General features: G+C 41.3%; 1 protein-coding gene across 2 annotated transcripts; it reads left to right on the top strand.

Moving 5' to 3' along the window:
• Positions 1-27,800: 27,800 nt before the first annotated feature.
• LOC128692717 (uncharacterized) lies at positions 27,801-52,663 on the top strand. Of its 2 annotated transcripts, none has more exons than XM_053782030.2 (2): positions 27,801-28,022; positions 44,360-52,663. In XM_053782030.2, the coding sequence occupies exon 2, from the start codon at positions 44,367-44,369 to the stop codon at positions 47,034-47,036; it is 2,670 nt and encodes an 889-aa protein (XP_053638005.2). In that variant the 5' UTR covers positions 27,801-28,022; positions 44,360-44,366; the 3' UTR covers positions 47,037-52,663. The 2 variants fall into 2 exon arrangements, with proteins under 2 accessions (XP_053638005.2, XP_053638004.2); XM_053782029.2 differs by lacking the exon at positions 27,801-28,022 and adding an exon at positions 28,038-28,398.
• Positions 52,664-72,089: the final 19,426 nt, after the last annotated feature.

Here is a 72,089-nt window from a genome sequence, read left to right as displayed (position 1 = left end):
ATTTTAGCTTAACCCAACTAAATATATTTTAGATTTGTTTATAATAATTTAATACTAAACAAACACAGTGAAATATATTTTTTTCGTTAGGTTCAGAATGATTTTGGCGAAATTATTGCATACACAAATTTTCACTTGTCCTACATGGCAAGATGAGCGTTGCTATTTAAGCCAAGGTCGCAAGTTCTGCCTTTTCGGCACGACATATATATATATATATATATATATATATATATATATATATATATATATATATATATATATATATATATATATATATATATATATATATATATATATATATATATATATATATATATATATATATATATATATATATATATATATATATATATATATATATATATATATGTCGTGCCGAATAGGCAGAACTTGCGATCTTGGCTTAAATAGCAACGCTCATCTTGCCATATAAGACAAGCGAAAATTTGTGTATGCAATAATTTCGCCAAAATCATTCTGAACCTAACGAAAAAAATATATTTCACTGTGTTTGTTTAGTATTAAATTATTGTAATCAAATCTAAAATATATTTAGTTGGGTTAGGCTAAAATAAATTGTTCTTGGTATAATAAGGTTAGGTAAGTTTTCTAAGATTCTTCTGGAGCAAAATTAAAAATTTTTACATAAACATTAATGAAAAAAATATATCTTTAAACGTATAAGAGAAAATTTTAGAAAGGACTTAATTTTAAATGAGTTCTTGCTAATTGACCAGTTTTGCATGTTCGGCACGACATATATATATATATATATATATATATATATATATATATATATATATATATATATATATATATATATATATATATATATATATATATATATATATATATATATATTATTTAATGTAACGCCACTATACCAGTACACATTTTAGTATACAGAAAAAATATGTGATTTCTGGTTTAAATTATTTTAAATCTTCAATGCATATGGTTTATGATTATAGCTAAGCTAAACATTTATATACACTACATTCTAGCTTGGAAGCATTTAACTCATGTCATACTAGATCCCAAAGGAAGGTTTTCCTGTTATACTTCACGCAGGATAATTTTCCTATCATATTAGATCACACGAGAAGGTTTTGCTGTCACACTTCGTCACGCAGGATGGCTTTCCTGTCACACTTCATCACGCAGGATGGATTTCCTGTCAAACTTCATCATGCAGGATGGTTTTAATAGATAAGATTTTCTTCGGATTTTTAACCCCGGAGGGTTAGCCACCCAGGATAACCCAAGACGGTCAGTGTGTCATCGAGGACTATCTGACTTATTTCCATTGGGGTCCTCAATCTTGTCCCACAGGATGCAACCCACACCAGTCGACTAACACCCAGGTACCTATTTGCTGCTAGGTGAACATGACAACAGGCGTAAGAAAACACGTTGACATGTTTCCACCCCGCCGGGAATCGAACCCGAGCCCTCCGTGTGTGAAGCGAGAGCTTTAGCCACCAGACCACCGGGCCACCGGACCACCCGGCCACCGCGGCACCTGTCATCCTTTATCATGCACGATGGTTTTCCTGTCACACTTCATCACTCACGATGGTTTTCATGTCATATTTCACGCAGAATGATTTTCATATCTTATCAAAAAAGGATTTTTTCACCCCTGACATACTCCATCACTGGCTAGGAGGGAGTAAACCCAGCAAACAGTGAGTTTAGAGGCAGGAAATAGGGGCTGAGATTCGACCATTGCAGCCATAAGAAAATGATGAACACCGTAATCTTGAAGAATGTGAAGTAGAGGCAGGAAGACTGGCGCTTATATACTGAAGTCAGATTAGATGCAGCGGACGAAGGCATCGTCAATGGTAGGCGGGATTTCCTGGTGGTTACAACCTTTTTAGATGCGACAGAAAGAACAGGCAACAAGGGGGGGTTGGCGTGTATGTCAAAGAGTCCTTCATCTGCACGGAGTTGCTGAACACCACAAATGAGGTAGTTGAAGTTCTATCAATAAAGATCGAGAACCAAAACCTAGTCATTGTGGTTGTATATAAGCCACCAGATGCAACCTCACAACAGTTCAAGGAACAGATACTGAAAATTGATTACTGTTTGGAAAACCTTCCAGCTCCATCCCCAAACATCTTACTGCTTGGTGATTTCAACCTAAGGCGTACAAAATGGAAGAATGTAGCAAATAATGTTATAGCTGAAACAATCCCCGGAGGTAGCACAGATGAAAGGTCACACACACATGAGCTACTAAGTCTCTGCAAAAAACACACCTTAAGCCAGCAGATAGTGGAGCCAACAAGACTAGAAAACACACTTGACCTTATCTTCACAAATAATGAGGACCTGATAAGAGACATAAGAATATCAAAAACAACTAATTCCGATCACAACCTAATCAAAGTCCAGATGTACATGCATAGGGGTCCTGATCAGCAGAATGCATGTACCTGTGATGGTATCTTCACAAAATACAACTTCAACAACAAGAACATCAACTGGGACCAGGTAAACCATGTCCTAAACGAAACATGTTGGGAAGATGTCTTAAATGACATGGATCCAAATCAATGCCTTGAAAGGATCAATTTCCTGGCAGCCAAAGCATGTTCTAGGCATATTCCCCTAAGAAAGAAGAAGAGCAGGAGTAAACTGGAGAGAGAGAGACACTCCCTCTACAGAAGACGACGAAGAGTCACTGAGCTCCTCAGGAGTGATAGAATATCTGATACACGAAAGGAGGCACTGACCAGGGAAGTGGAAACTATCGAACTTAAGTTAAATGACTCTTACAGGAACCAGGAGAGGCAGGAGGAGCTTAAAGCTATTAGTGAAATTGAAAGAAATTCAAAATATTTCTTTTCATGTGCCAAAAACAAGGCAAATACCACATCTAGTATCGGGCCCTTACTCAGACAGGATGGGACTTACACAGATGATAACAAGGAAATGAGTGAAATATTGAAATCCCAGTACAACTCTGTGTTTAGTGAACCATTAATTGGTCTGAGGATCGACGACCCAAATGATTTCTTCATGAATGAGCCTCAAAATTCCATAAATGTATGCCAGATTTCCGACATTACCCTAACTCCGATAGATTTCGAAAAAGCCATTGACAACATGCCTATGCACTCAGCCCCGGGCCCAGACTCGTGGAACTCTGTTTTCATTAAGAACTGCAAGAAACCCCTCTCGCATGCCCTAAGTACACTATGGAGGAGGAGCTTGGACATGGGTGAAATTCCACAATCACTTTAAACAACGGATATAGCCCCACTCCATAAAAGTGGCAGCAAAGCATTAGCTAAGAACTATAGACCAATAGCTCTGACGTCCCATATCATAAAAATCGTTGAAAGAGTGCTAAGAAGCAGGATTGCAAATCACCTGGATTCCCAAAATCTGCACAATCCAGGGCAACATGGGTTCACGGCAGGTCGCTCCTGCCTCTCACAACTACTGGATCACTATGATATGGCCTTGGATGCACTGGAAGAAAATCAGAATGCAGATGTAATATACACAGACTTTGCAAAAGCATTTGACAAATGCGATCATAGCGTAATAGCCCATAAAATGCGTGCTAAAGGAATAACTGGGAAAGTGGGGAGATGGATCTTCAACTTCCTAACAAATCGAACACAAAGAGTAGTGGTCAACAGAGTTAAATCGGAGGCTGCCATAGTGAAGAGCTCTGTTCCACAAGGCACAGTACTCGCCCCCATCTTATTCCTTATCCTCATATCAGACATAGACAGAGATATACATCACAGCACCGTATCATCCTTTGCGGATGATATTAGGATCTGCATGAGGCTGTCATCTGCTGAGGACGCGGTTAACCTCCAAGAAGATATAAACAAAGTTTTCCAGTGGGCAACGGTAAACAATATGATGTTCAATGAGGACAAATCCCAACTACTCCGTTATGGAAAACTGGAGGAGATAATAACTAGAACAGAGTATACTACAGACTCTGGCCATACAATAGAGCGGAAAAATAATGTAAGGGACCTGGAAGTAGTAATGTCTGAGGATCTCACTTTCGAGGATCACAACAGTGCCACGATCGCACGTGCAAAGAAAATGATAGGATGGATAATGAGAACGTTCAAAACGAGAGATGCCAAGCCAATGATGATCCTTTTCAAATCACATGTTCTCTCTAGGCTGGAATACTGCTGTACATCAACATCTCCATTCAAAGCAGGTGAAATCGCAGATCTAGAGAGTGTACAGAGATCCTTTACTGTACGTATAAGTTCTGTCAAGCACCTTAACTACTGGGAACGCTTGGAAGCACTTGACTTGTACTCGTTGGAACGCAGGAGGGAGAGATATATCATAATCTACACTTGGAAAATCTTGGAAGGAATGGTCCCAAATCTGCACACAGAAATCACTCCCTACGAAAGTAAAAGACTGGGCAGGCGATGCAAAATGCCCCCAATAAAAAGTAGGGGTGCCATTGGTACACTAAGGGAAAACACCATAAGTGTCCGGAGCCCAAGACTATTCAACAGCCTCCCATCAAGCATTAGGGGAATTGCCAATAAACCCCTGGCTGCCTTCAAGAAAGAGCTGGACAGATACCTAAAGTCAGTGCCGGATCAGCAGGGCTGTGGCTCGTAAGTTGGACTGCGTGCGGCCAGCAGTAACAGCCTAGCTGATCATGCCCTGATCCATCGGGAGGCCTGGTCATGGACCGGGCCGCGGGGGCGTTGATCCCCTGAATAACCTCCAGGTAACCTCCAGGTAATCCAGGTGGAAGTACTGTAGGTCATGGTATGAACCTTGATAATTGATACCGACAAATTGGTTTAGAAGGACACATGACCGGCACTGACCAGCCGGGCTGTGGTTTGTTCGTCGGTTTGCGTGCGGCCAGCAGTAACAACCTGGTTGATCAGGCCCAGGTCCACCACGAGACCTGGTCACAGACCAGGCCGCAGGGGCGTTGACTCCCGAAACTCCCCAGGACATATTAGAAAATGTTTCGGTTCTGGGACCTTGATCAAGGTCTCGAGCCGAAGCGTTTTCTAATAAATGTTCTAGTGTTTCCTCACATATCTGTCTAAACCACTGTAGGTCATACCCATGAGGTGAGCCGTAAGTAGGCAAGTAGATTTTAGAGATGTCCTCTACAGCCTACTCCTGGTTCAACTCTTGGACATAACCTACTTCCACCGAGGAATCCCGCCTACCAGTTACAATAACTCCTATTGCATCTCATCTGACCCAGTATATAAGCGCCAATGTGCCTGCCTGTGCTTCAGAATCTTCAAGACTACGGTACTCATCACCTGCTACTAGGCTCAGGGACTGATTACCCTATATTCCACTGTCTTCTGTATATATTTCTAGTGTTCAGACTTTGTCCATGTATTGTATTGATCAAGCTACTCGATGGCAAAACGTCTACAAAGGGGATCCCGTAGCTCGGTTTGTAGCGCAGAACTCAGCTCACACATTGTACGTCCGTGGTTCGATTCCCAATACGGGTAGAAACATTGGGCGTGTTTCCTTAAGACTCACCTAGTACTAAGTAGGTACCTGGGTTTTAACCGACTGGTGTGGGTCACATCCTGAGGACAAAATTAAGTTCCCTGAAATGCTCTGCATAACCAGCTTTCTATAATAGAGTATGTCATTGATGTCAGCTAGGTCTGTATAAGTTGTATCATGTACATGTAAAATTAAAGATTATTATTATTATTAAAATTAAAGATTCCCAGATGTTGCATGTGTCTAATTCTTCATTTTGTCGGTATTATGTACCATTGATATAAAGGATAGCTAGAGCCACTGGTACATAGGTACTACAATTATGGATGATGTACCACAAATATTTAGCGAAAGGGAGGATTACAGAGTACTGATTTATTAGCTAGTTTTATTATATGACCAATTTAATCGATTCAAGAACTAGACCCCAGCAATGCAGTGCATGCAGAGAATACATTATATGAGCAACAGTGGTGCATGATGGTGTGTTAGGCTAACCTTGTTAAGTGTTACGCATATTGTAGGTCAGGGTAGCAACACCACACAGATGCATTCATCTCTTTGCTAAGACAAAAATTATACTTGAGCTATGCATGTTATGCTGTTTATATGAATAATAAAGCCAGTTACAAATAATTATACAACTACACAATGAGTTTTCTCTAGTTTTGAGTTATAATAGTTAATGGTAAAGCAGACCATCTTAAGCAGTTCAGACTAGATAAACAGAGTACAAATGACTCAGTGTTCATTTAACATGCATTCAGTGCAAAGAAGCCTCTCATTTTGTTGAACATTTATGTATGTTATTTCGTATATATTTTGGCTAGCATCATTAGATACACCGCACTGCATTATGTACATCAAGCTATTATTGGTACAAAGTTCCTGTCAGAGTTGAGATATACATCACAAGAACACAAGAATGGAGGACATCAATGGTATACAATACCGACAAGATGAAGAATTAGACACATGTGCACCATCTGGGTATCTTTATTGTCGATGTTTCGCCAACCAGTGACTTTATCAATACAATACAAGGATGTAATGTGAAGAATTATATACAAAACATTAGGTACTCAGCCTTGGAGTTGAGGGACTGATTACCTGGAGTTTACCTGGAGAGAGTTCCGGGGGTCAACGCCCCCGCGGCCCGGTCTGTGACCAGGCCTCCTGGTGGATCAGAGCCTGATCAACCAGGCTGTTACTGCTGGCTGCACGCAAACCAACGTACGAGCCACAGCCCGGCTGATCAGGAACCGACTTTAGGTGCTTGTCCAGTGCCAGCTTGAAGACTGCCAGGGGTCTGTTGGTAATCCCCCTTATGTATGCTGGGAGGCAGTTGAACAGTCTCGGGCCCCTGACACTTATTGTATGGTCTCTTAACGTGCTAGTGACACCCCTGCTTTTCATTGGGGGGATGTTGCATCGTCTGCCAAGTCTTTTGCTTTCGTAGTGAGTGATTTTCGTGTGCAAGTTCGGTACTAGTCCCTCTAGGATTTTCCAGGTGTATATAATCATGTATCTCTCCCGCCTGCGTTCCAGGGAATACAGGTTCAGGAACCTCAAGCACTCCCAGTAATTGAGGTGTTTTATCTCCGTTATGCGAGCCGTGAAGGTTCTCTGTACATTTTCTAGGTCAGCAATTTCACCTGCCTTGAAAGGTGCTGTTAGTGTGCAGCAATATTCCAGCCTAGATAGAACAAGTGACCTGAAGAGTGTCATCATGGGCTTGGCATCCCTCGTTTTGAAGGTTCTCATTATCCATCCTGTCATTTTTCTAGCAGATGCGATTGATACAATGTTATGGTCCTTGAAGGTGAGATCCTCCGACATGATCACTCCCAGGTCTTTGACGTTGGAGTTTCGCTCTATTTTGTGGCCAGAATTTGTTTTGCACTCTGATGAAGATTTAATTTCCTCATGTTTACCATATCTGAGTAATTGAAATTTCTCATCGTTGAACTTCATATTGTTTTCTGCAGCCCACTGAAAGATTTGGTTGATGTCCGCCTGGAGCCTTCCAGTGTCTGCAATGGAAGACACTGTCATGCAGATTCGGGTGTCATCTGCAAAGGAAGACACGGTGCTGTGGCTGACATCCTTGTCTATGTCAGATATGAGGATGAGGAACAAGATGGGAGCGAGTACTGTGCCTTGTGGAACAGAGCTTTTCACCGTGCCTGCCTCGGACTTTACTCTGTTGACTACTACTCTCTGTGTTCTGTTAGTGAGGAAATTATAGATCCATCGACCGACTTTTCCTGTTATTCCTTTAGCACGCATTTTGTGCACTATTACGCCATGGTCACACTTGTCGAAGGCTTTTGCAAAGTCTGTATATATTACATCTGCATTCTTTTTGTCTTCTAGTGCATCTAGGACCTTGTCGTAGTGATCCAATAGTTGAGACAGACAGGAGCGACCTGTTCTAAACCCATGTTGCCCTGGGTTGTGTAACTGATGGGTTTCTAGATGGGTGGTGATCTTGCTTCTTAGGACTCTTTCAAAGATTTTTATGATATGGGATGTTAGTGCGATCGGTCTGTAGTTATTTGCTGTTGCTTTACTGCCCCCTTTGTGGAGTGGGGCTATGTCTGTTGTTTTTAGTAACTGAGGGACGACCCCCGTGTCCATGCTCCCTCTCCATAGGATGGTAAAGGCTCGTGATAGGGGCTTCTTGTAGTTCTTGATGAACATGGAGTTCCATGAGTCTGGCCCTGGGGCAGAGTGCATGGGCATGTCATTTATCGCCTGTTCGAAGTCATTTGGCGTCAGGATAACATCAGATAGGCTTGTGTTAACCAAATTCTGTGGCTCTCTCATAAAAAATTCATTTTGATCTTCGACTCTCAGTCTGGTTAGCGGCTTGCTAAAAACTGAGTCATATTGGGACTTGAGTAGCTCACTCATTTCCTTGCTGTCATCTGTGTAGGACCCATCTTGTTTAAGTAAAGGCCCAATACTGGACGTTGTTCTCGACTTTGATTTGGCATAGGAGAAGAAATACTTTGGGTTTCTTTCGATTTCATTTATGGCTTTTAGTTCTTCCCGCGATTCCTGACTCCTATAAGATTTCATTAGCTTAAGTTCGATGTTTGCTATTTCTCTGACCAGTGTCTCCCTACGCATTTCAGATAGATTGACCTCTTTTAGCCGCTCTGTTATTCTTTTCCGTCGCCTGTAAAGGGAGCGCCTGTCTCTTTCTATTTTACATCTACTCCTCCTTTTTCTTAGAGGAATAAGTCTTGTGCATACATCGAGTGCCACCAAGTTAATCTGTTCTAGGCATAAGTTGGGGTCTGTGTTGCTTAGTATATCTTCCCAGCTTATATCGGTTAGGACTTGGTTTACTTGGTCCCACTTTATGTTTTTGTTATTGAAGTTGAATTTGGTGAATGCTCCCTCGTGACTAGTCTCATTTTGTCGGTCTGGGGCTCCACGCATACATGTCTGAACCTCAATTATGTTGTGATCTGAGTATATTGTTTTTGATATTGTGACATTTCTTATTAGATCATCATTGTTAGTGAAGATGAGGTCTAGTGTATTCTCCATTCTAGTAGGCTCTATTATTTGCTGGTTTAAATTGAATTTTGTGCAGAGATTTAAAAGCTCGTGTGAGTGTGAGTTTTCATCAGAGCTGCCTCCTGGTGTTATTACTGCAACAATATTATTTGCTATATTCCTCCATTTTAGGTGCCTTAAGTTGAAATCCCCCAGGAGCAAGATGTTGGGTGCAGGAGCTGGAAGATTTTCCAGACAGTGGTCAATTTTTAACAGCTGTTCCTGGAATTGCTGGGATGTTGCATCCGGAGGCTTGTAGACTACCACAATGACTAGGTTTTGGTTCTCGATCTTTACTGCTAAAACTTCCACTACATCATTTGAGGCATTAAGCAGTTTTGTGCAGACAAGTGACTCTGCAATATACAGGCCACCCCCCCCCCCTCCTTTTGCCTGTTCACTCTGTCACATGTGTATAGGTTGTAACCTGGGATCCATATTTCGTTGTCCAAGTGATCCTTTATGTGGGTCTCAGTGAAAGCCGCGAACATTGCCTTTGCCTCTGCAAGCAGTCCACGGATGAAAGGTATTTTGTTGTTTGTTGCTGGCTTTAGACCCTGTATATTTGCAAAGAAGAATGTCATCGGACTGGTGGTATTGTTGGTACTGGGGGGGATTTTTTTTCCGGCATTAGTATCTGTATCTGTTGGTTTGGAGTGGAGGCCATCGACTTTGGTTCCACTCCAGGAATGACTGGATTTGGTGTACAATTTCTGCCATTTCCTGCCAGTTTTTTTTTCCTTCTTGGCACTAAAAAACCTCTCCCTCTTGAGTGGCTGTGGCTACCCAGGTTTTCCCATGGCCTGGATGTTTTGTATCTCTTTGTCCCCTTTAGATGGTGTGCCTGGCAATTTAAGTTATAGCACAGTCTTTCCTGTACTGAAGAGGTACACATTTCAGGGTGAAAAAGCTTACAGGAAGGGAGTTTGCATTTTCCTGTTGTCATATGGGCACGGCATTTTCTAGGGTGGTCATAGTTGCACGTCCCATCTGTTTTTCCAGATTTCTCATGTCTGCAGATACCAAGTGCATAGTATGTGCACAGGCTTGGTTTCCGTTTGCCTTGGGTTTCTGTGACTGTATTCCCTGTTGGTGCATGTTTACCTGTCTTATTCCTATCTTCCCTAGCACCAACAATGGAGCTCCCACCAGTTGTTTTTGGTAATATATCCTCACTATTGCTAGTGGAGTCCTCTTGTTTACTATTTCCTGTTGTATTTCTAGTTTGCAATATTGGTTTTATCTTATCTTTGACTACACTTGTTTCCCCACTACGGCTCCTGTCCCCTATGAGGTCATTTATATGCATTCCTTCCTGCGTATAATTCCCGACTACCTGGACAAAATCTCCAGCTTCACCATTACTGTCTCCCAGGACAGCACCTCCAGCTTCACCATTACTGTCTCTCAGGACAGCACTATCAGCCCCACATTTACTGACTACCAGGACATCAGCCTTGGAGTTGAGGGACTGAATACCTCATCTTTTGTATATAATTATTCACATTATGACACCAAAATAAGCCGTTCAATTCATTCTAATGAGGACATTGAAGCACTCCAGGAAGATTTGAATAGACTGATGCAGTGGCCGGAGAAGTGGCAGATGCAGTTTAATATAGACACATGTAAAGTTCTAAATGTTGGACAGGAAAATAACTATGCCACATATAAACTAAATAATGTAGATCTTAATATTACTGATTGCGAAAAGGATTTAGGAGTTCTGGTTAGCAGTAATCTGAAGCCAAGACAACATTGCATAAGTGTTCGCAATAAAGCGAACAGAATCCTTGCTTCTTATCAAGAAGCCAAGGATTCTGTTCGCCAAGGTTGTTCTTCAACTCTGTATATCATTCGTTATGCCTCATTTAGATTATGCTGCATAGTTCTGGTCACCGTATTACAGAATGGATATAAATGCACTGGATAACGTACAATGGAGGATGACAAAGTTGATCTAGTGTATCGGAAATCTTCCCTATGAGGATAGACTGAGGGCCCTGAATCTGCTCTCTAGAAAGGCGTACAATTTGGGAGGATATGATTGAGGATAGAACTGATAAATTGGCTAAGCTGTATGCTTTCAAAGAGGGGGTAGATTACAATCTTTGGTTGTCAGTTTGAAAAGAACTTCAAATGAACTTTATTGACTTAAGACTTAGGGAGATGACACAGGTCAGTCCATCTGTCATCATTCCATCATGCAGGAGGAGCCACATGTCTACGGTGCATCCAACAAGATAAGCAGACTCTTGGATGTCACTACTGCCCGGCTCCGGCTGGGTTACAAGTATCTATGGCAGGTTAAATCACCGCCACCAGATGTAGACCAAACGAAATGTAAACTTTGCCAGATGGACTATTGTCACACCTTGCATCATTATGTACTGGAGTGTGATCAAATTAATGAATTTAGAAACAACTCACTCAGAAATGTTCAAGAAATGGCAAAGTATTTTATCCACAGTGGTATATTACAGACCATTCTGGAGAAATACCCTGACTTTGCTAGCTGTAAATAATGCATTACCATGTGTGTGTGTGTGTGTGTGTGTGTGTGTGTGTGTGTGTGTGTGTGTTAGTTACCATTTTGTTACCATTTTGTCCTAGGCACATGTCGATTTGACACTAGGCCTGTTGTGTGTGTAGGTGTGTGTGTAGGTGTGTGCGTGAATGTGTGTGTGTTTGTGTGTGTGTGTGTGTGTGTGTGTGTGCGTGTGTGTGTGTGTGTGTGTGTGTGTGTGTGTGTGTGTGTGTGTGTGTGTGTGTGTGTGGATGTGGGTGCGTGTGTGGGTGGGTGTGTGTGTGCAGGTGTGTGTGTGGGTGTGTGTGGGTGTGTGTATGGGTGTGTGTGGGTGTGGGTGTGTGTGTGGGTGTGTGTGTGCGTGTGTGTGTGGGTGTGCGTGCTTGTGTGTATGCATATATTTGTATGCTCGTGTGCATATGTCCGTGCGTGCGCCCTCGTGTGTGTATGTGTGTGCACACGCGCTAGTGTGGGTGTATGACCCACTTAATATTTGTATTTATAACTCATTACAATTGTGACCAGGTGTGGACGTATCAGTGGTTCATTACTTTGTAATTTGTTCATGACTGTAACCATGTATAGGAGTGAGGCTGATTCACTACCTTTGTAACTTGCCATGATTGTGACCAGATCTACCTGAAGTTCATTACCTTTGTAACTAGCTCAGCTATCATAACTTTGGGGTCCAGTCCCTGGACCCATTGTGTACCTTTGTAATCTTTTGACTACCGCCCACAGGATGGGTATGGGGTGCATAATAAAGATATTAAACTAGCTATGATTGAGGTGTATAAATGGAAAACAGGAATAAATAAGGGGAATGTAAATAATGTGCTAAAAATATCTTGCCAAGACAGAACTCGCAGCAGTGATTTCAAGTTGGAAAAATTCAGATTCAGGAAGGATGTAGGAAAGCACTGGTTTGGTAATAGAGTTGTGGATGAGTGGAACAAGGCTAGATAAATACATGAGTGGGTGTGGGTGGGTTTGAGTTGGACATGACTAGCCTGTGCTAGTAGGTCTGATGTATGTATAATGTTCGCCAAGACCGTAGTCCTAGCACGGGTCTCAATCTTGCGATGACCCGTCTTTGGATCTCGAGGGAGAAAGGTTTCTACAATGATGCGACATATGCTGTTCAAGCACTCTTCTGGTCAGTTCAACTGGTGCATCTCATAATCAACAACATCGTATGTACTCCTAACTGTGGACACTAGCGAGGAGGAGGATATGTCGTTATCACGGGCAAAGTAGGTCTGATGCTGTGGTTCTTCCTTAAGTGGATGTGACCTGGACCTGACTAGGTTGGGTCAGTGGCATAAGCCGGTAGGTGACTTGGACCTGCCTCACTTGAGCCACCAAGCCTGCTGCAGTGTTCTTTCTTTCTTATATTTTTATGTCCTTGTGTTGTATTGATAAAGCCTCTGGTTGGCGAAACGTCTACAAATAAAGATACCTAGATGTTGCACGTGTCTAATTCTTCATCAAGAATGGAGGAACATCGCTTTAGGCCTGCTGACCAATGCTAGCTACGTTCAAATTACCCCCACTTACATCAAGGTCTTGTATATTCAGACTCGGGCCTGTCTATGTATTGTCATCATATTTATCATCATACTTAATTCTACCAACATTATACAATCATACTTATCGTTTGAGTGGAACAAACTGCCATGTAGGGTCACTAATGAGAGAACTTTGGGTTGGACAGGCGTACGAACTGATGAGAAGTGTGAGTTTGGCTTGGTTACCATAAGGCAATAGTAGATCTGCAGCGAACCACTATTCTTATGTATGTGCATCCGGGTGAATTTTGTCCCGGTTGGTTTTGTCCAGGGTTAACAAAAGAACATAAGAATATATATGCAAATGAACGAATAGAAGTAATGGTAGGTGATGTATAGTAAGTTTGTTTAGGTAAATATAAATACAGTTACACAAATTATCATACATGGGAACATATGTAAATTACCTACGATAACCCAAAAAAGTCAAAGTGACTGATTTCTATTTGGATTTTTGTAATATCTTATTATTTAAACCTTAAAAGTTAAAACCTTGATTTACTTCTCCGAGGTCTGAGTTTCCATATTTACTTCATTAACCTCAAAATTTTTTTTTTTTTTATTATCACACTGGCCGATTCCCACCAAGGCAGGGTGGCCCGAAAAAGAAAAACTTTCACCATCATTCACTCCATCACTGTCTTGCCAGAAGGGTGCTTTACACTACAGTTTTTAAACTGCAACATTAACACCCCTCCTTCAGAGTGCAGGCACTGTACTTCCCATCTCCAGGACTCAAGTCCGGCCTGCCGGTTTCCCTGAATCCCTTCATAAATGTTACTTTGCTCACACTCCAACAGCACGTCAAGTATTAAAAACCATTTGTCTCCATTCACTCCTATCAAACACGCTCACACATGCCTGCTGGAAGTCCAAGCCCCTCGCACACAAAACCTCCTTTACCCCCTCCCTCCAACCCTTCCTAGGCCGACCCCTACCCCGCCTTCCTTCCACTACAGACTGATACACTCTTGAAGTCATTCTGTTTCGCTCCATTCTCTCTACATGTCCGAACCACCTCAACAACCCTTCCTCAGCCCTCTGGACAACAGTTTTGGTAATCCCACACCTCCTCCTAACTTCCAAACTACGAATTCTCTGCATTATATTCACACCACACATTGCCCTCAGACACGACATCTCCACTGCCTCCAGCCTTCTCCTCGCTGCAACATTCATCACCCACGCTTCACACCCATATAAGAGCGTTGGTAAAACTATACTCTCATACATTCCCCTCTTTGCCTCCAAGGACAAAGTTCTTTGTCTCCACAGACTCCTAAGTGCACCACTCACTCTTTTTCCCTCATCAATTCTATGATCCACCTCATCTTTCATAGACCCATCCGCTGACACGTCCACTCCCAAATATCTGAATCAAAATATACCTATTTATATTTAAATATACGATTTGAGTCCTGTAGGTGGGAAGTACAGTGCCTGCACTCTGAAGGAAGGGTGGAGATGTGTTGTAGATCTTGAGCTGTAGTATCGGCATGCCACTGGTAAAACAGTGAAAGTGAGTGATGATGAAAGTGTTTCTTCTTTTTCGGGTCACCCTGCCTTTGGTGGGAAATGGCAGATGTGTTTATATATATATATATATATATATATATATATATATATATATATTATATATATATATATATATATATTATATATATATATATATATTATATATATATATATATTACTTTCTTTCAACATACCAGCCGTATCCCACCGAGGCGGGGTGGCCCAAAAGAAAAAAACTAAAGTTTCTCTTTTTAAATTTAGTAATATATACAGGAGAAGGGGTTACTAGCCCCTTGCTCCCGGCATTTTAGTCGCCTCTTACAACACGCATGGCTTACGGAGGAAGAATTCTGTTCCACTTCCCCATGGAGATAAGAGGAAATAAACAAGAACTAGAAAGAAAATAGAAGAAAACCCAGAGGGGTGTGTGTGTGTATATATATGCTTGTACATGTATGTGTAGTGTGACCTAAATGCAAGTAGAAGTAGCAAGACTTACCTGAAATCTTGCATGTTTATGAGACAGACAAAAGACACCAGCAATCCTACCATCATGTAAAACAATTACAGGCTTTCGTTGTACACTCACTTGGCAGGACGGTAGTACCTCCCTGGGTGGTTGCTGTTTACCAACCTACTACCTATATATCTATGTATAGCTATATCTATATATATATATATATATATATATATATATATATATATATATATATATATATATATATATAGTGACTTTCCCTGTATCAGTCTGGCGGATTAGACTCACTGAGAAGGCAGTTAAGTCTTAAGAGGGGATCACTGAAGGAATTAATGAGGGTCTGTATCACTGGTCAACAACCAAAATGCTTCCGAGACCAGAGTAGCAATTTCCAACGAATTTTAGGTCACTGATAAAGAATATCATGGTTAAAATTGTTTGTTAGCTCTACTTTTCAATGTACACCTACGTGTCACAACAGGTTCCAACACGCTTGTGGCAGTGTGTTTCTTACCACACTCACAGTCTCACTGACCTTCATTATTGTTCCAGCAGTCATAGAAGGTGGTTGTGCTGTGCAAGTTTATATTCTGAGGTGAAAGGTAGGTGATTTTCTTAGCCAAACACTCTTGTAATGAAGAATTGAGACACTTATGCAACACATGGGAATCTTTATTGAAGAAACGTTTCGCCACACAGTGGCTTCATCAGTCCAATACAAAGTAGAAATGGGTAAGGAGAGTAGAAGTATGAGGTAATCAGTCCCTCAACCTGGAATCGATGTGTTCAGTCCATCAACTTGTCGGTTTTCAAAACCATTCACCACATCTGTCAGACACTGCAACATCATGGGATCTTGGTACAAAGACTTCTACGCTTGCCCAACCTTTGGACGACGACCTACTTACACTAGTAGCAGGTCCCACTGTGATCCCGCCTCCTCCTGCTTCAACTCATCTCACTGCAGTATATAAGCCACCTCTCTGGTCCTATGCTGCACTTACTACAAGAGTGATGGACTGAACACATCGATTCCAGGTTGAGGGACTGATTACCTCATACTTCTACTCTCCTTACCCATTTCTACTTTGTATTGGACTGATGAAGCCACTGTGTGGCGAAACGTTTCTTCAATAAAGATTCCCATGTGTTGCATAAGTGTCTCAATTCTTCAACTTGTCGGTTTTCAAAACCATTCATCACACTCTTGTAATGGGCTTGCAGGGCGGACAACCGTGCAAGAGGTTACCACTACATCAGGAGAGACTGGCCACCTCGTCAGTCATTGGAGCCTGCGATGAAAAATGTTCAACATCCACTTCTCATTGAACCAAACAAAATTTTGCTACCACCACTACACATAAAACTGGGGCTCATGAAAAACTTTGTAAAAGCTATGGACAAATCTGGTCAGGCATTCAAGTATTTATCATCAAAATTCCCCTTACTGAGCGACGCTAAAAGAGGGAGTCCTCAATGGTCCTCAGATTCGAGAGCTTGAAGATGGTGACTTTGAATCAGACCTTCATGAGGAGGAGAAAGATGAAGATTGAAACACTTATGCAACATATGGGAATCTTTATTCAGGAAACGTTTCGCCACACAGTGGCTTCATCAGGTCGTTTCGCCACACAGTGGCTTCATTAGGTCAGTGGAGAAGGGATTTCTCGGAAACAGAAGGGAAGGCAACTATGAAGAATTGGTGGAAAACCTCATCAAGGCTTACACGAACATGGGATGTAGCATGTCACTTAAAATCCACTTTTTGGACTCGTATAGAGACTTTTTTCCAGCGAAAATGACATGTATGCCAGGGATGGGGTTCACTTATCCAGGGCAGGTGTGGGTTTTCTTGCTTACTCAATTGAGGGGGTTGTTAGGACTTTAAACTAGGATTAGTTAGAGGTATGGGTTTAGAAATGATAAATAATGAGTATGGATATATTGACTTATGCTCTGATATTAAGAATCTTAATAGTAACTGTCATGGAGTAACTCTGGGTAATGATAATTTCAGAAATTGTGTAAAAACAAAGATGAATAGGAAAAATGTGCAGCAGAAAAAACATATGATGGTTTTTTATGCTAACAGTCGAAGTGCAAGAAATTAAATTAATGAACTACGTTTGGTAGCATGTGCTGGGAACTTTGATATCATTGCATTAACTGAAACGTGGTATGATTTAAAGAGTCGGGATATGACTGCTGAGTGTAATATTCAGGGATTTAAGTTGTTCAATGTGGATAGATGTAATGGGAAGGGGGAGGATTTGCATTGTACGTTCGAGAAAATATTAATTGTTGCATAAAAACAGGTATAAAAATAGATGGAGCAGCAACAGAGTCTGTTTGGGTAGAGTTCGTGGAGGGTCAAGAAAAACTAATTCTAGGTGTAATATACCGACCTCCAGGCTTGGATCACGATAGAGGGAGACTTCTTTGGGACGAAATTGTTAGGGCTTCTGGACACAGTAACATAGTCATAGTAGGGGACTTTAACTTTAGTCAAATTGACTGGAATTCTTTGACAGGTAATCTAGAGTCCAGTGACTTTATGGAAACAGTTCAGGACTGTTTTCTGAAACAGAGCGTAACTGAGCCTACCAGGGGTAATAATTTTCTAGACCTAGTCTTGTCAAATAAGGAAACACTCGTGAATAATCTGGAGATCACTGAAGAGCTTGGCGCAAGTGATCACAAATCCATCACTTTTAGCATTAATTGGGAATGCAAGAATAATGATAATACAGTAAAAATCCCTGATTTTCGTTCTGCCGATTATAATGGACTTAGGGAACATCTGTCTAATCTTGATTGGGGTTATCTAGCTAATGATTTTATTGACGATAATCATACTTATGAATATGAAGGGATCTGCTTTTATGATTGTTTTCTTAATAATGTACACAGTGCCCAGAGTATATACATTCCCCAGAGAGAAATTAGGTCTAATAATAACGATCCCAAATGGGTTAACAGGAGGCTAAAGCAACTGTTAGGGGAGAAAAGGGGAATTTATAGGCGCATCAGAAGAGGAGAGGTTAACCTTACTGACCAATATGTTCAGCTTAAAAGAGAAGTAAAAAAGGCGATTAGAAAGGCTAAACGTGACTATGAAATTAGAGTTGCTAATGAATCAAAGACTAATCCAAAGGGGTTCTTTCAAGTGTATAGGACGAAGGTGAAGGAAAAAGTAGGACCTCTGAAAATTGGGAATGGACAGCTGACGGATAACGAACTGGAAATGTGCTCCTTATTTAATGACTATTTTTTGTCAATTTTTACACAGGAAGATGTAAATGAGATTCCAGTAATTAACAATTATTTAGTTCCTGATGAATTTAAGTTAACTAATATTACTGTCACGAGGGACATGGTTATTAAACAGATAGACAAACTGAAGCAAAATAAGTCCCCGGGACCCGATGAGCTGTTTTCCAGGGTACTTAAGGAATGCATGATGGAGCTTAGTCAGTCATTAACGAGTGTATTCAATGCGTCCATCCTTACCGGTGTTGTGCCAGAGTTGTGGAAGATGGCTAATGTGGTTCCTATATTCAAATCAGGGGATAAGTCCACTCCTTCAAATTACCGTACAATAAGCCTGACATCTATAGTGGGCAAGTTACTAGAATCAATTATAGCTGACATTATCAGAAGTCACCTTGAAGAGCATAACTTGATAAACATCAAAATGGTATACAATACCGACAGGTTGTTAGGTAAGACATAAATAAGTTGTCTAACTGTTGCATATGTGTCTTACCTAACAACATAACTTGATAAATGAATCTCAGCATGGATTCACGAGAGGTCGTTCCTGCCTGACAAACTTACTGACGTTCTTCAATAGAACATTTGAGGCAGTTGACAGTGATAAGGAATATGATATTGTTTATTTGGATTTTAGTAAAGCCTTCGATAGAGTACCTCACAAGAGACTTAAGAAAAGTGGCAGCTCATGGTATAGGAGGTAAAGTTCTAGCATGGATTGAGGCATGGCTTACCAATAGAAAGCAGAGAGTTACCATTAATGGAGTGAAATCTGAATGGGGATTAGTCACTAGTGGCGTTCCACAAGGATCAGTTTTAGGCCCTCTCTTGTTCATAATTTACATTAATGACCTTGATGAAGGGATTACGAGTGACATGAGTAAGTTTGCTGATGATACAAAGATAGGCCGTATAATTCACTCTGAGGAGGACGTCAATGAACTCCAGGAGGATTTGGACAAATTAATGTCTTGGTCTGAAAAATGGCAGATGAAGTTCAATGTGGATAAGTGTAAGGTACTTGCCCTTGGTAATGAAAATAACGCTCGAAGCTATAATCTAGGTGAAGTAGAGCTTGATCATACAGAATGTGAAAAAGACTTGGGAGTCATGGTAAGCAGAAATCTAAAGCCAAGACAACTACTACTACAACTAACCCATCTCTTTGGGAAGGACCTACTTCCACTGGGGAATCCCACCTACCAGTGAATATGCCCTCGTCTGCTACACCTGACGTTACTATATAAGCGCCAGGATCCTTTCTTCTGCTTCAGAATCTCCACGACTATGGTGCTCTTCGCACCTACTCCTAGGTTGAGGGACTGATTACCTCATCTTCTGTACATAGTTCTACTGTCTTCAAGTTATGTCCTAGAATTTGTATTGATAAAGCCACTGGATGGCGAAACGTCTACAATAAAGATACCCAGATGTTGCACATGTGTCTTAATCTCATCTTGTCGGTATTATATACCATTCGTACACAACTTGTCAGACACTGCAACATCATGGAATCTTAATTCTGAGGACATGTACATAACCTTCACGACTACGACAACTACTACTACAACTAACCCATCTCTTTGGGAAGGACCTACTTCCACTGGGGAATCCCGCCTACCAGTGAATATGCCCTCGTCTGCTACACCTGACGTTACTATATAAGCGCCAGGATCCTTTCTTCTGCTTCAGAATCTCCACGACTATGGTGCTCTTCGCACCTACTCCTAGGTTGAGGGGCTGATTACCTCATCTTCTGTACATAGTTCTACTGTCTTCAAGTTATGTCCTAGAATTTGTATTGATAAAGCCACTGGATGGCGAAACGTCTACAATAAAGATACCCAGATGTTGCACATGTGTCTTAATCTCATCTTGTCGGTATTATATACCATTCGTACACAACGAGTACAGAAAAGTTGATAGAAGCAGAAGATACTTGAAGACGATGTAATCAGTCCATCACCCTTAAAGTTTTGAGGTGGTCAGTCCCTCAGTCTGGAGAAGAGCAAGATTGATGGACTGACCACATCGACTCAAGGTTGAGGGACTGATTACCTCATTCTCCTCCTGTTCTTCAAGATTCTCCTTTGTATGGACTGATGATGCCACTGTGTGGCGAAACGTTTCCTCAATAAAGATACCCAAAAGTTGTAATAAAGTTGGTAGAATTACTGACAATATGTTCTTAACTAATGAGACATTTATTGTGGCAACGTTTCGCTTGATAAAGCTCCTGGAGAGCGAAACGTTGCCACAATAAATGTCTCATTAGTTGCACTTGTGTCCTTTTACTTTACATACCCAAGAGTTGCACATGTGTCTAATTTAACAACATGTCGGTTCTTTGAACCATTCATCTATGATCCCATGTATCAGAAACCTACCCTATGAGGATAGACTAAGGGCCCTGAATCTGCACTCTCTAGAAAGACGTAGAATTAGGGGGGATATGATTGAGGTGTATAAATGGAAGACAGGAATAAATGAAGGGGATGTAAATAGTGTGCTGAAAATATCTAGCCTAGACAGGACTCGCAGCAATGGTTTTAAGTTGGAAAAATTCAGATTCAGGAAGGATATAGGAAAGTACTGGTTTGGTTATAGAGTTGTGGATGAGTGGAGCAAACTCCCTAGTACAGTTATAGAGAGTGTGTGTGTGTGTGTGTGTGTGTGTGTGTGTGTGTGTGTGTGTGTGTGTGTGTGTGTGTGTGTGTGTGTGTGTGTGTGTGTGTGTGATGAATGGTTTTGAAAACCGACAAGTTGAAGAATTGAGACACTTATGCAACACATGGGAATCTTTATTGAAGAAACGTTTCGCCACACAGTGGCTTCATCAGTCCAATATAAAGTAGAAGTGGGTAAGGAGAGTAGAAGTTTGAGGTAATCAGGTCCCACTGTGATCCCGCCTCCTCCTGTTTCAACTCATCTCACCGCAGTACATAAGCCACCTCTCTGGCCCTATGCTGCACTTCCTACAAGAGTGATGGACTGAACACATCGATTCCAGGTTGAGGGACTGATTACCTCAAACTTCTACTCTCCTTACCCACTTCTACTTTGTATTGGACTGATGAAGCCACTGTGTGGCGAAACGTTTCTTCAATAAAGATTCCCATGTGTTGCATAAGTGTCTCAATTCTTCAACTTGTCGGTTTTCAAAACCATTCATCACACTCTTGTAATGGGCTTGCAGGGCGGACAACCCACCCACATCCACTCATGTATTTATCCAACCTATTTTTAAAGCTACACAACGTTCTGGCCTCTATAACGGTACTTGGGAGTTTGTTCCACTCATCCACAACTCTATTACCAAACCAGTACTTTCCTATATCCTTCCTGAATCTGAATTTTTCCAACTTAAAACCATTGCTGCGAGTCCTGTCTAGGCTAGATATTTTCAGCACACTATTTACATCCCCTTTATTTATTCCTGTCTTCCATTTATACACCTCAATCATATCCCCCCTAATTCTACGTCTTTCTAGAGAGTGCAGTTTCAGGGCCCTTAGTCTATCCTCATAGGGAAGGTTTCTGATACATGGGATCAACTTTGTCATCCTCCTTTGTACATTTTCCAGAGAATTTATATCCATTCTGTAATACGGTGACCAAAACTGTGCAGCATAATCTAAATGAGGCCTAACCAAGGATGTATAGAGTTGAAGAACAACCTGAGGACTCCTATTATTTATGCTTCTTGATATGAAGCCAAGGATTCTATTAGCTTTATTGCTAACACTTATGCACTGTTGTCTTGGTTTCAGATTACTGCTAACCAGAACTCCTAAATCTTTTTCGCAATCCGTAATATTAAGATCTACATTATTTAGTTTATATGTGGCATGGTTATTGTCCTGTCCAACATTTAGAACTTTGCATTTGTCTATATTAAACTGCATCTGCCACTTCTCCGACCACTGCATCAGTCTATTCAAATCTTCCTGGAGTGCTCGAATGTCCTCGTCAGAATGAATTCGACGGCCTATTTTGGTGTCATCGGCAAACTTGCCGATGTCGCTCTTTATGCCCTCATCTATGTCGTTTATGTAGATTGTGAACAGCAGGGGGCCCAACACTGACCCCTGTGGAACACCGCTCGTGACACTTCCCCACTCTGATTTCTCCCCATTTATGCAAACTCTCTGCTGCCTATTTGTCAACCATGCCTCTATCCAGGAAAAAATTTCTCCTCCTATTCCATGTGCTTTAATTTTCCTCAACAGTCTCTGATGTGGGACCCTGTCAAAAGCCTTACTGAAGTCCATATACACAATATCATATTCATTACCATGATCTACCTCCTCAAATACCTTAGTGAAAAAAATTAATAAATTCGTAAGGCAGGAACGCCCCTTTGTAAAACCATGCTGAGATTCGTTGATTAATTTATGCTTTTCAAGGTGGCTACGAACTGCCTCGGCAATTATTGATTCCATAAATTTTCCCACTATGGAGGTCAGGCTTATTGGTCTATAGTTCGAAGCTAAGGACCTGTCACCTGTTTTGAAAATAGGTATCACATTTGCCATTTTCCACTTATCTGGCACCATGCCAGTTTGTAGTGATATGTTGAAAAGATTAGCCAAAGGTGTGCTAAGCTCCTCTTTACATTCCTTTAGAACCCTTGCATACAGTTCATCAGGGCCTGGGGATTTGTTAGGTTTTAATTTATCTATTTGCCTAAGGACCATGTCACTTGTGACCCTAATAGTGCACAGTTTATTATCGTCCTGTTCTACATAATTTTTCATTACTGGAATATCGCTGGTATCCTCCTGTGTAAAAACTGAGAGGAAGTATGTGTTAAAAATTCTACACATTTCCTTATCACTGTCAGTGAGCTGACCCGAGGAACTTTTGAGTGGGCCTATCTTGTCCCTGATCTTACTTCTGTATACCTGAAAGAATCCTTTTGGGTTAGTCTTCGATTCTCTTGCAACTTTAACCTCATAATCTCTTTTTGCTTTTCTAATTCCCTTTTTTATTTCTCTCTTTAACTGAATATATCGATTTCTCAATTGCCCCTCTCCTCTTTTGATTTGCCTATATATGCCTCTCTTTTGACCAATCAGATATTTTAATCTATTGTTCATCCATTTAGGATCATTTTTGTTTGATCTGATTTCCCTATTTGGAACATAATTTGACTGAGCAGCTAGAACTATGCCCTGGAAAGCATCATATCGGCAACCGTCACCACCTACCTGACCCTTAGTCAGGTCATTCCAGTTCAGCCCACCTAAGTAATTTTTCAGTCCTATGAAATCAGCCAAGCGAAAGTCAGGGACGGAGACTTGATTGCCATTATTAGGGGAATTCCATGATATATTAAAACTGAGTGATTTGTGATCACTTTCCCCAAGCTCATCATTAACCTCAAGATTTTTAATTAGTGTTTCCCTACTGGCAAGAACCAAGTCAAGGAGGTTATTTCGCCTAGTTGGCTCTGTCACAAACTGTTTTAAAAAACAATCCTGGATCGTATCAAGAAAGTCACCTGACTCTAAATTTCCTGTCAAATTGCTCCAGTCAATCTGTCTATAGTTGAAATCTCCCATTAGCACAACATTTTCGTATGTAGATGCCTTACGAATTTCGTCCCATAGAAGTTTACTGCACTCCCTATCAAGATTTGGGGCCCTGTAAATCACACCCAAAATTAGTTTTTCTCGGCCCTCGAGAAGCTGTAACCAAACAGATTCAGTGGCTGACGCTTCTAATTTAATATCTTGTCTAACACAACAATTTAAATTGTCTCTGACATACATCGCTACTCCACCACCTTTCCTGTTGACCCTGTCAGTGTGGAATAATTTATAGCCTTGTATGTGACATTCAGAGGGCATCTCTCTATCTTTCAGATTGAGCCAGGTCTCTGTTATAGCAATAATATCTATGTTTCCTGCACTTGCAATTAATCTTAGCTCATCTATCTTATTTCTTACACTCCTGCTATTAGTATAGTAAACCTTAAGGGAGCTAGTCCCTTGCTGCCCTCTGCTGTCCCCCTTTGTTTGCTGACCTGATCTATTGTCTTTATTTATAACTTCATGCTGAATGCCTTTTATACATTTACTGTTTCCAACCCAAGTGTTGCAACCTGCTTGTTTCCCACACACACCCATACCTCTATCTTCCATCAGTTTAAAATCATAGGCATTTCACCATTGGCCTTCTCAATCGAGTCTGCAAGTGCTACCACCCCAGCCCCAGAGAGATGTACCCCATCCCTTGCATACATATCATGTTTGCCATAAGGAGAGGAGGAGTATGAGGTAATCAGTCCCTCAACCTGGAGTCGATGTGTTCAGTCCATCAATCTTGTAGAATGTACAGCATAGGGCCGTAGACGTGGCTTATATACTGTAGTGAGGTGAGGTGAAGCAGGCGGAGGCGGGGTCATAGTGGTACCATCCAGTAGTCGAAGTAGGTCTTCGTCCAAAGGTTGAACAAGAGTTGAAGAATTCTTTGTAACAAGATCCCATGATGCTGCAGTGTCTGACAGTTGTGATGAATGGTTTGAAAAACCGACAAGTTGAAGATTGAAACACTTAATAATAAAGATTCCCATATGCTGCATAAGTGTCTCAATCTTCAACTTGTCGGTTTTCCAAACCATTCATCACATCATTTTCTGTACTCGACTGAAGAAGCCTACTGTGTAGGCGAAACGTTTCATAATAAAGATACCTAACTGTTGCATATGTGTCTTACCTAACAACTAAAGATATCTCTTGTCCATGTTCACCCATCAGTATAAAATGGGTACCTGGGTGTTAGTCGACTGGTGTGGGTCGCATCCTGGGACAAAACTGACATAATTTGCCCCAAATGCTCTACATAGCAAGCGACTTTCTATATAGTAGTATTTATTTATTTATTAATTTGAACATGATACAGAGAAGCACAAGGAATACAATTTTTAAAGTGAAATTAAGACACATGTGCAACATCTGGGTATCTTTATTGTAGACGTTTCGCCATCCAGTGGCTTTATCAATACAAATTCTAGGACATAACTTGAAGACAGTAGAACTATGTACAGAAGATGAGGTAATCAGTCCCTCAACCTAGGAGTGCGAAGAGCAACCTACTCCTAGGTTGAGGGACTGATTACCTCATCTTCTGTACATAGTTCTACTGTCTTCAAGTTATGTCCAAGAATTTGTATTGATAAAGCCACTGGATGGCGAAACGTCTACAATAAAGATACCCAGATGTTGCACATGTGTCTTAATTTCATCTTGTCGGTATTATATACCATTCTTACACAATTTTTAAAGTGCAGCATGCCAAAGCCCCTTGTATGCAGAGCATTATGGGCAGGCTTAAAATTAACTTAAGATTAACTAAGCAATGATATATTCAGTGGTACAAAAATTATTGTAAAACAGATAACAATTTAGTACAAATGAGTATTACAAAGACAGGTCATATGGTCATTTACTGTGTTGCTGTGTAATCAGTAGAATGGAGTATTCTGTTAGTTAATGAAGTTAAATAGTAACAAAGTTTGATTGGGTCACAGGTTGACATTTATGAGATACAATAATGAGATAAATATGAGATACAATTATTCAGTATTTTAGTTGTGGGTGAGTAAGTGATTTTTGAGAAGAGACTTGAATTTAAAAACAGTGTTTCTTTTATATTCACAGGTAATAAATTCCAGATTTTAGGGCCTTTTATGTGCATTGAGTTTTTGCATAGCGTGAGATGGACACGAGAAACATGGTCATGTGTTCTGTTGAGGTTGGTAAGGAGATGTTTGAGGGGAGGGTTTATGTCAGAGTTAAGTGTTCTATGTATGTAGTAGGTGCAGTAATAAGTATGGATGTTTTGTATTTAACGGGCTTGTTTTGGTAGCGGGGTGTGAATGATACGTCTCCGGAGGCTTCTTTGTTTATTGTTAAGTCGTTGTGGGTACACAGGCTTGTGTGTTGTGCCCATGGCCCGGGAGGGCCATGCCCACGAGAGAGAGCTGGGAGGCCTTGTGTCTTGCTGCTAGGCCGCTGTGTGAGTGAGGGAGAGGCATGGGCCGGCAGGCTGGCGTGCCTACCTAGAGGCCTGGCTACAGAGGGCAGCACCTGAGTGGCACGAAATATGAACTAAGCTGGCTGACAGCATGGGCTGTCTGTGCAGACAGTACAGGCTGTCTACATATTGTGAGTAGGTTTAGAGTTTTGAATATTGGTGGAGTGTGCTGTCTGTAGTGGGAATTTGTTATCATTCTGACTGCAGCCTTTTGTTGGGTGATAATAATTAATATGTCAGTGATGTCAGCTAAAACTGTATACCTTGTACATGTACTTGTAGAAATGAAGATCATCATCATCATCATCATCATCATCATCATCATCATCATCATCATCATCATCATCATCATCATCATCATCATCATCATCATCATCATCATCATCATCATCATCATCATCATCATCATCATCATCATCACCACCACCACCACCACCACCTACACACGGCTTGGTACAATGTCCCGTGGCTTGGTTAGCAACGCTCTCGAATCACACACTTAGTACCTGTGGTTCGATCCCCGATACGGGTGGAAATATTGGGCATGTTTCCTAACACGTGGTGGCCCGTTCACCAAGCAATAAGTAGGTATCTGGGTGTTAGGCGACTGGTGTGGGGTCGCATCCTGGGGGACAAGATTGAAGGACTACAATGGAAATAAGACACAATCCCTCGATGACGCACTGACTTTCTTGGGTTATCCTGAGTGGCTCACCCTCCGGGTTAAAAATCCCAACAAATCTTATCTTAGGGGTGAGACGGCAGGTTCCTGGATTGAATTTAATTAATGATGTGATTGCTGTTAGCTAATCAGGTCACCAATCACGATAGTACACCTCTTATAAATATATATATATATATATATATATATATATATATATATATATATATATATATATATATATATATATATATATATATATATATATATATATATATATATATAAATCTTACTCATATCTCCTATTATTAATTTAATTAATTTCAATAAATATAAAAGAACGCTTGTATTGAAATGTGCCACTTACAGCTAGGCTTTAAACAATAAGATATTAGAAGGATCCCCAGTGGAAATTAGTCACTATTGGGTTATCCTAGGTAATTTGCACATGTTACTATGTGTGATAATTGTACTTGTGTGCCTATATCTAAATTAACTTACTTAATATGCACTGTGGTGCAATTTAACTACCCAAATATTGCCAGCAACTTAAAGAATATAAAGGCAGACTACCGTAACTAACAATGCACAAAGGTGCCTAGTTAATGGACCAAGTTGGACCAAAACGTCGTCATTAAGTTTCATTCTCTTTCGTGTGGGTTATTTGTGTATATTTCTAGCAACTTGCTAACAGTTGCATGGTTATTATGACCCCAGTCTATCATCAACCAATCAGAAGCCAGGACTAGCTATACCCTGGATTGTGATTGGTAGAGCTTGGCCCAGGCTGGATCAATGATCGACCTCCTGAGTGTAAACATTGTCCTATGCCGGAGAAAGTGACCGCCGCCTGTTGAAGGTGTTATTTTTGCACCCGTAGCTGAGGTAAAGTAACTCTAGTGTTGTTAAAGTGAATGAGGTGATGTAGGCTGTGTTGAGGATGACGGTGAGGCATGGAGGGTGAGGGGGAAAGGAGGCAGTGAGGTGATAAATGTGAACAAGGCTGGACGCCATTATCAGGTGCTAGACGCGTGAACAGCACCAGCTGGCGCAAGGCTGAGGCAACATAATGGCACTCTTAGCTAGTCTCAGTAGCTGAGCTTGGCTGATGCAACATGATGCTACTCGCAGCTAGCTTCAGTAGCTGAGTAGGACAACCTGATCTGTGAGGGAAGGCTGTGTTACGTGTGGCAGTTTTGGCCACCTCTGGCAGACTCGACACGGATTTACCACCCTGCCTCGCCTCTCCTCCCAATATGAGGTAAAGTTTCTCTCCAGAGCACTCTTAGTTTGATATACTACTGACTTTATGGACGGTTATCGTATGGTATTGTGGCTTAGTGCCTGGTGAAGTTAGTGTTGGGTGTTACTGTGGGGGAGAGGATGTTGGGAGTCACAATGTGGGTGGAAGGTTAGTGGGAATCTCACTGTGAGATTCTCACTGTGAGATTCTCACTGTGAGATTCTCACTGTGAGATTCTCACTGTGAGATTCTCACTGTGAGATTCCCACTGTGAGATTCCCACTGTGAGATTCTCACTGTGAGATTCTCACTGTGAGATTCTCACTGTGAGATTCTCACTGTGAGATTCTCACTGTGAGATTCTCACTGTGAGATTCTCACTGTGAGATTCTCACTGTGAGATTCTCACTGTGAGATTCTCACTGAGATTCTCACTGTGAGATTCTCACTGTGAGATTCTCACTGTGAGATTCTCACTGTGAGATTCCCACTGTGAGATTCCCACTGTGAGATTCTCACTGTGAGATTCCCACTGTGAGATTCTCACTGTGAGATTCTCACTTTGAGATTCTCACTGTGAGATTCTCACTGTGATATTCCCACAGATTCCCACTGTGAGATTCTCACTGTGAGATTCTCACTGTGAGATTCTCACTGTGAGATTCTCACTGTGAGATTCCCACTGTGAGATTCCCACTGAGATTCCCACTGAGATTCCCACTGTGAGATTCTCACTGAGATTCCCACTGAGATTCTCACTGAGATTCCCACTGTGAGATTCTCACTGAGATTCCCACTGTGAGATTCTCACTGAGATTCCCACTGTGAGATTCTCACTGAGATTCCCACTGTGAGATTCTCACTGAGATTCCCACTGTGAGATTCTCACTGAGATTCCCACTGTGAGATTCTCACTGAGATTCCCACTGAGATTCCCACTGTGAGATTCCCACTGTGAGATTCCCACTGTGAGATTCCCACTGTGAGATTCCCACTGTGAGATTCCCACTGTGAGATTCCCACTGAGATTCCCACTGTGAGATTCCCACTGTGAGATTCCCACTGTGAGATTCCCACTGTGAGATTCCCACTGAGATTCCCACTGTGAGATTCCCACAGAGATTCCCACTGTGAGATTCTCACTGAGATTCTCACTGAGATTCTCACTGAGATTCCCACTGAGATTCCCACTGAAATTCCCACTGTGAGATTCCCACTGTGAGATTCCCTCTGTGGGCAGAGGGTGGTAGAAGTTGCACTGTGGATGGAAGGTTAGTGGAAATCTCACTGTGGGTAGAGGGTGGTGGGAATCTCGCTGTGGGTGGAGGGTGGTGGGAGTCACTGTGGGGTGGAAGGTGGTGAGACTCGCACAGCATACAAGGATGGTGACACTGGGTGGAAGGATGGTGGATGTCTCACTGTAGGTAGAAGATGGCGAGTCTCAGTAAGGGTGGAAGGTAGTGGATGTCTCATAGTGGATAGTGAAGGTTTTGAATAAATTTTCTAGAAAACTGACAAGTTTTTTTTTTAACAGCTTTTTGATCTCTATGCTTCATCCAACTGTACAAAAGTATAAGTTTTTATTCTGACAAAGGTTATCTTTCCTCTTTGAGACATATTCACATTCTGAAGCAATTTGGAAACTTATTTTCTTCGTCTGTACACTCATCTGTGTTTTTTCTATATTTGATTTTTTAAGATTTCTCAGAGGTATATATTTTACAGACTTTGTAAGCTTCTGTATTCAGGTTTTCCAAGCACTAGTGAGGGTTTAGGGTGCTCATGACTGTTTCTCAGAGTTTGTCTGATAATTCTTTCTTAATTTTGTCCCAAACAATTACAGTGGACCCCCGCATAGCGAACTTAATCCGTGCAAGAGGGCTGGTCGTTATGCGAAATGTTCGCTATGCGAATTAATTTTCCCCATAAGAAATAATGGAAATAAAATTAATCCGTGCAAGACACCCAAAAGTATGAAAAAAATTTTTTTTTACCACAAAAAAATGTTAATTTTAGTACACACAAACTGAAAAAGGCATGCACAATTACATGACACTTACTTTTATTGAAGATCTGGTGATGATTGATGGGATGGGAGGAGGGGAGAGAGAGTGTTAGTGTTTAGAAGGGGAATCCCCTTCCATTAGGACTTGAGGTAGCAAGTCCTTTTCTGGGGTTACTTCCCTTCTTCTTTTAATGCCACTAGGACCAGCTTCAGAGTCACTGGACTTCTTTCGCACAACATATCTGTCCATAGTGGCCTGTACCTCTCGTTCCTTTATGATTTGTCTAAAGTGGTTCACAACAGTGTCATTGTAACAGTCACCAGCACGGCTTGCAATAGCTGTGTGAGGGTGATTTTCATCAAAAAAGGTTTGCACTTCAAGCCATTTTGTACAGATTTCCTTAATCTTTGAAGTAGGCAATTCCTTCAATTTCTCTCTCCCCTCCTTTGAACCAGTTTCCCCAGGTCTGGCCTCTTGCTCTTGAAGTTGATCTATCAGCTCATCAGTGGTTAGTTCTTCATTGTCCTCCTCCACCAACTCTTCCACATCCTCCCCACTAACCTCCAACCCCAAGGACTTCCCCAATTCCACAATTGATTCCTCAACTGGTATACTACTCCTCTCAGGGTTAGCCTCAAACCCTTCAAAATCCCTTTTGTCTACACATTCTGGCCACAGTTTCTTCCAAGCAGAGTTCAAGGTTCTCTTAGTCACTCCCTCCCAAGCCTTACCTATAAGGTTTACACAATTGAGGATATTAAAGTGATCCTTCCAAAACTCTTTTAGAGTCAATCGAGTGTCTGTGGTCACTTCAAAGCACTTTTGAAACAGAGCTTTTGTGTACAGTTTCTTGAAGTTGGAAATGACCTGCTGGTCCATGGGCTGCAGGAGAGGAGTGGTATTAGGAGGCAAAAACTTCACCTTAATGAAGCTCATGTCCCCATAAAGTCGCTCTGCCACATCTGTAGGATGACCAGGGGCATTGTCTAACACCAGGAGGCACTTAAGGTCTAATTTCTTTTCAGTTAGGTAATCTTTCACATTGGGGGCAAATGCATGGTGTAACCAGTTATAGAAAAATTCCCTAGTGACCCATGCCTTACTGTTTGCCCTCCACAGCACACACAAATTATCCTTGAGGACATTCTTTTGCCTGAACGCTCTGGGAGTTTCAGAGTGATACACTAATAAAGGCTTAACTTTGCAATCACCACTAGCATTGGCACACATCAACAAAGTAAGCCTGTCTTTCATAGGCTTATGTCCTGGGAGTGCCTTTTCCTCCTGAGTAATGTAGGTCCTGCTTGGCATTTTCTTCCAGAACAGGCCTGTTTCATCACAATTAAACACTTGTTCAGGTTCCAGTCCTTCAGTTTCTATGTACTCCTTGAATTCATGCACATATTTTTCAGCCGCTTTGTGGTCCGAACTGGCAGCCTCACCATGCCGTATCACACTATGGATGCCACTACGCTTCTTAAATCTCTCAAACCAACCTTTGCTGGCCTTAAATTCACTCACATCATCACTAGTTGCAGGCATTTTTTTAATTAAATCGTCATGCAACTTCCTAGCCTTTTCACATATGATCGCTTGAGAGACGCTATCTCCTGCTAGCTGTTTTTCATTTATCCACACCAATAAGAGTCTCTCAACATCTTCCATCACTTGCGATCTTTGTTTCGAAAACACAGTTAAACCTTTGGCAACAACAGCTTCCTTGATTGCCGTTTTCTTGCCCACAATAGAAGCGATGGTTGATTTTGGTTTCTTGTACAACCTGACCAGGTCGGTGATACGTACTCCACTTTCATACTTATCAATGATCTCTTTCTTCATTTCAATGGGTATTCTTACCCTTTGAGGTGTAGGGTTGGCACTAGAAGCTTTCTTGGGGCCCATGGTCACTTATTTTCCACAAACAGCACCGAAAACACTGTAATAATACGAAATATTCCGAGTGTATGCTTGAATGTTACCGCGGAGGCTGGCTGGTAAACAATGGGACGGGCGGCACATGTGAGGCTGGCTGAGGGCGCAGATTGGACGCGTCTCGGACGAAGTTCGCTGAGCGGGTTTTTGTCCACTATGCGGGGCAAAATTTTAGCGAACAAAGCGTTCGCTATGCGGATTGTTCGCTATGCAAGGCGTTCGCTATGCGGGGGTCCACTGTATATTATTGTTGAAGTTAAATTTAAAGAACATCTCTTCTCGTATACTATTTCTGGAGTTTTCCACCCCTTGATTTATACTTCTATGATGTGGTGATCAGAGCACTGTAGAAAACCTTAAGTTGCAAAGAAGATTCAATGTGAAACTATGCCTATTAGAAGGAAATAGGAGGTAATTGAGATGCTGAAGGGTGGTGCACTCGTCATGGAGACAGCACAAGTGTTTGGTGTTTTAAAATCGACAGTGTGGTCAATTTATGACAATGAGGTGAAGATGAGGGATTGTGCAATGAGTAATCCTCTCAGTGTCTCACTGAAAAGAATGAGGAATATGTTATTACAGTTAAATAAAAATGGAAAATAAGTGTGTGGACCAAAAAACAAAAGCAAGCAAAGTGCCATATTATTGGGGAAAGAGTTGTATCATACTATAAAACAGTGTATGAGGAGGAAGGACAGCCCAAAAACCTGGTTTGAAGTTAAGTTCAGTTACAAATAAAGTACTGTATCAATGTTACCATTTTTCAGCTACACATACTCTTTCTTTTAATTGTGTAAACCTCTTTAGAGTTTGTGCTGTATTTCATAGAATGTTCATTGACAAAATTGGGTAATATTTTTTTTTTAATAGTAAAAAAAATTGTTTCAGTTTCTGGAATTCTGAGGAATGCAACTTGATTTTTTCCTACATGTTTTTCAGTCCATAAGTTGTGAAAATTATTGGTAGCAAAGTTTTCAGGAATGTAACCTGCATGAATTATGAATGTCCACTGAATATTGTTCTTGTGATATGTGTGTGTGTGTCTGATTAGTTCTTCATTATTCATGAAAATCAAATCCATTGCATTTAATTTTTAGTGGGTTCTATAATCTGTTGGCTCAAAGGAAACATTTCACAAAGCCTCATTAGTATGTATCTGTTCAGCTGATGTGCTTCCCAGAACTATTTCTAGTACAATGCTGTAATTTACCATCTTCCATTTAAAATTTGGGAGTGGGAAACTGAAATCTTTGAGAAGGATAATATGTGATGTAGGATTCTCAAGGTTTTCCTATCTGTTCCATGAACTCAGGCATTGCTGATGGTGGCTTATATACAAAGATAATCACTAGATTCTTGTTCTCCACCTTAGTATCCAGTATTTCTACTGGATCATTTTTTTTTTATTTCAGCAGTCTGTGCAACAAACTATGCCTATCACTTAGAGACCTACTCCTCCCTGTAACCTGTTCTCTCAATAACATCTATACAAATTTTAATTCATCATATCTCCCTGTCCAAAATGTGTACATGTATATCTTGTGTATTTTTTTGAACACTCCCAACAGTGCACTTGTTTGTTTATAATCCCAGAATATTAGCAAAGGGAAGGAGGATTACCATTTGTGATGTTTGGGTTCTGTATAGTTTTATTAATACCTCTGGTGGTGTTCCATCCTGTAGTAAGCCTCTGTGTACATGTTCCCAGTCTCTCCAGTCCTGGCAGTGCAAGCTGATGTGTGTGTGGTCTTGGTGTGTAATATACTGATATGATGTGTTGTCTGTACATGTATATCTGCTGTTTTTTTTCTTGTACTTCTTTGTTGGTTTCTCTGGTATATTTCTTTCCTAAACACAATATCTTGTGCATTGTCTCCCTTCTCTTGATGTATATTTTTTATACCACTGGGTGCTCTTCACCTGGCTCTTATGCAGCTTAGCTGATAACCTTTCCTGGCCTTTAATGATGACTGATGGATCTCAGGGCAAAAATATCTATCATACATTCATTACCAAATGCAAAGTTATCAGAAACATTACTGGGACAAGTGTAGAAGTCTTGAAGAGGAAACTAGATAAGTATCTCCACCAATCACCTTAAACCATTAGTAACCCAGCAAAAAGCTGCTATGCAAATGATCACCAACTCCTGTGCCAGACAACACACCCCTCTGCTCTTCAAGAGTTTGAACTTACTTAAAATACATAATATGCACTCATATTACTGTGCCAACTATATATATAGAACATTAAACTCCAATATAATTCCTCCTCTCAACCTTCTCCTTGATGTCTACAACAGAACACAAGCAAAACACAAGGCACAAAATTGTCTTCTACATCCCTTGTGTCCATCTCACCCTGTGCAGAAATGCAGTGCACATAAAGGGCCCTGAGATCTGGAATTTATTGCCCAAACCAGCAAAAAATCCCCTGTATGCTAATCAGTTTAGGGCTATAATTAAAAAAAATCGCCTCTTCTCCCAAACTTATCGTAGAACCAGTTTGAAACTATTCAAGAAAGCCCAATTAACTTAACACAAAATTAATTTAAGTACGCATTAATACACACTTAAAATTATACGTATTATTGCAAATTGTACTAATTGCAATGTTTTTTTGCAACCCCTATACTATAAATTTTATTAATTATAAAATATTTGTTACCCATCTGTTTTTATTAATGTATAATGAAAATTCACCACTCCATAACCTGTCTGGTTTTATGTCGTATGTAAGTGTATGCCCGAAATGCTCAGGCATGCTAGTGGCTTTCTTAGTGCTTAGCAATATTTTACTACATGTCAACTACATATTGTATACTATGAAAAGAAAGAAATTTTTAAATTTGAATGTACCTGATGTACCAGGCTGTGATGGATATGTGGGTCAATGGGTCATCAGCAGCATCAGTCTTGTTGACTAGGCAAGCACCAGACAAGCCTGGCTCAGGGTCAGGCTTTGGGAGTAGAAAAACTCTTGAAACTACTCATTTGTCCTGTATGGGACAAATGCAGGAGTCATTGGATTTAATCTGATACTCCAGAAAACAACCAGACACTTGCTGTGGACAAAATCCAGAATTATGAGCTTTTGTTCATTTTGTCCGATGCTTCCAACATTTGTGGGGCCAATTCTTTTTTCATTGAAATTGACAAAATCGGTTAATGAGTACTACAGCTTTATGTATCGGACTAGGGATGTGCCACAGTTTTGGTATTGGTATTGGCCACTTTTACAGTATCAGTATTGGTGAAAAAAATGGCCAATACCAGCAGGTACTTTTTAACCCTTTCAGGGTTTCGGACGTACTAGTACGGCTTACGCACCAGGGTTTTTGACGCAGTAGTACGCCTAAATTCTAGCGCCCTCAAATCTAGCGAGAGAAAGCTGGTAGGCCTACATATGAAAGAATGGGTCTATGTGGTCAGTGTGCGGAGTATAGAAAAAATCCTGCAGCAAACAGTGCGTAATGAGAAAAAAAACTTTGTGTTTTTGGATTAAAACAGCGACTTTGCACTGTATTTTTGTATGGTATTTATTGTTGTACAGTGGACCCCCGCATACCGATGGCATCACATAACGATTAATCCGCATACCGCTTGCTTTAATCGCAAAAATTTTGCCTCGCATACCGCTTAAAAACCCGCTCACCGATTTTCGTCCGAGACGCGTCCAATGTGCGGCCTGAGCCACGCTCACATGTTCCGCCGGTGGCATTGTTTACCAGCCAGCCTCCGTGGTAACATCCAAGCATACAATCGGAATATTTCGTATTATTAGTGTTTTCGGTGCTTTTTCTGGAAAATAAGTGACCATGGGCCCCAAGAAAGCTTCTAGTGCCAACCCTACAGCAATAAGGGTGAGAATTACAATAGAGATGAAGAAAAAGATCATTGATAAGTATGAAAGTGGAGTGCGTGTCTCCGAGCTGGCCAGGTTGTATAATAAACCCCAATCAACCATCGCTACTATTGGTGGTACAGCTGCTGCTCCTGCACTGTCAGCTGCTGCTGCTGCTGTAGCATCGTCTGCTGCTGCTGTAACATCGTCTGTTGCTGCTGTAGCATCGTCTGTTGCTGCTGTACCACCGTCAGCTGCTGCTGCTGCTGTAGCATCGTCTGCTGCTGCTGTAACATCGTCTGTTGCTGCTGTAGCATCGTCTGTTGCTGCTGTACCACCGTCAGCTGCTGCTGTAGCATCGTCTGCTGCTGCTGTAACATCGTCTGATGCTGCTGTAGCATCGTCTGTTGCTGCTGTACCACCGTCAGCTGCTGCTGCTGCTGTAGCATCGTCTGCTGCTGCTGTAGCATCGTCTGTTGCTGCTGTACCACCGTCAGCTGCTGCTGCTGCTGTAGCATCGTCTGCTGCTGCTGTAGCATCGTCTGCTGCTGCTGTAGCATCGTCTGTTGCTGCTGTACCACCGTCAGCTGCTGCTGCTGCTGTAGCATCGTCTGCTGCTGCTGTAGCATCGTCTGTTGCTGCTGTACCACCGTCAGCTGGTGCTGCTGCTGTAGCACCGTTGTTGGTGTGGCTTATTGAGAATACCAAGAAACAATTAACCCCAGAGGATTTGCCACCCAGGATAACCCAAAAAAGTCAGTGTCATCGAAGACTGTCTAACTTATTTCCATTGGGGTCCTTAATCTTGTCTCCCAGGATGCAACCCACCCAAGTCGACTAACACCCAGGTGAACAGGGAAAAATGCCTGGAACTAGTGCTCATATTGGTGAATTTAAAGCCAGCAAAGGTTGGTTTGAGAGATTTAAGAATCGTAGTGGCATACACAGTGTGATAAGGCCTGTTCTGGAAGAAAATGCCAAACAGGACCTACAGTACTCAGGAGGAAAAGGCACTCCCAGGACACAGTGTCTCATCAGTCATTGCTGCATCTTCAATAAAGGTGTCATTTATTCTTCATTTAGTAGACTAGTACATGCACAATATATACTGTGCATGTACTACTCTACTATTGTGCATGTATCCTTCTCTTTGTGTGTGGGAAAATGTATATTTCATGTGGTAAAATTTTTTTTTTCATACTTTTGGGTGTCTTGCACGGATTAATTTGATTTCCATTATTTCTTATGGGGAAAATTCATTCGCATACCGATTATTTCGCATAACAATGACCCCTCTTGCACGGATTAAAATCGGTATGCGGGGGTCCACTGTATTCTAGTTTTCCTGTTCTCATTTTATAGAATGGAAGACATATTACAGAAATTGAGATGATTTTGACTGGTTTTACTATGATAAGTACAGTGGACCCCCGGTTAACGATATTTTTTCAATCCAGAAGTATGTTCAGGTGCCAGTACTGACCGAATTTGTTCCCATAAGGAATATTGTGAAGTAGATTAGTCCATTTCAGACCTCCAAACATACACGTACAAACGCACTTATTTAAATACACTTACATAATTGGTCGCATTCGGAGGTGATCGTTATGCGGGGGTCCACTGTATCTTGAAATTGAGCTCAAAGTAGCAGAAATGTTCTATTTTTACCAAAGTTCAAAAGTAAACAAATGCTAAGCGTCCAATACACGTCAACTGGCGAGTCTAATATTCGTTCACAAGTGTGCCGATATTATTTATACCATTTCTACACTAATGCAGTAGTCTGCATAACAGTAAATCTTCTATTTTTTGTTAGAATAAAAATTCAAAGTGGAAAGCAAAAGAATGTAAGAGGGGCGTGGGGACGTGACTAATGAACAGAGGAAATATTAGTGCCAGGAATGTCTTTCTTGTTTATTCTGGACCCTATTTGGAAATTGGCATCTTTTGAAATTTGTGTGAAATTGGCAAAATTGCTAAATTTTGACCACTGTATTGGATAGTTGAAATCAGTAAATGGGTGGTTTCTTGTACTCATTCGATAGAAAAAAATGGAGTTCTAGCTAAATAGTTATGATTTTTGTCGAGTAGTACACTGGAATTGGCCGAAAATAGGGCTCAAAGTGGGCAAAATCGCTGATGCGTAAACATCGTTGTGACCACTAACTTCGCGAGAAGATAATTCCATAAGCTTTCCGTCAAATTTCATACTTTTGGTGTCATTATGATCGGGAAAAGATTCTCTATCATTTCACAAGAAAAAATAATTTTTTTTTTTTTTGAAATTTGGGCGACCCTGAGAACAAGTCTGGGAGAGGGCCTGGGGACCCTGAAAGGGCTAAAATACAGTGGTACCTTGGGATATGAACTTATTTCGTTCCAGAAGGCTGCTCGAGTGCTGATACCGAACGAATTTGTTCCCATAAGGAATAATGTAAATTAGATTAAACCGTTTCAGACCCCCAGAAATACACTCACAAAAGCACTTACATAATTGTTCTAGTTTTGAGCTGTTTGTATCCCGAGGTACCACTGTATTAATAATATGCATGCTTAAAAATATTAACGTCAGCACTCTACATCACGATTGTGAGGGTTGCTCATGCATGCACTGTCAAAAAGTGTCTTTGACATCTAGTAGCTAACATAATAGGCCAAGTAATGATTAATGACGTTATCATCTTTGAGAAATTATTTAATATTTAACCTTCATGTATTTAAGTACAGTGGACCCCCGATATTCGATGGCATCGGTATTCGATAAATCCGGTATTTGATGCATTATATCGCAAAAATTTTGCCTCGGTATCCGATCGAAAACCCGGTATTTGATGCAATTCGTACGAGACGTGTCCACGTGTGGCCTGAACTGCCCCGTGTGTGCCAGTGTTTACAAGCCAGCCAGTGTGCGCGCATCTAAGGATACATTCGGTACATTCCACATTACTGTATCATGTTTTTGGTGCTTGTTTCTGCAAAATAAGTCACCATGGGCCCCAAGAAAGCTTCTAGTGCCAACCCTTCGAGAAAAAAGGTGCTAATGACTATTGAAATGAAGAAAGAGATAATTGCAAAGTACGAAAGTGGAGTGCGTGTGTCGGAGCTGGTCAGGTTGTATAGTAAACCCCAATCAACCATCTCTACTATAGTGACCAGGAAAATGGCAATCAAGGAAGCTGTTCTTGCAAAAGGTGCAACTGTGATTACGAAACAGTGACCGCAAGTGTTAGAAAATGTTGAGAGACTGTTATTGGTGTGGATAAATGAAAAACAGATAGCAGGAGATAGCATCTCTCAAGCGATCATTTGTGAAAAGGCTAGGCAGTTGCATGACGATTTGGTAAAGAAATTGCCTGCAACTAGTGCTGATGTGAGTGAATTTAAGGCCAGCAAAGGTTGGTTTGAAAAATTTAAGAATCGTAGTGGCATACATAGTGTGATTAGGCATGGTGAGGCTGCCAGTTCGGACAAAAAGCAGCTGAAAAATATGTGAAGGAATTCAAGGATTACATAGACAGTGAAGACTTGAAACTTGAACAAGTGTTTAATTGCGACAAAACAGGCCTGTTTTGGAAGAAAATGCCAAGCAGGACCTACATTACTCAGGAGGAAAAGGCACTCCCTATGAAAGACAGGCTTACTCTGTTGATGTGTGCCAATGCTAGTGGTGATTGCAAAGTGAAGCCTTTATTGGTGTATCACTCTGAAACTCCCAGAGTGTTCAGGAAAAACAATGTCCTCAAGGCTAATTTGTGTGTGCTGTGGAGGGCAAACAGTAAGGCATGGGTCACTAGGGACTTTTTCTATGACTGGTTACACCATGCATTTGCCCCCACTGTGAAAAATTACCTAATTGAAAAGAAATTAGACCTTAAGTGCCTCCTGGTATTAAACAATGCCCCTGGTCATCCTACAGACTTAGCAGAGCGACTTTCTGGGGACAGGAGCTTCATTAAGGTCAAGTTTTTGCCTCCTAATACCACTCCTCTTCTGCAGCCTATGGACCAGCAGGTCATTTCCAACTTCAAGAAACTGTACACAAAAGCTATGTTTCAAAAGTGCTTTGTAGTGACCACAGAAACTCAACTGACTCTAAAAGAGTTTTGGAAGGATCACTTTAATATCCTCAATTGTATAAACCTTATAGGTATGGCTTGGGAGGGAGTGACTAAGAGGACCTTGAACTCTGCTTGGAAAAAACTGTGGCCAGAATGTGTAGACAAAAGAGATTTTGAAGGATTTGAGGCTAACCCTGAGAAGCCTATGCCAGTTGAGGAATCCATTGTGGCACTGGGGAAATCCTTGGGGTTGGAGTTTAGTGGGGAGGATGTGAAAGAGTTGGTGGAGGAGGACAATGAAGAACTAACCACCGATGAGCTGCTAGATCATCTTCAACAGCAAGAGGCCACACCTGAGGAAACTGCTTCGGAGGAGGGGATAGAGAAATTGAAGAAGTTGCCTACTTCAAAGATTAAGGAAATGTGTGGAATGTGGCTTAAAGTGCAAACCTTTTTTGATGACAATCACCCTAACACAGCTATTTCAAGCTGTGCTGGTGACTATTACACTGACAATGTTGTGAAACACTTTAGGAATGTCATAAAGGAACGGGAGGTACAGGCCACTATGGACAGATATGTTGTGCGACAGAAGTCCAGTGACTCAAGCTGGCCCTAGTGGCATTAAAAGAAAGGAAGTAACCCTGGAAAAGGACTTGCTACCTCAAGTCCTAATGGAAGGGGATTCCCCTTCTAAACACTAACACCTCTCCTCTCCTCCCATCCCATCAATCATCACCAGATCTTCATTAAAGGTAAGTGTAAATTATTCTATTGTTATTGTTGTTATTGTAATTATTCTATTGCATTAAACTTAATATTTCATGTGGTAAAATTTTTTTTTCGGGTGTCTCTTGCACGGATTAATTTGATTTCCATTATTTCTTATGAGGAAAATTGATTTGCTTTTCGATATTTTCGGTATTCGATGAGCTCTCAGGAATGGATTAATATCAAATACCGGGGGTCCATTGTATATCGAACATAGTGAGTATAATTTAAAAAAGTATAAAGTATCGGTATCTGCTGAAAATTGGACATTGGTATCGGCAAAAATTTTGATGTTGTCCCTGTATTATATTGATAAAGCCACTGTATGGTGTCTTAAACAATAGTTACCTAGATGTTGCACATGTCTAATTCATCATGAGTTTTTTTATTTAGCCATTTTAAGGAATTGTAAATACAGTACTTTAGGTATACGTACAGTCATACCTCGCCCTGCATCATTAATTGGTTAATGTAAACTGGATGGAATGCCTTAAAATGATGACACACTGTACAACTAGCGTAAATAACTTCAGAAAGAATATAACTGTTTCTAAACCTTAAAGAACACTAAAAACACATTTTAGTCTTTCTTTTTTTTTAGAATAAACACAGATAAAAAATTATGTTACAGTAGATCATTGTTTAACACGGTTTTGTCTTGCATGTTTTTGTTATAGCATGATTGAAGAATTGTGGCAGGTTTTTGTTTAACACTTCATAAAATTAGTTTAACATGGTTGCGTGATTTGAAAAAATTTTGAGAGCGCGGTCGCCTGTCGGGCGGGATGGTTTGTGGGTTAGTGGATTACACCATTGTGTCAACAGGGGAGACCTATTGCCATCCCCTTGCCTCCCTAAGCCACCCACCCACACCACCCTCATCAAGTGTTTAATGCTCACGAGACAAATGTTTTTTGGAAAAAAAATGCCAACATGAACTTATACCAGTCAGCAAGAGAAAAGTGCACTGGACTTCAAGATAGCAAAGGATTACTTCACCTTGCTGCTTTGCAGTAATGTGGCAAGTGATTTCAAGTGTAAGCCCATGGTTATTTACTGCTCTAAGAATGCTTGTGCTTTGAAAGGTGTAGATAAAAACACCTTACAAGTAATTTGGAGGTCAAACCAGTCAGCATGGTTGACAGGAAATATTAATTGACTGGTTTAAACATCTCTTTATTCCTGAAGTCAAGTTTTACCTGCACAGCAAGAACCTTGCATTCAAGGCTCTCATCATTCTTGATAATTCCTGTACTCGTCCACAAGCTTTGCTAGATGTGACCCCACATGTAAAAGTTGTATTTTTACCTCCAAATACATCTCTAATACAACCACTGGTTTGAGGAGTTATTAAGTGATTCAAGTGTAACTACACAAAAAAAGTTATGAAAAACTAGTTGTATCAGTGGACTCCAACCTGGCAGTACCAAGCTTGTGGAATAAATTTAACATTGCAGATACCATCAGCTATGCTAGAAGTGCATGGAATGAAATGCCCCAATCAACATTAAATGTAGGCTGGGGAAAGTTATGGCTTTCTGTAGTTAATTCTTTCACTGGTTTTCCCTTGCTTGAGAGTCAGGTTCAGGAAATTGTTCAGCTGGCAAGGAGATTACCAGGTGATGGTTTTTAAGATATGAATGAAGATGTGGATGAGCTCTTAGAAGATGATGATGATAATGAGGACAGGAGTCCAGAGGAAATGTTGGCAGAGTTCGATGCACAGATACAAGGGAGGGAGATAACAGAAGAAGATGTAGAAGAACCTGAAGAAAAACAGTTAACATTACAGCAGTTACATGAGCACTCCCATGTTGCTGCTAATCTAGCAGACTTTTTCACTGTAGGGGACCTGGAGTTTACCTGGAGAGAGTTCCGGGGGTCAACGCCCCCGCGGCCCGGTCTGTGACCAGGCCTCCTGGTGGATCAGAGCCTGATCAATCAGGCTGTTGCTGCTAGCTGCACGCAAACCAACGTACAAGCCACAGCCCGGCTGGTCAGGAACCGACTTTAGGTGCTTGTCCAGTGCCAGCTTGAAGGACCTTGACAAATCTAGGAGCAGTGCCTTGAAACGGGGTTTAGACCAGCTGATGATACCTTACCATCAGCTGTATAATGTACTGCAGGGTAAAAGAGCCCAGAGATCCATTACAGAATTTATGCACACTCCAATACAACCATTGACTTCAGTACCAGAACCTCTACCATCCACTTCTGCCGACAACCAACAACCATCCACCTCAGCCCAGTAGGGCTACACCATCCGTATCCCCACTCTTCACAATCATCATCACCCACAATTTAAGGTAAGAAATACTATTATTTCTATTGCATATGTAGTCTTAAGCAGTAATATATCACAACAGTGCACTACAATTACATATTCACTTTTATTTTGTAAGATCTAGAGATCTAAAAAAAAAAAGTTGTTTGGGTTTTTGGGGGCTCCCAGGAACGTAACCCTATAAGTTCTTCAGTTTGTCTAACACGGTTTTGTCTTACACGGCATTTTTAGGAACATAACTACCGTGTTAAACGACGGTCTACTGTATTTACCTTGTGATTTGCCCTTAAAAATGCCTTAAGTATGATGAAAAACACATTACAATTAGCGTAAACAACACGCTTTTAATCATACTTATCTTCCATCGTAACCATGTTACACTTGGAATCACTAGCGCTATCCTTCTTAGGACCCATGGCTAGCACGCACAATAAGGGAATAATCACAAAAATATCAGCAATAAGCAAAACAAGCACACGATTTCACCATGGGCAAAAATGCGTGTGGCATCGTCCTAGTTTTGAATAAGAACCAGCAGCAGCAACACCACCACAGATTTTTGTTTACAATTTTTCAGTGTAAATATTTTAATGCATATGTATACATTTTAATGAGTTCTTATTGTATTTTAAATTTTTTTTTTTTAGCTTCTTTTGTTGTTAATTTTTATGTTTTTTATTTTAAATACATATATTTTTAAGGAAAAATATATTTTACAGTGTACATGTAGATCCTTTTGTTGTGACGTAGGTGATGTTACTGAGTGACGTAAAGTCAGATGTAATGATGTTCACTGAACTGAAATTTACTCTAGAAAAGTTGTGTAAAGGTGAATTTGTTGTGAGCCGAAATGACATAAAACGGGGTATGACTGCATGTGTTACACATTCTACCAGTCTTTCTTACATATTTTTATGGAGGAGGCCAAAGAGCTTAGAAGGTTATCATAAAAAAAATGTTCATTCTTAATGTCTTTATATAATGAAATACTGACATAGACTAGCAGTGCTTCATTAGATTGCCTTTAAGTGATTAAGCCAGAACTAGTTAATTATTTTTTTGCTAAAAAATATTTGTCATTTCAGCACCTGCATGCATTGTTTGCTGCCAACACGGGTGCTGTACAAGGCTAGTCGTGCAGCTTGTGGAATTGGTGGAGCACACATATCACAGGTCAGGGATGGTGTGTACCAGTTCCTTTGGATCAACCCAGACTCTTCATTTCACACCGTCTCCTTGGGAAAAAGTCATTACTCAACATACCCCCATACTCCTGGGGCATGTCACCACTTTGGCAATGACAGCTCCCAGAGAACAGAGACATCGCAGAATGCTGTAGTTAAAGAGGAGGCTTCCAAAAAGTTTGAGAATGTAAAGTTACAGCTCTCTTCTGTTAACCCTATAATTAATGAATTATCAGAGATGAATTCCAAACGTAATAGAGACTTATTGTCTCCTGTGCGACCTTTGCCACAGAAGAGGATCAAAAGTGGTTCGTCATCCTCAAAGAAATTCAGTGAATCTGCAGTCTTGGACTATATCCCACTCCCACCTAGTCCACAAGAAAAAGATGAATTGGGAGATTTCTTTGTTATTGACACCAGACCCTCTGAAGTGAATTTCCCTGAGACAAATAGGAACAAGTGTAACAGTGAAAAATCTAAGAAAGATGCCAAGGTTGTGAATGGAAAGAAGTCTAGTAGTAATAAAAAGGATTCAGTGGGGGGTGAAAGCAGTGGTGGATGTTCTGGTACTGGAACCAAATATAACAAGAAAGTGATAGTGTCATGTGATAATGATGTTCTTTATATTCCTTCAACCTCTAAGTTTTGTGAAGGTAAATTACACGGTAAGCGGAACAACAACAGAACTAAAAAAAGAACTAAAGTCCTTGATAAAAATTATGAAGGCAGTTCTGCCAGAACCTCAGGAAAAAATGACATTGATATATTGTTTGAAGTACCCGGTAAAAGTGATCTTGATGATGTCATGGTATTGTGCACTATTGTAACACCTGATAAAAGCCAAGATCATGTGCTTTCACCAGGAAAATCTCTTGTTCCAGATAATCAGACAAGGAAGTGCCATACAAGCACGAGACAGCAGCTGAAGACAAAACTAAGAGATATACAGCCAGATGAAGTGATTTCTGTCCCTTCCAATTTAGAAATAAAAGGGGGAAAGACAGTACCAGATTACAAAAATAGGGATGTCAGTTCTGGCATTCAGAAGGTGGATGTGGTTGACCCTGATGTTCTGGAGATAGAGGCTCTTCCAGCTTCATCCAGCAAAACATCTGTTGATGTGGAGGTTATTGATGTTTTTGCCTCTGATGAAGACAAATGCAGTACTGACTCTTCTGATCATGAAGAGAGAAACATAGATGTCAGTACTTCAGAATTTGTATCTTTACAAAAATTACGAGTTAAGGACTTGCAAAATACAGTAATAGACATTAGTGATGAAGTACTAAAGTTCCGAAGGGAACTAGAACAGCTGAGAAAGTGGGAGATGACAGGTCTTGGGAGGGAGATTCTCTCTTCAAGGAACATGAAGCCATCTGATACCATGTTTACAATTATGTCTTACAATGTGTTGGCTCAGGCTCTGTTGACAGATAACATGTTGCTGTATTCATCTTGTAATGATGAACATCTCTCATGGGAATACAGATGGGCATTGCTGCAACATGAGATTACGGACCTGGACCCAGATGTGCTTTTGTTACAAGAAGTTCAGGCCTCTCATTATCACAGCCATTATCTCCCATGGTTTACATTCCAGGGCTATGATTCCTTGTACAAAAAGAGAACAGGTACAAAGGCTGATGGTTGTGCCATATTCTTCAAAAAGAGTAAATTCTCTTTGATAGAATCCAGTAGTATTGAGTACCTTCAGCCAGAAGCTTTAAATATCTTAGACCGTGACAATGTTGGCCTTATAGCAAAACTTTCACCGGTATTGCAGCCAGATGCACCAGCATTGTGTGTTGCAACAACACATCTGTTGTACAACAAAAAAAGGCATGATGTCAAGTTGGCCCAGATAATACTGTTCCTGTCAGAAATAGACAGACTATGCTATGAGGGTGAGGAAGGGGGTAGGCCAAAGTATTGCCCTGTAATAGTGACTGGAGATTTTAATGCTGAACCGCACAGTGCTTTAATACAATTCTTGAAAGATGGCCGGTTACAATATGAGGGCCTAGCTCGTAAGACTCTTACCAGACATGGCGCTTTTGGTGAATTACTTGGGCCAGAACTTTTTCCCCCATCTCTTGGTCTCACAGATCGCTGTCAGCATGCAGTGTTAGCACAAAGTCGTTACTTGGAACAATCACGGGGACCCATCTTTTCTTTGGCAGACAAGCGAAAACTAGAGGAATCACTAATACATTTATATCATTCAGATCGCCAGTCTCAACCCCCAAAAAATTTAAGATCCACCTGCATAGGTCCAACACCCTCAGGATGGTTTTCTCATGGATTCAACTTTCACTCTGTTTACCGTCACTACTTGAGCCGTTTGGGCAGAGCCCCTGAAGCCACCACTAACCATAATGGCTGGACATCAGTGGACTACATGCTATACTCTCGTAGTTATTCTTCTTCCTTACATAGGCCCATTGAAGGAAATCTTAAGTTACTGGCACGTTATGGGCTGCTGTCAGGCCCAGAAGCTGATAGGTTTGCACCACTACCTTCAGCAGTGTGTCCGTCAGACCACTTTCCCCTTGCTGCTCAGTTTTTGCTGCGAAGATAGCTTTTAATGCTAAATATTATTTAATAAATGAAATTGGGAACCAAAATAAAATATCAAGTATTTTTTCATTGTAATTTATTCAAGATTTGTTATATACATTTTCATGTACAAGAATATATTTAAGTATGAAAAGAGTGTAGACAGGTAATGTACAGTTAGTTCAGCCACAGCTTGCTTATGTACAAAATATATTGTAAATAGATCTTATCTTAAAAAAGATAGTAAAGATATCACTTTTGTAATGGTGTGTACCGAATGAAAGACATTGATGTTTAGTGCTATAAGCCACAGGACTTGCTTTATAATTTTTCTATTCCTTGGTAATATATGTGGAGGTCCCAGGGTTGGTGTTTTTTGTCCTATTTACATATTTTAACCCCTCATAGGAGGTTTTTTGATGTGGGGCTTTTGATCCAAAGAATTGGGATTTTTTTCTTATCCTTCCTTGGACTGTACCTGTTTACCTGCCATTTTCCAGGTGCTGTGAGACCCCTCCAGGTTTAATGCTTCTCCCAAAATATGATGATAATCATATGTCCTAAGCAACATCTGCATTATCTGCACTACTTTTATTTCACTTACTTTATACGACATTATTTGTTTAGTTGGTTATCAATGGCAGTAAGTTGTAACAGTTTTTTCTGCCGAAAATAAGATGTATTTTTGTATAATTATGAAATATGTGTAAATTATAAGGATTTAGGCCAGTTGATAAGACAATTTAACTATACATTATTTTTCAAGAGCTTTTACCCAGTATGATATGTATTTGGGCCTCCAGAAGATTTGCTTCCCCGCTCCCTTTTCGTGCCCTTCTGGATTAAATTGGCAGGCTTGGGTTAGACTGCTGAGCAGTTTTGGTGCAAAATTGTACTAGCATGAAAAATGCACATAACTTTAGTTAGCCTGACTCACAAAATCGTAATGACACGATTGCAAACAAACCATACCACAGGCGGGGATAGAACCCGCGATCAGAGACTCATTGATCACGGGTTCTATCCCCGCCCATGGTATGGTTTCTTTAGTTAGCCGTTTGCTTAGAAAGGTAGGGGGATGCAAATCTTTTGTTATCAGTTTAATTTTTGGCTCATGTTGATCATAGGCAGACATTTGTCTCAGGCTTATGTAGCTACAGAAGTTGTAGCTTGGTAAAAGATGCTGCACATCTTGCTGCTGCATTGAAAGGCTTTACAGAGCATGTGCACGCAGTTATGCGTGCGAGCGACCTCTCGCGGAACCCTAAGGTTCTGGAGAACCACGGTTGAGAAACGCTGCTCTAGAGTATGTAATGCCCAAACATACACTCTAGAATTTATAGGCTTTGCACTTAAATTTGAATACTTCTGTGTCCTTACATACACTCGAAGATTTGATGACTACCCACTCACTCCAGACTTAGTGTTTGTCTACACATTAAAAGGGATGTAATGCCTTTCCACAAACTACAGGACTTGAGGTGAGGGGCTCTTGATGCAAACTGAATAGGAACATATATGAGAAAGGAGCACAATAGCAGGCCTGCTGGCCCATGCTAGGCAGGTCTAACTCACACCCACCCACACCAGTATATGCCTCCTATTCAGGTGCTTTATGACCCTTACAGGTTTAGCACTTCCCCCTGAATGAAATAATAATTTTAATGGGTACACTCTGGGGCATGCAATATCTGTAATGATATTTGCCCTGCTGCAATAATTTTGTTGAATATTAATGCAATGTAACTTGCAATACCATTTAATACCAAAATTGTTTGAAAAGGACTTTTTTTTTTTAGGATATATTTTATTTTATTTCAAGCAGTAGTTATTAGACCCCCTGCTAGTCTTGTAGCCTGTCAGTGAGTGTATAGGTCTCGTGACCCCATACACTTCTGGGACCTTCAGCTACACTGTATGTTGTTGGTTAGCTAGACACCTCACAGCTGTTTATTGTGTAATTACTGGGTTTAGTTCCATTTTTTTGCTGTCTCACAATTATACACTTTTATTTGTAAGTGGAAAATAAGATTTTTAAATAAGGATTTAAGAAAGGAGGAGCACTGCAGCAGGCCTGCTGCCCCATGCTAGGCAGGTTCAGCACACACTCACTCATGTACTTGCCTAACCTATTTTTAAAGCTATCCAAAGTTTTCACCTCACTGATGCTACTTGTTGAGAGTTTGTTCCACTCATCCACAGTTGTATATCTTTTCAAGATTTGTTTTTTTTCGAACTTGAACCTATTGCTGCCAGTCCTGTCTTGGTTAGATATTTTTAGCATGCTTTTTATATCTCCTGTATTTATTCCTGTCTTCCATTTATACACCTCAATCATATCTCCTAATTCTACACCTTTTCAGAGAGTTCAGATTCAGTGTCCTATATCCTCATAGGAAGGATTTCTGATACATGGGATCAATCTTGTTATCCTTCTCTGTATGTTTTGCAATGCATTTATGTCCATTCTGGTCACTATTCCACCACCCTCTTGTTGACCCCATCAGTGTTGAACCTATCAGTGTGGAGTAATTTATAGCCTTGTATATGACAATTAGAAAGCATTTCTCTCTCTTTCAGGTTGACCCAGGTCTTTATTATAGCAATAATGTCTATGCTTCCTGCACATGCAATTAATCTTAGCTCATCTATCTTATTTCTAACACTTCTACTATTAGTATAGTAATCCTCTTGCTGCCCTCTACTGTCTAGTTCCCTTTTATTAGTACAGTGGACCCCCGGTTAACGATATTTTTTCACTCCAGAAGTATGTTCAGGTGCCAGTACTGACCGAATTTGTTCCCATAAGGAATATTGTGAAGTAGATTAGTCCATTTCAGACCCCCAAACATACACGTACAAACGCACTTACATAAATACACTTACATAATTGGTCGCATTCGGAGGTGATCGTTATGCGGGGGTCCACTGTAACTATATGATGAATAATGTTGAAAGTTTCCCTAAGGTGTCTTGGCAATTTTTGCTGCTTTGATCCCTTGTGCTGCTATCTGTTTCCTACACACCCATCACTCTAAAAGCTTTTAAAGTACTAGACATCTCAGCAATGGCCTCCACTACAGAGTTGGCTAAGGCTACCACCCCTGCCCCAGGGGTGGTATATACTTGTTTGCCATAGAAATTGTCCCAGTTGTCAATAAATGGGATTGCAAGTTCTTTGCAGTACTTGTTTAGCCAGCAATTTATACCAGTTGGCCTGAACATGCATTAATTTTCCACTCATAGGCAGAATGCTACATATGATTGGGACCCCTCCCTGAAACTCAATTAAATCTTTAGCTGTACTATACATAACTAGCAGCTCCTGTCTTCTGCCCTTCTCAATATTTCCATCAGCACTATGGCTTATTCCTGTTATCTGACATGATATCCAACCTGTTGACTATGACAAAAGCTCAAGGAAAACACCCTCTGTCTCACTTTTCTCTATCTGTTACAGAAAGCACAGTCAGTATGTTTTACCTGTGAATTGACATTATCCTCACTGACCAATGAAGCACATTCATCCTGGAGAACCTTCAGATTTGCCACTTGTTACTGCTGCGAACTTGCACCTCACTTATACAGTGGATCCCCGGTTAATGATATTTTTTCATTCCAGAAGTATGTTCAGGTGCCAGTACTGACCGAATTTGTTCCCATAAGGAATATTGTGAAGTAGATTAGTCCATTTCAGACCCCCAAACATACACGTACAAACGCACTTACATAAATACACTTACATAATTGGTCGCATTGGGAGGTGATCGTTAAGCGGGGGTCCACTGTAGTAACTTTTTCCCTTCACTAAATCCAACTACCTCACACTCATTGTTATACTTATCCAGGCAAATTTCCTCCTTGAAAAGTTGAACCTCCTCTTCCAATGTTTTGAACTCTTGACTCTAAAAAGAAAACTGGTGAAGCAAGCCATGGTGCTCCACTCAGACAGGTAGCAACCTCACATAAGCTATGTTCACTGGCCTCAATGAACATAGGCATAACAACTGCACCCTTACTTTCAGGATATAGATGTGTATATATTTTTATCCCAGCAAAAAGGTGTTTGAGGCTGGCTGCACACCAGCTGATTCCACACACACTAGGTCTTCCATCCCACGACAACCCTGCTGTCCATACCACCTGCACTACACTACCATCATCTCTCGGACACAACCCTACTGTTCTACTCCACCCACACTGTCCCTATCCCACAATAACCCATCATCCCTGTCCTACAAAAACCCCATCATCTCTGTCCCACAACTTTCATCATCCCTATCCCACAATAACCCCCATTATACCCATCACACAATAACCCCACCATCTACCAGTATCACTGTTGGACAGTACTAACTCCAGTAATGTTCTTGATATAAGTTAATAATTTACCAGTGGGAATAACTAATCATATGAACAAGATCTTATATAAAGTAAAATATCAAAATGATTGTGATCTCTGCAGGAATTGGTTGCAAAGTTTGGTAACAAGTACTACAATCACTGGAAGATTAAAAAAATAAGTGAGTAATGAAAAACCCAAAATGGGAAATTGATTATAGCTGCTGTAGTGCTCCCAGTGGAGATTGATTATAGCTGTTGCAGTGCCCCCAAGGGAAATTGATTAATTATAGCTGCTGCAGTGCCCCCAAGGGAGATTGATTATAATTGTTGTAGTGCCTCAGGGAGATACATTGATGCTGGTGAGGTGCACTTGATTCAAAGAATTGGCCCTATCCTTCTCTTTGGAGCAAACCTAATCATCTCTTATATCCCCAGATACTGGGAGTTGAGTTCTCTGCACCCATGAATTTTCTGTAAAATGTTCCTGTTGTTGTAAATGTGTATTTACACATCACATGTCACTGTATGCACTTCACCGTTCATCACCACCACAAGTCACTGTTCATCACCACCACAAATCACTGTTCATCACCACCACAGATCAATGTTCATCATCACCACACTTCACCATTCATCACTACCATTCACCATCACACTTCACTAGTCATCACCACACTACTACACTTCACACTTTAATATCACTGTTTTATTGCTACTACCACACTTTCCTACACTTATCACCATGCTTTACCACACTCCTTTATCACCACACTTCACTGCCATACTTAAACATCACAGCACTTCAGTACACACAACACACTTCATTCCTACACTTCACTGTACATCACACTTAAATATTACCACTACACTTTATCACACTTCACAGTAGATGCAAAAGATAAAAGAAAGAGATTGGGAAAGGGAGAGTAAATATGCAGAGCCAAGGCAGATTTCTTTTTTAAAATTTCTCTTCGATTAAGGGGGTCAGAGATATCTTCTGTATTTGCACAATGATCCAAAGATATGTTTATTGGTAGTTTTGGTTAAAACTGCATATCTATTAATAGTAATGCTGGTAGGTTTGTCTTCAGTGATTAATGTATCATAATGTGTCAGTTTCCAGTGGTTGTAGCACATTTTACCTCTGACTCTCATTCCATCATTCTTAAGTAACTGGTGAGGAAATACTTTCAAGCATCATGTGCATCTATTTTTCACAGTTTACATTTATGACTGCCTGTTCTTGATAAAAAAAAAAAAAACCCAACTTCATGATCTTATGTTATCATATCTCTTTATTTTACTGGTGCTAACCAGTGGGGCATCTTCAGTACTTTCTCTTCATAATTCAACTTGTCCAATTTGCAAGATGTCTTTGGACTTATTATTAGGTGTGGATGCAGCTACATTTATGTGATCTTTTGATAAATTATCTATAGTTATTTCCAACTTGATTGCTCTGATATTGTCAGTATAAATTCTTCATATGATCTGTTTATGCTATTTCCCTATTTTTATAATGCAAAATGACATGAAATTCAACCATCCATTTGTCATCACTTATGCAAAATATCTAAGTCTTGTTATGATCTAGGCATTTTGTTTTTATATTTTGCATAGATTTGTTGTATGTATAATTGTATTTATACAGTTATTATTGCTTGCAAATAATTCATATTCTGTAAATTAAAATTTTGGGGCAAATGCCATACTGACTCAGTGACATTACCCCAAATACATTTTTCGTCTTGCATGTATTCATGGACATTTTAACACCAAACATTTATGCATGTACAGTAATTGAAAAAAAATAAGAGAATTGTCCTCATCACTCCTTTCTCTCCATCCTCCACAATTCATATTTCTTGATGAACTCGCAATAAAATAATTTTAGCCCATTACACATTCATAGAGCATGTGCAGAAAAAAAATCAATACCTTTGACGAAAAAAGCAGAAACCAATGAGTTAAATTCTTTACTTTTGTTGAGCTACATCTGTTGCCTCTCATCATCTGCTTGCATCACACCATCTTTCTTTTACCATCTGACTCTGCACGTGGGCACTTTATCATGATTCTAGAGGAGAGGTTGGTTAAGAGAACATTCACTGTAGTATTTTATTTATTCTCCATAATGCTGTACAACCCTTTCAGATTTAGTGCATGTTTTTGAATATGATAATCATAATAGTTTGTGTATTTAAATTTTGCTCCATTTGATTATCTGTTGAAAGTTAAGCTATCTTAGTTATTTTTGTTATAAATGCACTCTGGAACTTTGTATTTAGCACAGGCATCTTAATCTCTGTTATCAACTTTATTCCTTATATTTTGTCTTAAACATTAAATTTGTTGTTTACAAACATGAGTGAGATTTGGTTGTCTTATCTACCAGTAATTTTCTTGCTGTATATTGGTACTGTATGATGTATTTATTTCTGGTCTTCCTGTACTTGTATAATTTTTGGTTTTGTGCAGCATTCTGTATTAGTTTTCTGGTTTTCCAGTACCTGCTATTGAGGCATTCTTTATTTTGTGACTTTATATTTTTATAGAGCTGTACAATTTCAGTTTCATGTGCTGTATGCTGCAGAGCTCTTGTGTATTTAGTTTCAATTTGTGCTGTTTCTGTTTCAGCAAGAGCAGGCATTGGATTTAAAGCATGCTACAGCATTTTATTTTATATAGTTGCTCATAAAATCCTTAAGTAATTCTCTATAAAGAAAGAAAGAACTTCCTTACACATCCCCAAAGTTCTTCAAGTAAATTGATAGGTTTGGCAACATTTGCACAATTTTCATATGCAAGGTGAAACATTAAAAAAGTATTTTGCAATGTTATCTACAATATTAAGCATAAATGGCTGCATGCTCCAACATCAGCAATACTTGCAATACAGTACAGTGGACCCCCGGTTAACGATTTTAATCCGTGCAAGAGGGGTAATTGTTATGCGAAATAATCGTTATGTGAATGAATTTTCCCCATAAGAAATAATGGAAATAAAATTAATCCGTGCAAGACACCCAAAAGTATGAAAAAAAAATTTTTTTTACCACATGAAATATTAATTTTAATACACACAAACTGAAAAAGGCATGCACACTTACATGACACTTACTTTTATTGAAGATCTGGTGATGATTGATGGGATGGGAGGAGGGGAGAGAGAGTGTTAGTGTTTAGAAGGGGAATCCCCTTCCATTAGGACTTGAGGTAGTAAGTCCTTTTCTGGGGTTACTTCCCTTCTTCTTTTAATGCCACTAGGGCCAGCTTCAGAGTCACTGGACTTCTTTCGCACAAGATATCTGTCCATAGTGGCCTGTACCTCTCGTTCCTTTATCACTTCCCTAAAGTGTTTCACAACATTGTCAGTGTACAGGTTGCCAACACGGCTTGCAATAGCTGTGTGAGGGTGATTTTCATCCATGAAGGTTTGCACTTCAAGCCACTTTGCACAGATTTCCTTTATCTTTGTAGTAGGCAACTTCTTCAATTTCTCTCTCCCCTCCTCTGAACCAGTTTCCCCAGGTCTGGCCTCTTGCTCTTGAAGTTGATCTATCAGCTCATCAGTGGTTAGTTCTTCATTGTCCTCCTCCACCAACTCTTCCACATCCTCCCCACTAACCTCCAACCCCAAGGACTTTCCCAATGCCACAATGGATTCCTCAACTGGCACAGGATTCTCAGGGTTAGCCTCAAACCCTTCAAAATCCCTTTTGTCTACACATTCTGGCCACAGTTTCTTCCAAGCAGAGTTCAAGGTCCTCTTAGTCACTTCCTCCCAAGCCTTACCTATAAGGTTTACACAATTGAGGATATTAAAGTGATCTCTCCAAAACTCTCTTAGAGTCAGTTGAGTTTCTGAGGTCATTACAAAGCACCTTTCAAACAGAGCTTTTGTGTACAGTTTCTTGAAGTTGGAAATAACCTGCTGGTCCATGGGCTGCAGGAGAGGAGTGGTATTAGGAGGCAAAAACTTCACCTTAATGAAGCTCATGTCCCCATAAAGTCGCTCTGCCACGTCTGTAGGATGACCAGGGGCATTGTCTAACACCAGGAGGCACTTAAGTTCTAATTTCTTTTCAGTTAGGTAATCTTTCACATTGGGGGCAAATGCATGGTGTAACCAGTTATAGAAAAATTCCCTAGTGACCCATGCCTTACTGTTTGCCCTCCACAGCACACACAAATTATCCTTGAGGACATTCTTTTGCCTGAACGCTCTGGGAGTTTCAGAGTGATACACTAATAAAGGCTTCACTTTGCAATCACCAGTAGCATTGGCACACATGAGAAGAGTAAGCCTGTCTTTCATAGGCTTATGTCCTGGGAGTGCCTTTTCCTCCTGAGTAATGTAGGTCCTGCTTGGCATTTTCTTCCAGAACAGGCCTGTTTCATCACAATTAAACACTTGTTCAGGTTTCAGTCCTTCAGTTTCTATGTACTCCTTGAATTCCTGCACATATTTTTCAGCCGCTTTGTGGTCCGAACTGGCAGCCTCACCATGCCTTATCACACTATGGATGCCACTACGCTTCTTAAATCTCTCAAACCAACCTTTGCTGGCCTTAAATTCACTCACATCATCACTAGTTGCAGGCATTTTTTTAATTAAATCCTCCTAGCCTTTTCACATATGATCGCTTGAGAGACGCTATCTCCTGCTAGCTGTTTTTCATTTATCCACACCAATAAGAGTCTCTCAACATCTTCCATCACTTGCGATCTTTGTTTCGAAAACACAGTTAAACCTTTGGCAAGAACAGCTTCCTTGATTGTCTTTCTGGTGCCCACAATAGTAGCGATGGTTGATTGGGGTTTCTTGTACAACTTGACTAGGTCGGCGATACGCACTCCACTTTCATACTTATCAATGATCTCTTTCTTCATTTCAATGGGTATTCTTACCCTTATTGGTGTACGGTTGGCACTAGAAGCTTTCTTGGGGCCCATGGTCACTTATTTTCCAGAAACACCACCGAAAACACTGTAATAATACGAAATATTCCGAGTGTATGCTTGGATGTTAGCGTGGAGGCTGGCTGGTAAACAATGGCACGGGCGGCACATGTGAGGCTGGCTGAGGGCGCACATTGGACGCGTCTCGGACGAAAATCGGTGAGCGGGTTTTTAATCGGTATGCGCGGCAAAAATTTTGCGATTAAAGTAAGCGGTATGCGAAATAATCGCTATGTGATGCCATCGTTATGCGGGGGTCCACTGTACTTAACCACCTACCCTGTCAGGTCTTCTCTTGTAAATACTTCCTATTAATATTTTCAGTGTTAAGTTATAAATCTTAGGCTCATTAGCTCTGTATGCCCTTTAATTAGTTTACTAGTATTCATATCTTGGGATGACTTTATATTATTGTACTTAATTTTTCCAGCTATGATCGTTTTCCCTTCAGTTTTACAGGCAATTATTAGAAGAGCACTTGAGTTATGATTCTAGACAGTGAGCTAAGGTAGATCTGACAGTCTGGGCGGCTTACCACTCTATTGACAAGTAGCGATTTACGCAGTTTTCTTAAGCTGTAAACATTGTGATTCATTAAAATATTGTATGGAAAGCTTAAAATTCTTTGCAGTGTGATTTTTTCCTTGTATGCTTGTATGGCTAAGATATGTAAATAGACTCAAAACTTAATGTATTGTGTCTTGTGTTAAGAATATAGTCCAGTCTGCTAGTGACAAGTGTTGAGATTTAGTACAAAATTTGTGATTTGGATGTTAAAAAATGTGTTGGAGAATTTAGTGATTGTACACACACTCAAGTATACTTTGTAGGGCCACCTTATGTACAAGTTATTTTCATAAAAAAAAAAAATAATTTCTTGCTTAACTAGTTTCAAACCTATTTATGTTACAGTACAGTATTTATGAAAAAAATGTTGTGGATGTGAAATAAAAAATAATAGGCTGCCACTGAAACTTTTAATAACATTAAAATGATACTCCTTGAATGTTAGAGGTAAACTTGTACATGTGATGGATAAGAGATCATATTGGTCTTTGACATTGTTTAAATACAATGGACCCTCAGTTAACAATATTAATCCGTTCCAGAGAGCTTGTCCTTAACCGATTTTATCGTTATCCGATTTAATTTTCCCCCATAAGAAAAAATGGAAATCCAATGAATCTGTTCCTGCTGTCAGGAGGTATGACAATAGTATTTCAATATGACACTATTATCAACTCTGCGGCTTATTTATCCACCATAATTCATCTAATATGACATAAACAATATTAACATAGAAAAATGATGCAGTGGACCCTCAGTTAACGCCTGCATTGGATAGAGCCAAAATCAGATAACGCCTCGCTTTGGTGTAAAAAATTGCCTTGGATAACACTTAAAAACTTGGTTAGGAGCTTTTGTCCCGAACGTGTCCGCTCGGCGCCCTGAGCGGGCCTGGCCAGTCACCCAGTCTACCAGCCAGTGTGCCATTGTTTACAAGACACTGAGGATGTTTCCACACGTACATACGATAAATTTTGTATTCCATTGTTTTTAGTGCTTGTAGCTGCTAAATAAGCCACCATGGGCCCAAAGAAAGCTTCTAGTGCCAATCCTGTGGTAAAAAGGGTGAGGTGTACTATCGAATTAAAAAAAGGATAATAGAAAAGTACAAGAGTGGAGTGCATATCTCGGAGTTGGAAAAGTTATACAACAAACCCCCATTCAACCATAACTACTATCTTGCACAACAAAAAGGCAATCAAGGATGCTGTTGTTGCAAAAGGTGCAAGTGTGATTACAAAACAGAGATTGCAAATACTCGAAGATGTGTAGAGACTGTTGTTAGTGTGGATAAATGAGAAACAATTATCAGGAGATAGTGTTTCACAGTCAGTCATATGTGAAAAGGCAAGGCAGTTGCATGAGGATCTCATTAAGAAAATGCCTCCAAATAGTGTTGCTGTTGATGAATTTAAGGCCAGCAAAGGCTGGTTTGAGAGATTTAACCTCTTCAAGGGGGGCTCCTTGGCGTGGTGAAGAGGCTCTTGGTCTGAGGAATTAGACCTGTCGGTCTTCTTCCTCAGACCGAACCTAATTACCCCCCAATCTCCCCTCCCCTATCCCATCCTCCCCATCCTCCCCTTTTTCCTTTCCTCCTCCTCCTCCTCCCCACCCCTCCCTTTTGCCCTTCCTCTTTTCGGCCTTTGGGACTTCTCCCACAGGTGCACTAGTTCCTAGGTAGGGGAAAGGATACCGGGGTCCATCCCATTCCGTTGAGGTTCTTGGCGGTGGCATAGTTTGCCGTGGAATCTGGATCGCCTGGGGATGTCCCGATCCCTCTCCGGTATCCCGGAGTAGCTTTGGGTGTCTTTCGGGCGACGGGTGTATCTCTGGAAGCCACCTTTCGGATTCCGGGGGTGGTGGCCGAAGGAGGTATGCTTTGTGGCGGATATCCGGCCGCCCTCTCTTTTGTCCACCGAGGTAGCTCGGCAGATGTGAGGTTGCTATCCCGGATTGTTAGTTGACTAGCATGATGGGTAGGGTATGGCACGGGTTCCATGCTGCATCTGCGCTACTTGCGGTGCTGAGGTCCTCTTGGGCGCAGAGGGAGATTTCTGGCCCTTTCATTCCTCCTAGGAACTATCCCTCCCCGGTCCCCCCTTTTTTTATTCTTTTTTTTTATTTTTATTTTCTTTTCTTTCTTTTTTTTTTCTTAAAAACAAAAAGAAAGAAGTAACCTAACCATAGCAGCCCTAGTCCATGAACCTCCTACCCCCGGGCTCCTTCTTGATACCGCACCCCGTTCTGACCCCGCCTCGTCTTTGGACCACTCTTCAGACACTCCTCATGCCTCTGTACCTCTTGCCGGTGCTGTTTCCTCACCCGCTTCAGGTACTGAGGCCTCGACTGACTCCTTCGATTTATCGGACCTTCGCTCTCCTCTGACTATGCTTCCGGCCTCTCCCTCTACGGTGCGGCAATTTTCAAATCGCCGACCTGTTCCACGTCGGCCCAACTCTGGTCCCACGCCTAAACGCCAACGACAATTACCTGCTGATGATACTTCTCCACCTTCTCGTTTTCCTCAGAAACGATCGACACGTCCTTCACTACCTTTCCACGCTCAGTTTCAGACTGAACAATGGACTAAATTCTTCACTTTACGACCGACTTCCTCTACTGCCTATCTTTCTGACCACAGTATTGGCAAGGCACTCCTACGCCATGTTGGTAAAGATATTTCTTTTCATGCTCTTAAGAGCGGTACGCGCATCATCACCATACAGAATGCTACCCAGGCTCATGAGCTCTCTCGTCTTTCCCATATCGATACTGTTCCTGTCACTCTTGAAAAACATCATTCCCTCAATTCTTGTAGTGGTACTGTCATTCTGCCCCATACCATAGTTCAACAAAATTTCCAGACATGTGGCACTGACATTCTTGAACAGCTGGAACTCCAAGATCTCCCAATCCTCAAGGTAGACACTTACGTTCTTCCTGCCCACGGGCGGAGACGATACCCTAGCAATGTGGCTCGTTTAACTTTTGACAGCCGAGAACTCCCATCCTCAGTTTATATAGCAGGACATCGGTTACAAGTCCGAAAGGTGATCCCTACACCGCAACAGTGTAGAAATTGCTGGCGATTTGGCCATCCAGCGAAATATTGCAGATCTATCGCCGAATGCCCAGTCTGTGGTGCCGATGACCATTCTCATACGTCTTGCAATCGATCTCCCTCTTGCCTTAACTGTCATGAGGCTCACCCTTCGTACTCTCGCCGTTGTCAAGTCTATTTAAACGAGCGGGAAATCTGTTACCTCAAAGAGACAGAAGGTCTCCCTTATGCCATGGCAGTTTCTCATCTCCGCCTCCAAGGGAGACTCCCACGTGTTTCTTATTTCCGTGTTTCAAAACGTCCCCCCACTTCTGGTATCCCATCTTCTACACCCACCTCTGTGGTTACCTCTCCCATAGTCACTCCTGTATCTAATCCTTTTGCTGTCCTCGGCTCAGACGTCCCTACTTCAACGCCTCAGTCTGATCTCGCTTCTTCGTGTTCTCTCTCACAAGCCTCAGTAACGACGAGATCTCGTACGACACCTCCTCCCAATCGTCCCTCTACTTCTCAAAAGTCAAAAAAAGGTCCGTTAACACCTCCTACCCATCTTCCACCTCCTCATTTTACCCTCCCTGTCTCTGTCCCTGGTTCTCCCCCTCTCACTGGCTCTGTTACAAGTGTAGAGGTTCACCCTCCTCCTCGTACTGTACCTTCCTCCCCTGTTCCCTCCCAGGTTTCTTTCTCTTCTGCCACCTCCCAGGTTCCTGCCTCTTCTGTCCCCTGCCACGCTTCTCCAGTTCCCTCCACCCTTTCGCCCCCCCCTACCTTGGTACAGTCCAATACAGTTCCAATCTTTACTCATCCTCCCCCTACCATTCCCAATATTGTCTCCCATACGACGTCTCTGAATTCCGAAACACTTGAAGCAATCTCTGAATATATTGCAGAGACCAAACCATCAATGGACACTGATCCACCTTCCGCTCTTTCTCTCTCCTCTGCTCCATCTGCGCAACTCCTTTCTTCACAGCGCACCGTTCCTTCGCTGCTTGAACGTTTTCCACTGCCTCCGCATGTGGACTTTTCTAACCCCTCTAGTCCGTAGGAACCCTTACCTGCGGATTTCAAGTATCTTTATCATTGCCAATCATGGCCTATTTACAGTGGAATATACGCGGCCTCAGGGGTAATCGGGGTGAGCTTCAGATGTTACTCTCCCAGTTTGCCCCTGTTGGTGTTTGCTTACAGGAACCAAAATTACACTCTGCTGTTATTTCTCACATCTCAGGCTATAATTTATTGTATTCTTCAGATCCTTTTCCTGATGGGACCTTTAATGAAAGTGCCCTTCTTCTACGCACTGATATTCCGTACCATCAGCTATTTGTTCATACTTCGCTGCATTACACAGCAGCCCGTATCCACTTACATAGGTGGTATACGCTCTGTTCTTTATATCTATCTCCTTCTCGGGCATTATCTATTCCGGATTTTGCCTTCCTTGTTTCATCATTACCGCCACCGATTCTGTTACTCGGTGATTTTAATGCCCACCATTTCCTCTGGGAGGGGTCTCACTGTGATTCCCGTGGAATTCAGTTAGAGGCTTTTCTTGCCACCCACCCCCTCCATGTTTTAAATACAGGTACTCACACCCATTTTGATCCTCGGACTCATACTCTCTCTTGCATCGATCTCTCAGTTTGCTCTTCCTCCGCCGCATTAGACTTCACTTGGTCTGTTCTCCCGGACTTACATGACAGTGATCATTTCCCAATCATTCTTACTTCCCCTTCATATTCGCCACCTCTTCGCACCCCACGCTGGCAATTTAATCGGGCAAATTGGAACCTTTACTCACACCTAACTGTTTTTAAAGAAGTTCCTTCTTTGTCCTCTATCGATGAGCTTTTACACCTCTTCTCGTCCTCCATTTTCACCGCAGCTTCTCATTCTATACCCCAAACTTCGGGCAGGCATTCTCAGAAATGCGTGCCTTGGTGGTCTCCTGCTTGTGCTCGTGCAGTACGTTTGAAACGCGCTGCATGGGGCAGGTACCGGTACAATAGAACCACAGAGCGACTCCTTGATTTAAACAGAAGCGTGCGATCGCTCGCCGTGTCATCCGTGATGCTAAATGCACTTGCTGGCGAGATTATGTCTCCACCATCACCTCTGCTTCCTCTATGAGTGCAGTCTGGAAAAAAGTACGAAAACTGAGTGGTAAATATTCTCCTGACCCGGCTCCTGTTCTGCGGGTTGCCGGTGTTGATATAGCAAACCCACTAGATGTTGCCAATGAAATTGGCAATCATCTGGTCCGTATTTCTCAGGGACTCCATCTATGCCCCTCATTTCCTTCCTCAAAGTCTGCCAGAGAGTTAGCACCCTTGGACTTTTCTTCTCTCAGAGAAGAACACTATAATGTGCCTTTTACACTTCAAGAACTGGAAACAACACTCTCAGCTTGTCGATCATCGGCAGCTGGGCCCGACGACATTCATATTCGTTTGCTACAACATTTACATCAGTCAGCCCTTGCAGTCCTATTACGCCTTTACAATCTTATTTGGTCACAATGAGTTCTTCCACAGCTGTGGAAATCCGCCATTGTTCTCCCTTTCCGCAAACCAGGCACTACGGGACATGAAACCTCCCACTGTCGTCCCATTGCTCTTACCAGTGCAGTTTGCAAAGTAATGGAACGCCTAGTAAATAGACGTTTAGTGTGGTATTTAGAGACACACAACAGTCTCTCCACTCGTCAATATGGCTTTCGTAAGGGCCGTTCTACCATAGACCCCTTAGTACGCTTGGATACGTGTGTTCGTAATGCCTTTGCGAATAACCACTCATTTATTGCCATATTTTTTGACCTTGAGAAGGCATATGACACAACTTGGAGGTATAATATTTTAGCCCAAGCCCACTCCTTAGGCCTTCGAGGCAATCTACCATCCTTCCTTAAGAACTTTTTAACTGACAGGCATTTCCGTGTTCGGGTTAATAATGTGCTCTCCCTGGACTTTATCCAAGCTGAAGGTGTCCCCCAGGGATGTGTTCTGAGCACAACACTTTTTCTCCTTGCTATTAATGATTTGGCCTCTAGTCTTCCATCAAATATTTGGTCATCACTCTATGTTGATGACTTCGCTATTGCCTGTGCAGGCGCTGACTGTCACCTCATTACAGTTTCTCTCCAACATGCAGTCGACCGTGTTTCCAATTGGGCCACCACACGTGGGTTTAAATTTTCCAGCACTAAAACCCACCAAATCACTTTCACTAGACGCTCTGTCATCTCCGATCATCCTTTGTACCTCTATGGCTCCCGTATCCCTGAATGTGATACAGTCAAGTTTCTGGGCCTCCTATTTGATTGTAGGTTATCCTGGAAACCTCACATTACCTCTCTGAAGGCAACTTGTCACAGCCGGCTGAACCTTCTTAAAACCCTTGCTCATCTTTCATGGGGAGCTGATCGTCGAGCCCTCCTCCGCCTACATTCCACCCTTGTTTTATCGAAACTTGATTATGGTGACCAGATCTATTCAGCGGCATCTCCTGCTACTCTCTCTAGCCTTAACCCCATTCATCACCAAGGATTACGTTTATGCCTTGGTGCTTTTCGCTCTTTCCCTGTCGAGAGCCTCTATACAGAAGCGAACGTTCCATCCTTATCCGATCGCCGTGATGCCCATTGCCTGCGCTACTATGTACAAGGGCATTTACTATCTTCGGCTAGTATTTTTACTGCTGAATTGTATGCCATCCTTACAGCACTTAACCGTATTGCATCTATGCCTGTGTCATCATTTGTGGTTGTCTCAGACTCCCTTAGTGCTTTACAGGCTATACAAAAATTTGATACACCTCACCCCTTAGTCTTCCGTATCCAACTTTGGCTACGCCGCATCTTTACCAAGCATAAAGATATTGTTTTTTGTTGGGTCCCTGGTCATGTTGACGTACAGGGCAATGAACAGGCAGACACTGCTGCACGGTCAGCAGTACATGACCTACCAGTTTCTTATAGAGGTATTCCATTTACGGACTATTTTGCTGCAATATCTTCCCACCTTCACACCCGTTGGCAACAACGTTGGTCTACTATGCTCGGCAACAAACTTCAATCTATTAAACCGAGTATAGGTTACTGGCCGTCTTCTTATCACCAGTGTCGAGGTTGGGAGACTACTCTCTCCCGTCTTCGCATTGGCCATACTCGTCTTACTCATGGATATCTCATGGAGAGGCGTCTTGCTCCTCTCTGTGAGAATTGCCAAGCTCCATTATCAGTCAGCCACATTCTTTTGGACTGCCCACTTTATCAACGAGCACGCAGAATTTACCTCTGTCGTCGTCTTCGCTCCGCTGCTCTCTCTTTACCTTCCCTTCTCGCTGATGGACCCACCTTTCATCCGGACTCTCTCATTGACTTTTTGACAACAACTGACTGACTTCACAAATTCTGATACCTTCAGCCCTTTCTACTTCAATCTCTTGCTACCCTCTACCTGCGTACTATCCCCTGCCCCGCTGTTTTCTGTAACCTGCTGATCATCCCTCCTCCCTTCTGCCATCCAATACCCTCGCTTCCTTCCCTACCCTGCAGCACTGTATAGCCCTTGTGGCTTAGCGCTTCTTTTTGATTATAATAATAATAATACCGATTTCAACTATCCAATACAGTGGTCAGAATTTAGCAATTTTGCCAATTTCACACAAATTTCAAAAGATGCCAATTTCCAAATAGGGTCCAGAATAAACAAGAAAGACATTCCTGGCACTAAAATGACATTTCCTCTGTTCATTAGTCACATTCCAACGCCCCTCTTACGTTCTTTTGCTTTCCACTTTGAATTTTTATTCTCACAAAAAATAGAAGATTTACTGTTATGCAGACTACTGCATTAGTGTAAAAAAATGGTATAAACAATATCGGTGCACTTGTGAAAGAATATTAGACTCACCAGTTGACGTGTATTGGACGCTTGGCATGATTTGTTTACTTTTGAACTTTGGTAAAAATAGAACATTTCTGCTACTTTGAGCTCAATTTCAAGGTACTTTTCATTGTAAAATCAGTCAAAATCATCTCAGTTTCTGTAATATGTCTTCCATTCTATGCAACGAGACCAGGAAAACTAGAATACAACAATAAATACCATACAAAAATACAGTGCAAAGTCGCTGTTTTAATCCAAAAACACAAAGTTTTTTTTTTTCTCATTATGCACTGTGTGCTGCAGGATTTTTTTTATACTGCACACACTGACCACATAGACCCATTCTTTCATATGTAGGCTTACCAGCTTTCTCTCACTAGATTTGAGGGCGCTAGAATTTAGGCGTACTAGTACGTCAAAAACCCTAGTGCGTAAGCCGTACTAGTACGGCCGAAACCCTGAAAGGGTTAAAGGGACACAAGAAACAGAGCTCTCTGGACACACATTTTGCACAACAGGGGTCCAGTGACTCTCAGGCTGGTCCTAGTGGCATTAAAAAACAAAGAAGGGAGGTACCCCAGAAAAGGACTTGTTACCTGAAGTCTTTATGGAAGGGGATTCCCCTTCCAAACAATAGAACACCTGCATCATCTGCCCTCCTACTGTCTCATCACTCATCAACAATTCCACAATAAAGGTAAGTGTCATTTCAGTAATGTTTATTGTGCATGTAACATTGTGTTCTATGTAGGAAAATGTATATTTCATGTGAATTTTTTTTTTCATACTTTTGGGTGTCTGGAACGGATTAATTGAATTTCCATTATTTCTTACGGGGAAAATTAATTCGGTTAAAAGCTAAATCAGTTAAAGCCTAGCTCTCTGGAACGGATTAAAGGCATTAACCGAGGGTCCGCTGTATATACTCTAGAATGAATAAAATATGTTATAATGTATGTGAGAAGTAAGTTCTGGAAGCGTTGTTGTTGGGTTTATAAGGGCCACTGAGAGAAGCCATACATAGTGGTGGAGGAGGCTTTTGCCACCACCGCTATCCACATGTAAACAATATATGTACATAATTTATAAATGAGAAATATTTACATTTTAATTTATAAATAAGAAATATTTACATTTTAATTTATAAATAAGAAATATTTGCACTTACCTTGGAGGAGATGTTACTTTAATTAGCTTCATGGAGTGTAGCAGATATGCAGGGAGTGTAGCAGGCATGCAGGAAGTGTAGCAGGTATGCAGGGAGTGTAGCAGGCATGCAGGGAATGTTGCAGGCATGCAGGGAATGTCGCAGGCATACAGGGAGTGTAGCAGGCATGTAGGGAGTGTAGCAGGCATGCAGGGAGTGTAGCAGGCATGCAGGGAGTGTAGCAGGCATGCAGGGAGTGTAGCAGGCATGCAGGGAGTGTAGCAGGCATGCAGGGAGTGTAGCAGGCATGCAGGGAGTGTAGCAGGCATGCAGGGAGTGTAGCAGGCATGCAGGGAGTGTAGTAGGCATGCAGGGAGTGTAGCAGGCATGCAGGGGGTGTAGCAGGCATGCAGGGAGTGTAGCAGGCATGCAGGGAGTGTAGCAGGCATGCAGGGAGTGTAACAGACATGCAGGGAGTGTAGCAGGCATGCAGGGAGTGTAGCAGACATACAAGGAGTGTAACAGGCATGCAGGGAGTGTAGCTACAAGTTTTTTCTTGAATTTTATTGTGTTTCTTTCCTTCTTTATCACAGGGCTGGCACTAGAAACTTTCTTTGGGTCCATGGTGGCTTATTTATCAGTTACAAGCACTAAAAACAATGGAATAATACAAAATATATCACATGTACGCATGGAATCGTCCTCACTGGCTTGTAAACAATGGCACACTACCTTGTACATGGGCTCAGGCTGCGCGGCATGTTCGAGATGAATGTCCTTAACTGAGTTTTTCATCGTTAGCCGAGCCAATATTTTGACGCAAAAACGCATTTTTATCCGATTTTATTGCTATCCGATAGCATCGTTAACTGAGGGTCCACTGTAATTCAAGATATTTGGTATTCATGCTTTACTTTGCTGGTATGGAAGATTGTCGAGTTTTTTATTAGCAGGATTAGAAATGGGGAACTGATACTAGCTGTTATGTAATAACATTCAGATGAAGAGTAAGATGAATGCATAAATTATTGAAATACAGTGGACCCCCGAGTTTTGTCAGCATTGACTTTCGTGAAATCCGACTTTTGGCAAGTTTTTTCGTCAAAATTTAGCCTTGCGATTTGTGATTGGACTCGTGATTCGGCGACCGCCCGGTACCCGTCCGCCCGTCACCGCGCACACAAAGCCAGTCTCCCGCACCATACACACTCAGTGTGCCATTGTTTACCAGCACGGGACCATCACCCTGTGGGTTTATACAATACATTTCATAATAATCCATTGTTTTTTGTGCTTGCAACTGCTAAATAAGTCACCATGGGCCCAAGGAAAGCTAGTGCAAGCCCTTTGGTAAAGAAAGCGAGGAACACAATCAAATTCAAGAAGGAAATCAAGAGAGGGATTTTGAAGGATTTGGGGCTGACCCTAAGGAGCCTATGCCAGTTGTGGAATCTATTGTGGCATTGGGGTTGGAGGTGAGTGGCAAGGATGTGGAAGAGTTGGTGGAGGACCACAGGGAAGAGCTAACTACTGAAGAGCTGCAAGAGCTTCATCTGCAACAGCAAGAGATCACAGCTCAGGAAATTGCTGCAGAGGAGGAGGAAGAGAGATGGAGGAAGGTGCCTTCTTCAAAGATTAAGGACATCTGTGCAAATATGACTGAAGTGCAAACATTTATGGATGAACTTCACCCTAATAAAGCTGTTGCAGGCTGTATTGGCAACATGTGCAATGACAGTGTTGTCCCACTTCAGACAAATCTTAAAGGAACGCCGGAAACAGAGCTCTCTGGACAGATATTTTGTGCGACAGGGGTCCAGTGACTCTCAAGTTGTTCTCAGTGTCTTTAAAAAACAAAGAAGGGAAGTAACCCCAGATAAGGACTTGGTATCTGAAGTCCTAATGGAAGGAGATTCTCCTTCCAAACAATAGTGTACACCTTCCTCCTATCCCCTCCTCCCGTCTTCCATCCACCCAGAAGTCTTCAGTAAAGGTAAGTGTAATGTTGTTATTATTTTATATATGTACGTACTTGATTTCTTATTGTTTTCAGTATGTAAATCTTTATTTAATTTGAAAAAAAAAAATATTTTAATTTAATATTTTTGGGTGTCCCTGAATCCCTTCATAAATGTTACTTTGCTCACACTCCAACAGCACGTCAAGTATTAAAAACCATTTGTCTCCATTCACTCCTATCAAACACGCTCAAGCATGCCTGCTGGAAGTCCAAGCCCCTCGCACACAAAACCTCCTTTACCCCCTCCCTCCAACCCTTCCTAGGCCGACCCCTACCCCGCCTTCCTTCCACTACAGACTGATACACTCTTGAAGTCATTCTGTTTCGCTCCATTCTCTCTACATGTCCGAACCACCTCAACAACCCTTCCTCAGCCCTCTGGACAACAGTTTTGGTAATCCCGCACCTCCTCCTAACTTCCAAACTACGAATTCTCTGCATTATATTCACACCACACATTGCCCTCAGACATGACATCTCCACTGCCTCCAGCCTTCTCCTCGCTGCAACATTCATCACCCACGCTTCACACCCATATAAGAGCGTTGGTAAAACTATACTCTCATACATTCCCCTCTTTGCCTCCAAGGACAAAGTTCTTTGTCTCCACAGACTCCTAAGTGCACCACTCACTCTTTTTCCCTCATCAATTCTATGATTCACCTCATCTTTCATAGACCCATCCGCTGACACGTCCACTCCCAAATATCTGAATACGTTCACCTCCTCCATACTCTCTCCCTCCAATCTGATATTCAATCTTTCATCACCTAATCTTTTTGTTATCCTCATAACCTTACTCTTTCCTGTATTCACCTTTAATTTTCTTCTTTTGCACACCCTACCAAATTCATCCACCAATCTCTGCAACTTCTCTTCAGAATCTCCCAAGAGCACAGTGTCATCAGCAAAGAGCAGCTGTGACAACTCCCACTTTGTGTGTGATTCTTTATCTTTTAACTCCACGCCTCTTGCCATTATTTCTTATGGGGAAAATGGTTTCGCCATTCGGCAATTTCGACATTCAGCAGACTCTGGAATGGATTATTCACGAAACTCGGGGGTCCACTGTATAGGTACTACTTACATAATGACCAAGTTCTGTTCCTAAGAGTAGGTCAGTAAGTGAATTGGTCATTAAGTGAGGAGCCGTGCCTTACTGATATTTCAAGTATGCTGTTCTAGTAGTGGGTGTGTCAGTCATCTTTCACCCAGGAAAATACTAGCAATTATGTAGAACAGGATAATAAACTATGTACGATTGCAGTAACTAGTGACATGGTCCTCAGATAAAGAGAGAAACTAGAACCTAACAAATCCCCAGGCCCTGATGAACTGTTTGCAAGGGTGTTAAAGGAATGTAAAGAGGAACTTAGCATACCTTTGGCTAATCTTTTCAACATATCACTACAAACTGGCATAGTGCCTGATAAGTGGAAAATGGCAAATGTAATACCTATTTACAAGGCAGGTGACAGGTCCTTGGCTTCGAACTATAGACCAATAAGCCTTACCTCCATAGTAGGAAAATTTATGGAATCAATAATTGCTGAAGCAATTTGTAGCCATCTTGATAGGCACAGATTGATTAATGAACCTCAACACGGTTTTACAAAGGGGCATTCCTGTCTTACGAATTTACTAACTTTTTTCGCCAAGGTGTTTGAGGAGGTAGATCATGGTAATGAATATGATATTGTGTATATGGACTTCAGTAAGGCTTTCAATAGAGTTCCACACCAGAGGCTATTGAGGAAACTTAAGGCACATGGAATGGAGGAGAAATTTCTTCTTGGGTAGGGGCATGGTTGACAAATAGGCAGCAGAGAGTTTGCATAAATGGGGAGAAATCAGAATGGGGGCACGTAACAGGTGGTGTTCCTCAGGGGTCAGTGTTGGGCCTGTTGTTGTTCACAATTTACATAAATGACGTAGATAAGGGAATAAATTGCGACATAAGCAAATTTGCTGATGACACCAAAATAGGCCGTCCAATTCATTCTAATAAGGACACTAGAGCACTCCAGGATGATTTGAATAGACTGATGCAATGGTCGGAGAAGTGGAAGATGCAGTTTAATATAGACAAATGCAAAGTTCTAAATGTTGGACAGTTAAATAACCATGCCACATATAAACTAAATAATGTAGATCTTAATACTGCTGATTGTGAAAAGGATTTAGGAGTTTTGGTTATCAGTAATCTAAAACCAAGACAACAGTGCATTAGTGTTCGCAATAAAGTTAACTGAATTCTTGGCTTCATATCTAGAAGTATAAATAATAGAAGTCCTCAGGTTGTTCTTCAATTCTATATATCCTTGGTTAGGCCTCATTTAGACTATGCTGCTCAATTCTGGTCACCGTATTACAGAACGGATATAAATGCTCTGGAAAACGTACAGAGGAGGATGACAAAGATGGTCCCATGTATCAGAAATCTTCCCTATGAGGATAGACTGAGGACCCTGAATCTGCACTCTCTCGAAAGGCGTAGAATTAGGGGGGATATGATCGAGGTGTATAAATGGAAAACAGGAATAAATAAAGGGGATGTAAATAGTGTGCTGAAAATTTCCAGCCAAGACAGGACTCACAGCAGTGGTTTCAAGTTGGAAAAATTCAGATTCAGGAAGGATATATGAAAGCACTGGTTTGGTAATAGAGTCATGGATGAGTGGAACAAACTCCCGATTACAGTTTTAAAATAGGTTAGATAAATACAGTGGACCCTCGACCAATGATATTAATCCGTTCCTGAGAGCTCAACGTTAATCGAAATTATCGTTAGTCGAGTTAATTTTCCCCATAAGAAATAATGGAAATCAAATTAATCTGTGCAAGACACCCAAAAGTATTGAAAAAAAAAATTTTTACCACATGAAATATTAATTTTAATACACACAAACTGAAGAAGACATGTACAATTATATGACACTTACCTTTATTGAAGATCTGGTGATGATTGATAGGATGGGAGGAGGGGAGACTGTGGATGATGTTAGTGTTTAGAAGGTGAATCCCCTTCCATTAGGACTTGAGGTGTCGAGTCCTTTTCCGGGGTTACTTCCCTTCTTCTTTTAATGCCACTAGGACCAGCTTGAGAGTCACTGGACCTCTGTCGCACAACATATCTGTCCAGAGAGGCCTGTACCTCCCGTTCCTTTATGACATTCCTAAAGCATTTCACAACATTGTCAGTGTCACAATTAAACACTTGTTCAGGTTTCAATTCTTCACTGTCTATGTACTCCTTGAATTCCTGCACATATTTTTCAGCTGCTTTTTGGTCCAAACTGGCAGCCTCACCATGCCTTATCACACTGTGTATGCCACTACGATTCTTAAATCTCTCAAACCAACCTTTGCTGGCCTTAAATTCACTCACATCACCACTAGTTGCAGGCATTTTTCTAATTAAATCCTCATGCAACTTCCTAGCCTTTTCACATATGATCACTTGAGAGATGCTATCTCCTGCTATCTGTTTTTCGTTTATCCACACCAATAACAGTCTCTCAACATCTTCTATCACTTGCGATCTCAGTTTCGAAAACATAGTTGCACCTTTGGCAAGAACAGCTTCCTTGATTGCCATTTTCTTGGCCACAATAGTAGCGATGGTTGATTGGGGTTTTGTGTACAACCTGGCCAGCTTGGAGACACACACTCCACTTTCATACTTAGCAATGATCTCTTTCTTCATATCCATAGTAATTCTCACCCTTTATGCTGTGGAGTTGGCACTAGAAGCTTTCTTGGGACCCATGGTGACTTATTTTGCAGGTGCAATCACTAAAAAACGCTGTGATAATATGAAATGTTCCGATTGTATATTTGGATGGGACCGCGGTGGCTGGCTGGCTTGTAAACACTGGCCACAAGTGGACGCGTCTCAGACGGAACGAATCATGTTGGTCGAGTTTTTTAGCGCTAGTCAAGGCAAAATTTTTGCATTAAAATGTATCGCTAGTCAGATTTAACGTTAGACGATGCCATCGTTGGTCGAGGGTCCACTGTACATGAGTGGGTGTGAGTTGAACCTGACTAGCTTGTGCTGCTGGGTCTGGTGCCGTGCTCCT

The sequence above is a fragment of the Cherax quadricarinatus genome, chromosome 30 (genome assembly GCF_038502225.1).
Source record: "Cherax quadricarinatus isolate ZL_2023a chromosome 30, ASM3850222v1, whole genome shotgun sequence".
NCBI classification, from domain to species: Eukaryota; Metazoa; Arthropoda; class Malacostraca; order Decapoda; family Parastacidae; genus Cherax; species Cherax quadricarinatus.
The sequence above is the reverse complement of the archived record's forward strand: the minus strand, read 5'-3'. Positions and strand labels throughout refer to the sequence as shown.